At 59.9% G+C, this 67199-nt stretch overlaps 4 protein-coding genes across 4 annotated transcripts in view; 3 read left to right on the top strand and 1 right to left on the bottom strand.

Annotated features, from left to right (window-relative positions):
* Positions 1-932, bottom strand: part of CMTR2 (cap methyltransferase 2) — a 6492-nt gene extending 5560 nt beyond the window's left edge. The window contains exon 1 of the mRNA XM_068168387.1: positions 779-932. The gene's annotated coding sequence lies outside the window, so the exon portion shown is untranslated. The remainder of the gene's footprint in view (positions 1-778) is intronic.
* An 11479-nt stretch (positions 933-12411) lies between these two features.
* Positions 12412-35896, top strand: PNP (purine nucleoside phosphorylase). Its single transcript, XM_068168421.1, has 6 exons — positions 12412-12519; positions 20735-20904; positions 22311-22414; positions 24453-24628; positions 34713-34903; positions 35581-35896. The coding sequence occupies exons 1-6, from the start codon at positions 12497-12499 to the stop codon at positions 35796-35798; spliced, it is 882 nt and encodes a 293-aa protein (XP_068024522.1). The 5' UTR covers positions 12412-12496; the 3' UTR covers positions 35799-35896.
* A 7758-nt stretch (positions 35897-43654) lies between these two features.
* Positions 43655-52196, top strand: CALB2 (calbindin 2). Its single transcript, XM_068168390.1, has 11 exons — positions 43655-43780; positions 46737-46813; positions 46945-47034; positions 47515-47595; positions 48354-48410; positions 48523-48600; positions 48711-48766; positions 50312-50351; positions 50439-50492; positions 50641-50712; positions 51842-52196. Exons 1-11 carry the CDS (start codon positions 43690-43692, stop codon positions 51956-51958), a joined length of 813 nt encoding a protein of 270 aa, XP_068024491.1. The 5' UTR covers positions 43655-43689; the 3' UTR covers positions 51959-52196.
* Positions 52197-61984: 9788 nt separating this feature from the next.
* GOT2 (glutamic-oxaloacetic transaminase 2) overlaps positions 61985-67199 on the top strand; it is a 21956-nt gene continuing 16741 nt past the window's right edge. Inside the window, 1 exon segment of the mRNA XM_068168424.1 lies at positions 61985-62112. Within this exon segment, the coding sequence (XP_068024525.1) occupies positions 62042-62112 (71 nt within the window). The 5' untranslated portion in view covers positions 61985-62041.

The following is a 67199-nucleotide window of genomic DNA, read 5'->3' as shown; positions in this document are numbered from 1 at the left end:
AGAACTCCAGAGCACCGCGCTGGGAAAGAGTTTTCTTTCCTTTTCAAAGGCCGACAGCGAGGCTCAGCCCTTCCCACACCACGGCAGGGCTCGGAAAGGACCTCTGGAGACCTGTCCCAGCGCCGCTGCCACAGCAGGATCGGCGAGGTCGGGCGGCACAAGACCGCAGCCGGGCAGGGCTCTGAATGACTCCAGAGTAGGAGACTCCACCACCGCCCCGGGCAGCCTGGTTCAGGCTTCCAGCACTCTCCAAGTTCCCACGGAGCCTCTCGCGTGGGGGCCTGTGCCTGCCCCCCCCGCCCGGCCACGGGCACCGCTGGGGGAAAGCAGGAGCCTGTTCCCCATCCTCCCCACACCTCACACCCTCCTTCCGAGCACTTGGCAGCATTTCTACCGCCCTGCGGCTGGCCCCAGCAGATCTCCGAGCAAGCCACCAGCCGAAGCGTGGCAGGCAAGGAGAGCAGCAGACAGCAGCATCTGCCTTGCCCGGCTCCTTCCCGGTCCCCCCGGCCCTGGGCTGGGCTCAAACCGCAGCTCCTTGCGCTCACACACGCCCCGCAGCGCCCCCCGGCCCCAGCGCAGGCGTGGGGGCTCCCCGGCCGCGGGCAAAGCCTCTCTCCCCCTTCCCGAGCGCCGCCACGGGCGCGGCCTAGGCCGCCGCCCGCCGCCTCGGCCCCGCGCAGCGCCGCGCCCGGCCCCGGCGCCTCCCCGCGCGGCACAGCTCGCTACGCGAGCCCGCGGCTGCGGCGCGGCCCGGAGCAGCCTCCGCCGCTCTTACCCGGCGGATGCGATGGGAAGCGCCGCGCCGAGGGAGGGAGGCCCGGCCCCCTGCGCCGCTCCCCACGGCCCTGCCCTCGCTCGCCGTGGGGCAGCACGGCGCCTCCCCCGCGCCGGGGGCCGGGAGGGCTTTTCCTTGCTTTACTGGGCACAGGTGCAGGGGGCTCGCAGGAGCCGGGCGGGCGCAGTGCCACCCACCGCTGTCCCTGCTGGCAGAGGGCGAGGACTGCCCTGGAACACAAGCCAAGGTTGCTCTGGGCTCTGCCTTCTCGCAGGCGAGCGGTTCGGGGCCGTTTCATTCGGAAGAGCAAAAAGCAGCCTGCTTTTCGCCAACAAATAAACAAATACCAAACGGCTCTGTTTATTGAAGTTCCTGAAAGGGGAGAGGCAGAGGAGCTGCTGGGGAGCAGCAAAGGAAATAAGAGGCGTTTGCAGAATTACTCAGATGGCATTTGCCGTGTGCCGATACCTGCAGATCGCTCAGAGGGAAGGGCTGCTGAGGTTTGCTAGCAGCCCGACGGAGAAAAAGGGCTCAGTGCCCTGCTGCTCCCTGCCGAGGAGCTGGGGAGCTCTGCCCTCCGGAACCGGAGACAGCCGGCGGAGGAGCAGAGCCGCAGCAGAGCAGCAGCAGAGCAGCATGACCCAGCCCCGCGGGACCCAGCCCCGCGGGACCCGCCCGGCATGCACTCTCCAAGCTATTTTCCTGTCTCTGGAGTCGGCAGCGATGGTCCCTGAGAGTTTTGGCCTCTGCCACTCACCAGCAGATACTTTAGAATCAGACAACTGTCAGAGTTGGAAGGGACCCCAAGGCACCAGGGACTGCTAGGGGCATAGAACCCCAGAGCTGTCAGGGCTGGCAGGGACCCCAAGGCTCAGCCAGCTCCAAGCCCCTGCCATGGGCAGGGACACCTCATCCCACAGCAGGTTGCCCACAGCAGGTTGCTCACAGCCACCTCCAGCCTGGCTGCAAACACCTCCAGGCATCAGGAGGAGGCTTCCACCACCTCCCTTGGCAGCCTGGGCCAGGTTCTCACCACCCTCCTGGGCAACAACTTCTTCTTTAAAGACTCTTGCCCACGATAATCCACTTTGCTGCCCTTTCTAAACTCCCCAGGAGACTCCCTGCACCCAACTTAGGTTAGCAGGAGGCAAAACCCTTGAAATGTTAAGGGAGCCATAATGAGAAGAATCAAAACACCCACTGCAGCATCCCTGGAAGCACACATCCACTTTGTAGGCAGCAAAGCAGCACCTAATCCACAGGCAGAGGCAGGAGGGTCAAAGCAGATTAATTGCCAGAACAGACAGAGGGGTGCAAGCTGCTCTCCAGGTGTTAAGTGCTGTGGGGATTTTCCTCTGCACAGGTCAGGGCACAAGGCAGGTGGCAGCCCACTGGGGAGCAAGCAGCCCTCCCCACAGCGTGAGTTAGCAGAAATCCTTCCACTTCAGTGCCAAGCTCGCTGCTGTTGATGTTTGCACTCTGATGTATTTCTTCTGGATGAAGCACAACCCAGCCCTGAGCCAGGACTGTTTTTAGCACAGATATTTCAGTGCCACTCCAGCACCCATACAGCTGAGGAAAAGGCTGCTGGCTGTTAAGTAAGGGCTGGGAAAATCTTGATGCTGCCACTTTAAGGATGTGGTAAGGACGAGTGAATGATCTTTCCTCCTTCTCTGGGTGCATCAGAGATCTTGCATGCTAAAGCTGTAACCAAGCATGTAAATCTCCAAGCACACAACCTCTCTCCCCACCTCCCTTTGAAGGCTTCCTGAGATGAAGGAATGCTGCCAGAAAGCAGAAAGAACCTTAAGTATAGGGGGGTGAAAACCCCTAACCCTGTGGTCCCTATTCACCTGAAGAGAGAGCAGGAACTTAGTCTTTATTAAGCTAAGACTGACATAAGCAGTTCTGCTTGCAGGCTGTCTCCTTACAGGGAAGGGACCCTTCAAGGTCACTTTGTCCAAGCCCTCTGCAGTCAGAAGGGACTCCAGGGTCTCCCTACCCTACTACTGAAGAAATTCTTCCTAAGATCCAGCCTAAATCGACTCCCCCTCAGCTTAAAGCCATTCCCCATTCTCCTATTGCTAGACACCCTTATGAAAACTCCCTGCAGGCAGCAGGGACAGCTCCAGCTGCAGCAGGCTGCCCAGGGACGCAGCCAGGCTGAGCTGGAAGGGCTGCAGGGATGGAGCCTCCACCACCTCCCTGGGCAGCCTGGGCCAGGCTCTCCCCAGCCTCCCTCTGCACAACTTCCTCCTCAGCTCCAACCTAACTCTGCCCTGCTCCAGCTCCAAACCATTGCCCCTGGGCCTAGCCCCACAGCCCCTTCTGAGCAGTCCCTCCCCAGCCTGCCTGCAGCTGCCCTGCAGCTCTGCAGCTGCAGCTCTGAGCTCTGCCTGCAGCCTTCTCTCCTGCAGGCTGCACAGCCCCAGCTCTCCCAGCCTGGCCCCAGGGCAGAGGTTCTGCAGCCTCTCAGCATCTCTGTGGCCTCCTCTGGAGCCTCTCCAGCAGCTCCAGGTCCCTCCTGTGTTGGGGACCCCATAGCAGACCCCAGCCCTACAGGTGAGGTCTGCCCAGAGCAGAGCAGAGCAGAGGGGAAGCTCAGGCAGATTAATGACAGCAGATGAGCAGTGAAGTGAGGGAGGCAGCTGGGGGGTGCTGCTCTCCACTAGAAGTTGGCTGTGCAGAGTGGCAGCTTTGTGGAGGTTTCTCTTGCCCTTTGGTGACACAAACCCAAAGCCAGCAGCAGTGGCAGTGGCCTGGTGAGGTCTGAGGTATTTGCTTTCTGCCTCTGTAGTGAAAAAACCAAAGGCATTGCTCCCTTGCTTTTGGCTTTCCTCCTGGTGTCTCCAGTGATGTTTCCTGGAGCTGTTGGTGTTTCAGTTCCCCTCCCGGTGCTCTTCCTGCCTGTTTACACACCAGCCACAAGACTGAGCTCTGTGGACAGGAGGATGTTTGAATAATTGCCTTTGATCCTCTTCTCTTCTCTGTTCTGGAATTTGTGAGTGTTTGAATAACATTGAAGCAGCCCTGCAGAGAGGGGCTTGGGGGTGCTGGGGTTGGGGGAGCACAGGACAGGAGCCAGCGCTGGGCACTGGCAGCACAGGAGGCCAAGGGCAGCCTGGGCTGCAGCCAGAGCAGTGTGGTGAGAAGAGGCCACAGAGATGCTCAGAGGGCTGCAGAACCTCTGCTGTGGGGACAGGTTGAGGGACCTGGGGCTGTGCAGCCTGGAAGAGAGAAGGTTCCAAGGAAACCTCAGAGCAGCCTTCTAGGACCTGAAGGGGGCTGCAAGAAGGCTGCAGAGGGACTGTTCCCAGAGGCCTGCAGGGAGAGGTCCAGGGGCAATGGTTTGAAATGAGAGCAGAGCAGATTGAGATTGGGTTCTGCCCCAGGAGGCTGCTGGAGCACTCCTCCCAGTGCTGTGTCCCCAGCAAAGGCTCCTGTTCCATCCACCACATTTCTCCCCTGAGCTGATTTTCTGCCCTGCCTCAGAGCAAGCTCACATCCTGCAGCTCATCCCAAGCCTGAGGTACTGCTGATCCCTGCTTGCTCTGCTTTCATCCCTTCAGCAAGTACAGCTCAGAATGCTCCTTTTGCCCCTAAGCCCTGCCTCTGCTGCCTGCCCCAGTGCTGTGCTTTCATTCCCCCAAGCTCCCCTGCCTGGGAACACTCTCTGGGCTCTGCCTCCCTCCTCTGCTTGTGCCTCGTGGTGCTCTGCCAGGTGCCAGGCAGAAGGGATGCTGTGGAGCAGCAGCTTGAATTGCTGCTGCATTCCCTGGGCAGGGTCCCAGAGCCTCTGGAAGAAAAGATTTGTGTCTGGTGACTTCCAAGCAGTGAAATCATAGCCTCTTGGGCAAGCTGATCTAGTGGAGGCTGCCCCTGCTGCCTGGACAAGCTGACCTTTGCCAGTCCCATCCAAGCCAGACCCTTCTGTGACCCTATCTGAGGTTTTTTCTCTGCCTGCCCCTTCTGCAAGTCTGAAGAAGCAGCCTGAGACTCAAGGAACTCAGGGTGAAAGCATGGGGCAGGAGCTAGAAGCAGGGCTTGTGGTCCTGCCTGGCTCTGGATGTTCTGGGCTTGGACAAGAGGAGGCTGAAGGGAAACCTTGTGGCTCTCTGCAGCTCCCTGAAGAGGAGGTTGGAGCCAGGTTGGGGTTGGTCTCTTCTCCTAAGGAACAAGTGATGGGAAAGAAGAAAATGGCCTCAAGTTGCCCCAGGGCAGGTTTAGGTTGGCTGTGAGGAACAATTCCTGCCCCCAAAGGGTTGCCAAGGCCTGGCCCAGGCTGCCCAGGGCAGTGGGGGAGTCCCCAGCCCTGGAGGAGTTGCAGAGCTGTGGAGCTGTGGTGCTGAGGGCTGTGGTTTGGTGGTGCCCTGGCAGTGCTGGGTCAAGTGGGGGATTCAGTGATCTGAAAGGTCTCCTCCAGCCAACTCTGTGAGGCTGGAGTTAGCCTTTAGCCTTTGACAGCTCTCCCAGAGCTGGAGGATGGAAGTGTTGGTTGCTCTTGGGACCCCTCTGCTCCCTCCCTGCTTTCTGTGCTATCATTTGCTCACAGTTGCTCACAGCTCCTTCCTCTTCCTGCCCGAGGCTTCTGAGGCTGCTGAGTTTGAAGAGAGGTGGCAGACAGGTTATGAAAGCTGCTTCTGCTTCCCTGCCAGGGAACATCACACAGCCCTTTCTTCAGTGATCTCCACCCTGAAAGCCTTTTCCCCTGTGCCCTAACCAGAGGGCTGTTCAGGACTGCACACATTGGGTACTCAGAAGCTGTTTTCTGATCTCTGGCCTCACTGAACAAGCATCTCCCCAGCTCCCTGCTGCTTGTCTGGAGCTTCTGTGTCTCTCCTGCCTCCATGGCAACATTTTCAGGCTGTCATCAGAGCCTTGCTCAGGTCTCATTTTTGCTCAGCTAACCATGACAAGCCTTTGGAGTGCCTGGTTTGCTCTTCCCCTGCTCATCTGTGTCCTGTCTTACCTATGAGCAGAGCCTTGGGGGTGCTGGGGGGGAGCAACTGGACAGGGGCCAGCACTGGGCACTGGCAGCACAGGAGGCCAAGGGCAGCCTGGGCTGCAGCCAGAGCAGTGTGGCCAGAGCTGGAGAGAGAGGATCCTGCCCCTCTGCTCTGCTCTGGGGAGACCTCACCTGCAGGGCTGGGGCCAGCCCTGGGACCCCAGCACAAGAGAGACCTGGAGCTGAGGGAGAGGCTCCAGAGGAGGTCACAGAGATGCTGAGAGGCTGCAGAACCTCTGCCCTGGGGCCAGGCTGGGAGAGCTGGGGCTGTGCAGCCTGGAGAAGGCTCCCAGGGAGACCCTAGAGTTGCATTTCAATATGAAGGGGAAAAGCTGCCCAGGCAGCAATAAAGGTGAGCACTGCACCCATGAGGGCTTGGGGATCAGAGAGTCACAGGGTGGAAGGGTTGGAGAGGACCTCTGGGGATCTTCCAGTCCAATTCCCCTGCTGGAGCAGCATCACCCCAGGCAGGGCACACAGAACACATCCAGGGGGGGTTGGAAGCTCTCCACACCAGGAGACTCCACAACCTCTCTGGGCAGCCTGCTCCAGGCCTCCAGCAGCCTCACAACGAAGAACTTTCTCCTCCTGCTCAGGTGGAGCCTCCTGGGTGCCAGCTCCTGTTGGTCCTTGTGGTGTCCCTGGGCACCCCCAAACAGAGCCTGGCACCTTCAGCCTGCCCCCACCCCTCAGCTATTGACAGACATTGATCAGATCTCCTCTCAGCCTCCTCCTCTTCACACCAAACACCCCCAGGGCTCTCAGCCTTTCTCCACAGCAGAGCTCTTCCAGGCCCTTCAGCATCCCCACAGCCTGCCTTGGACTCTCCAGCAGTTCCCTGTCCTTCTTGAGCTGAGGAGCCCAGAACTGGACCCAGCACTGCAGGGGGTGCCTGTGGGACCACCTTGCTTGGGGGCTGCTTCCTCCTGGCCTGGGTGGGTTGATGTTTGCCTCCACTGGGTAGCCTCCATGAACCTCCCTGCAGCTCCATCCTCTTTCCCAGCAGGGTGCTGTGAGTCCAGGTGAGAGGGCAGCAGGGGGATGTGATGCTGGGTGAGGCACACAGGGAAGTGGGAGGCTCTGCCTCCAGCCCTAATTAAATGCTCTGATGAACTGCTTGCAAAATAATTCACACCACCTCTATAGATAGCAGGCACTGTGGGGGTGGAAGGCATTGTTCCAGGGTGATTGCAGGTGATGCTTAGCTGGCAGCCTGGGAGCAGGCTGCAGGAACAGGGCTGGGAAGGTTTTGAGTCAGGCAGATCAGGACTGGAGCTCCACTCCCCCCCAGACACAGAGAGGAAGGCTGAGAGTCTGCTCTTCAACAGTGTGCAGCCCAGCCAGGGATCCATGGGCTGGGTTCCATGAGACCCTCCAGCTCCAGCCCCCTGCCATGGGCAGGGACCCCTCCCTCCAGCCCAGGCTGCTCCAGGCCTCATCCAGCCTGCTCCTCAGCACCTCCAGCCAGGGGGCAGCCACAGCCTCCCTGGGCAGCCTGTGCCAGGCTCTCCCCAGCCTCCCTGCCAACCATTTCTTCCTCCTCTCCACTCTCCCTCTGCCCTCTCCCAGCTCCAAGCCATTCTCCCTGCTCCTGCCACTCCCAGCCCTTGCCCACAGTCCCTCCCCAGCTCTCCTGGAGCCCTTCAGCTCCTGCAAGGTTGCTCTGAGCTCTGCCTGCAGCCTTCTCTCCTGCAGGCTGCACAGCCCCAACCCTCCCAGCCTGGCCCCACAGGGGAGGCTCTGCAGCCTCTGAGCATCTCTGGGGCCTCCTCTGGAGCCTCTGCAGCAGCTCCAGGTCCTCCTTGTGCTGGGGGCCCCAGAGCTGGAGGCAGTGCTGCAAGTGGGGGCTGAGCAGAGCAGAGCAGAGGGGCAGAATCCCCTCCCTGTGCTGCTGCTCTCCCTGCTCTGGCTGCAGCTCAGCACTCAGCTGCCTCTGGGCTGCCAGGGCCCAGTGCTGGCTCCTGGGCACTTTGCCACCCCCTGGCACCCCCAAGGCCTTCTCCTGCAGGCTGCTCTCAGCCACTCCTGCCCCAGCCTGGCTCTGGGCTTGGCACTGCCCTCAGCCAGCCGCAGGACCTTGCCCTTGGCTTTCTTGGCCTTGAGGAGCTTGGCTTGGGCTGAGCTCTGCAGCCTGCCCAGGTCCCTCTGGCTGGATCCTTCCCTCCCCTGTCTCAGCAGCACCACACAGCTTGGTGCCAGCTGCAGCCCTGCTGGGGCTGCCTCAGTCCCAGTGTCCAGGACACCACCAAAGATGTCAAATACCACTGGTCCCAGCTGAGGGCCACCACTGCTCACTGCTCTCCTTTTGGCCCCTGAGCTGCTGACCACCACTCTCTGAGTGTTGCCTTCCAGCCTTAATCATAATGATAATTAATTAACTGACCCCCTGGACTGTGTGGATCTGCTCTGGAATTCCTGCTGCAGGCTCTGCAGCTCCTGCAGCTTCATTCTCCTCTGCTCTGTTGGTGGCAGGAAGGCTCTCAAGGCTCCACCTGACTTCTTCCAGCAGGGCCAAGCCTCTCCCCAGGGCTCCTGCAGCAAGTGTCCCATCCACAGGCTCCAGCTCAGCTCCACTCCTTGTGCTGGTGCTGTCAAATGACAGCCTCTGCAGAGAGGCAGAGCAAAGGAAGGCCCTAATCCTGCTTTTTCAGCCCTAATCCTGTTTTCCATGGAAATCCAAACTGGGAGGAGATTGTCTTAGATGAGAGCAAGCAGGAAAGAGCTCCCAGACTGTCTGATCTCTCTCCTCTGCCATGAAGGAATCAGATTAATGAAGGGAATCAGATTAAGGCTAATCAAAAGGAACATTTCTGGGGGCATCAGAGCTCTGCTGATGTCAGAGAGCTGCCTGGGAAGTCGAGACTGAGCTCTTAACTTTGCTCTCTGATGTAATTTATTGGGAGCAAATGATGGCTCTCAAAGAGATCCTGAGTGCTGGCAGAGGCAAAAAGAGGCTTTGAGGGAGCTGCTAAGTGGCTCTGAGAGCCTGGATTGAGGCAGATGTTGCTTGGGGGTGACAGAGGCTTGCAGAACACCTTTGGGGGGTTGGCTGATGTAGGAAGGGCCTCCTTGGCCCAGGTGTGAGGTGGTTAAATCTACCCAGAGCCACCTCTGCTGCCAGCCTGCTGGGGTGTGGAGAGAAAAGCAGTGCTGAGGGTACAGAGGAAAGAGGCAGAGGTGGCCACGGGTCAGACAGGCAAGAAAGAGAGAGAATGACCAGGAGGAGATGTGTGGAAAAGGAGAGGTGCCCAGGGACAGGGCTGGGCTGGCCCCAGAGCTGTGCCAGAGGATCTCCATGGAGCCCTCTGCTTCCCCCAGGGAAGAGAAAGGGAGTACAGGAGAGAGGCTGCTGGGGTGGGAAAGGAACTGAGCCAGCTGGGATGGGGATGAGAACAACCCAATGAAACAGAGACAGAGACACAGCCCAGTGTGGAGCCCAGCCCCTGGGGGCAGTGTTGGCACCACTGGCACCTCTGATGCTGTGGCAGGCACTGGGACAGTCCCAGCCCGCACAGGAAGCAGATTCAGGAGCTGGATTGTGGAAGTGGATCCAGGCACAAAGGGATCAGGATGGAAGGCAGAACAGGCAGAGTCCTGCTGGCACAGCAGCCAGTGGAGAAGAGGCTGGAGCCTGCTGCCCCCTCAGCTTGCTCCTGGAGATGCCATCCATGGGCTGCAGCCCCTTGGTGGGCAGCTGAGGGTCCCCTGTGCTGTCTGCTCCTTCCTGCCCCCCAGATGGGACACAAGCTGTGGCAGTGCCCTTGGTGTGCAGAGGAGCAAGTGCAAGGCAGAGCCCTCCTGCAGCCCAGCCCTTGGCAGGGACTGTCCCCAGCAGCTTCTCCCTGCTCCCTAGGAGCAGCCTCTGGCTGTGCAAAGCTGCCCTGAGCTGCAGACAGTGCCTGGGTGAGCAGAGCCTGAGCTGGGGAGGGACAGCACTGACCAGCATCAGCTCAGCTCTGGATCAGACCAGGACAAAGGGGAGCATGGTGAAAAGAGAAAGATAAATAGGACAGGAGGGAGGATGACAGAGCAGCATCAGGCCCTCGATGGTGATTTTCCATTGCCCCCAGCAAGCTGAGCACCGTGCCAGGGTGCACCACTGGGTGCTGAGAGGGAGCTCCCAGAGCCTCCCAGCTCTGCAGGAGAGGCATTTGGAGTTTGCCAGAAGAAGGTAAGGAAGTGGAAGCATGAACATGAAAAAGAGAAGGAGAGGGTCAAGAAGCTGAGGAGACAAAAGGCACTTTGGGTTCCTGTTCAGATCCATTTTCTGTTCCTTCAGTGCCAATCACATTGCAACAACTGCCTGGGACCCACAGAGCTGCTGCTGCTGCTCCACATGATGCCTGCATCCTGCTGCTCCTCATGGACTCTGCTGGAGGCCAGGGGCAACCTGTGGGCCTCTGCTGCCACAGCTTCACAGAATGCATCAGGCCTGGGAGGGAGCCTCCAAGGGCCTCCTGGCCAACCCCCTGCAGGCAGCAGGGACAGCTCCAGCTGCAGCAGGCTGCCCAGGGACACAGCCAGGCTGAGCTGCAAGGGCTGCAGGGATGGAGCCTCCACCACCTCCCTGGGCAGCCTGGGCCAGGCTCTCCCCAGCCTCCCTCTGCACAACTTCCTCCTCAGCTCCAACCTAACTCTGCCCTGCTCCAGCTCCAAACCATTGCCCCTGGGCCTAGCCCCACAGCCCCTTCTGAGCAGTCCCTCCCCAGCCTGCCTGCAGCTGCCCTGCAGCTCTGCAGCTGCAGCTCTGAGCTCTGCCTGCAGCCTTCTCTCCTGCAGGCTGCACAGCCCCAGCTCTCCCAGCCTGGCCCCAGGGCAGAGGTTCTGCAGCCTCTCAGCATCTCTGGGGCCTCCTCTGGAGCCTCTGCAGCAGCTCCAGGTCTCTCTTGTGCTGGGGTCCCAGGGCTGGCCCCAGCCCTGCAGGGGAGGTCTCCCCAGAGCAGAGCAGAGGGGCAGGATCCTCTCTCTCCAGCTCTGGCCACACTGCTCTGGCTGCAGCCCAGGCTGCCCTTGGCCTCCTGTGCTGCCAGTGCCCAGTGCTGGCTCCTGTCCTGTGCTCCCCCAACCCCAGCACCCCCAAGGCCTTCTCTGCAGCCAGCCTGGATTGGTGCCCCAGGTTGCCCTGCCCCAGGTGCAGGACCCAAGGTGTTCCTGGGTGAAGGATCTCTCTCTGAAATGCCCAGGGGGGTTCTGCCTGCATTTAAAACCTCCTTTGATGCTGAAGTTCTCTGAGAGAGTTTCCCTGGGCAGCCCAGGGAGGTGTTTGCTGTGGGCTCTTCGAGACCAACCCCTAGCCATGAGTGGGGGTCTCAAGCAGGATTGGGAGGCCTGAACCTCCTGCTGCCTGCTTTTAGTGTTCAGTGTCTGGCTGCCCTGGGTGGGCAGGGACAGGTAGCACCTGAGCTGTTCTCCCTGGCTCCCTTCTGGAGCTGGGAAGCTGAGCCTGCAGGTTGTAGCTGTAGCCTCTCCCCTGGGGCACGTGAGGTCTCTTCTCTACTCCTCATTGACCTCCTTGCATTTATTGATTGATTTATCTATTTTCTCATCCTTTTCCCAGCATTCAGTTGTCCTGGCAACACCTCTGGCTCTGTGCAAGGTAGTTTCCCTCAGCTGCTGGCAGCAGCTGCTTCTTGCATGGACAGAGCCACAGAACAAGGCTGCTTCAAGCTTTAGCCTCCATGGAAAGCAAAGCTGCAAAGGAGAGGAGCAAATGAGGGCATCCTCGAGGAGTTTGGCTTCCTGTCTCTGCCAGAATGTAACCAACTAAGCAGAGGTTGAGCAGACCTTAGAGCCCTAGCTTGGTGGAATGGATGATCACTGAGGTCCCTCCCAGCCTAAACCTTTCCCTGAATCTATCCATGAATGGTTTGGGTTGGAAGGGATCTTAAATACCATCCAGTTCCAACCCTCCTGCAAGGGGGCTGGGATTGAAGAGGGGCAGAGATTGCAAGGGGGCAGAGATTGCAGGGGGGCAGGGACTGCAGGGGGGCTGGGATTGGTAGGGGGCAGGGATTGCAAGGGGGCAGGGACGGGAGAAGGGCTGGGATTGGTAGGGGGCAGGGATTGCAAGGGGGCAGGGATTGAAGAGGGGCTGGGATTGCAGGGGGGCAGGGATTGAAGAGGGGCTGGGATTGCAGGGGGGCAGGGATTGAAGAGGGGCTGGGATTGCAGGGGGGCAGGGATTGGTAGGGGGCAGGGATTGCAAGGGGGCAGGGACGGGAGAAGGGCTGGGATTGGTAGGGGGCAGGGATTGAAGAGGGGCAGGGATTGCAGGGGGCAGGGATTGCAGGGGGGCAGGGATGGGTAGGGGGCTGGTGCCTGCAGCTGCTGGCCGCTTCCCAGCTGCCATGGGAGCATGCCCGTGAGGCCAGCTCTGCCGTCAGCCGCTGCAGAGCCGAGCGGGCGAAGGTTCGCAGCCTCATCTGCATGACAAAGTGCCGGAGCCGGGAGCTTTCCCGAGCATGTGTGGCACGGGGCTGGAGCAGCGAAGCCGCTGCCGTCCTGCCATGCCCCTCCTCCCGGGGCATTAGGATGCTCCGCGGGAGGCCGGGACACACCTCCCTGACTCACGGCCACAGCCAGCAGCACCTTCCCGCAGGTTCACTGGGCCTCGGCTCGCTGGGCAGAGCAAACCCCCTGCAGCTCCGCTGCCAGCAGCCATCCCCTTCTGTGGCTTTAACGCAGAGAGGAGGAGGAGGAGGAGGAGGAGGAGGATGGCCTGTGCTGAGGAAGAAAGGTAAGGGGCTGTGAAATGGGGGACGCAGAGCCGTCCCGGCTAGAAGGGGCTGGCCCCGCTCCCTCGCTGGCTTCTCTTTCCTTCCTCTTCCTTCCCGGGTGCTCAATAAAAGGCCACAGGAGGGCTGCTGAGAAGTTAAAAACCATCTTGTGCCACCTGGTGAAAGGAAATGTGGCAACAGGCAGAGCAGCCTGGCACAGGGGTTGAGCCAGGGGAGGCAGGGACCCAAGGAGTGGAGGGGCAGGGACCCAAGGTGTGAGCAGGGGCAGGGACCCAAGGTGTGGAGGGGCAGAGACCCAAGGTGTGGAGGGGCAGGGACCCAAGGTGCGAGGAGGCAGAGACCCAAGGTGTGAGGAGGCAGAGACCCAAGGTGTGAGGAGGCAGAGACCCAAGGTGAGGGGAGGCAGAGACCCAAGGTGTGAGGAGGCAGAGACCCAAGGTGAGGGGAGGCAGAGACCCAAGGTGCGGGGAAGCAGGGACCCAAGGTGTGAGGAGGCAGAGACCCAAGGTGTGGGGAGGGGCAGGGACCCAAGGTGCGGGGAGGCAGGGTCCCAAGGTGCAGGGAGGCAGAGACCCAAGGTGTGAGGAGGCAGGGACCCAAGGTGTGGGGAGGGGCAGGGACCCAAGGTGCAGGGAGGCAGGGTCCCAAGGTGCAGGGAGGCAGAGACCCAAGGTGTGGGGAGGGGCAGGGACCCAAGGTGCGGGGAGGCAGAGACCCAAGGTGCGGGGAGGCAGGGACCCAAGGTGTGAGCAGGGGCAGGGACCCAAGGTGTGAGGAGGCAGAGACCCAAGGTGTGAGCAGGGGCAGGGACCCAAGGTGCAGGGAGGCAGGGACCCAAGGTGTGAGGAGAGGCAGAGACCCAAGGTGCGGGGAGGGGCAGGGACCCAAGGTGTGAGCAGGCAGGGACCCAAGGTGTGAGCAGGCAGGGACCCAAGGTGTGAGCAGGCAGGGACCCAAGGTGTGAGCAGGCAGGGACCCAAGGTGCGGGGAGGCAGGGACCCTAGGTGTGGGGAGAGGCAGAGACCCAAGGTGCGGGGAGGCAGGGACCCAAGGTGTGAGCAGGCAGGGACCCAAGGTGTGAGCAGGCAGGGACCCAAGGTGCGGGGAGGCAGGGACCCAAGGTGCGAGGAGGCAGAGACCCAAGGTGCAGGGAGGCAGAGACCCAAGGTGCGGGGAGGGGCAGGGACCCAAGGTGTGAGCAGGGGCAGGGACCCAAGGTGCGGGGAGGGGCAGAGACCCAAGGAGCGGGGAGGCAGGGACCCAAGGTGCGGGGAGGGGCAGGGACCCAAGGTGTGAGGAGGGGCAGGGACCCAAGGTGCGGGGAGGGGCAGAGACCCAAGGTGCGGGGAGGCAGGGACCCAAGGTGTGAGCAGGCAGGGACCCAAGGTGCGGGGAGGGGCAGAGACCCAAGGTGTGAGGAGGGGCAGGGACCCAAGGTGTGAGGAGGCAGAGACCCAAGGTGCGAGCAGGCAGGGACCCAAGGAGCGGGGAGGGGCAGGGACCCAAGGTGTGAGGAGGGGCAGGGACCCAAGTTGCGGGGAGGGGCAGGGACCTAAGGTGTGAGGAGGGGCAGGGACCCAAGGTGCGGGGAGGCAGAGACCCAAGGTGCGGGGAGGCAGAGACCCAAGGTGCGAGGAGGCAGGGACCCAAGGTGCGAGGAGGGGCAGAGACCCAAGGTGAGGGGAGGCAGAGACCCAAGGTGCGAGGAGGCAGGGACCCAAGGTGCGAGGAGGCAGGGACCCAAGGTGCGAGGAGGCAGAGACCCAAGATGCGAGGAGGGGCAGAGACCCAAGGTGAGGGGAGGCAGAGACCCAAGGTGTGAGCAGGGGCAGGGACCCAAGGTGCGGGGAGGCAGAGACCCAAGGTGTGAGGAGGGGCAGAGACCCAAGGTGCGGGGAGGCAGAGACCCAAGGTGTGAGCAGGGGCAGGGACCCAAGGTGCGGGGAGGGAGAGACCCAAGGTGCGGGGAGGCAGAGACCCAGGGTGTGGAGGGGCAGGGACCCAAGGTGTGGAGGGGCAGCCTCTGTGCTCTGCCCTCCTGAAACCTCTCCCTCCTCTGGCTGCTGCTGAGGCTAACTTGCTTCCCCCACGGCCTTGCCTTCCACCCCTGGAGGCAGGATGAGGCTGGGGCTGGGCTGTGTGTGGGTTTTTCATGCCACCGAGGCTGTGTCATGGGTGGCAGCCCTGTGTTGTGCAACAGCTGCCTGTCTCCTGACAGCAATCACAGCCAAGGGGATTGAGGCTTGAGCTGAGCCCGTGGTTTAATCCGGGGTGAAGCTCCCCAGCACTATTATTAGGTGTGCACTGCCTGAGACCAAGTAGCTGCAGAGGGCTTTCTGCTCTGGGTGTTAATTCTGCCCTCCAAAAAGCCTGCTCAGCCCTCAGCCTCACGCAGTCCCGGGCTGAACCTTGCATCTGGTGAGCCCAGAGGCCGGGCTCCCCTCTCTCCAGCCCTGCACAGCAGCTTGTCTCCGTCGGGGTCAGGAGTCCTCGGCGCCTTGCTGCTCCCCTCTGAGGCTCTCCATCCCCAGGGCTGCAGGCAGGGCACTGGAGGTTGGTTGTGACATCGCTCTGCCTTCAGAACTGGGGACAGCTCTGACGCGTCCCGGGATCTGGGATGGGAAGAGCTCTGCCGGGGCTCTGCCTGCTCCCAGAGGCTGCTCTCAGGCAGGGAGCCCTGGGCTCGCACTTCTCTGGGCACAGAAGAAAGGTTTTTAGCACCGCTTCTGCCTCCAAAGGGGGCGGGGGCAGGAAATCCCCTGCTCCATCCCGGCACAGCTCCAGCGGCTTCAATGGCTTCAGCAAGCCCCAGATGGGCTCCAGCCCACAGCTCTGCAGCTCCTGGGTATGTACAGGAGCAGCAGCCGTGGCTTGGCCTTGCCCTGCAAAGGAGCAGGGACCTCTGCTGAGAGAAAAAGGCGGGGCAGAGCTACCCAGGGCACAGCAATGAGCCTGGGGGCCGAGAAGGCCAAGAGGCTCCTCAGGGAGCCAGCAGGACAAGGGAAGTTCTCCTCTTTCTCTGCCCTGCCCTGCTGAGGCCACAGCTGGAAGACTGCCTCCAGCTCTGGGCTCCCCAGCTCCAGAGGGACAGGGATCTGCAGGGCTCCAAGGATGCTAAAGGGACTGCAGCTTCTCTCTTAGGAGGAAAGGCTGAGAGCCCTGGGGGTGTTTAGTCTGGAGAGGAGAAGGCTGAGAGGGATCTGATCAATGCCCATCAATACTGGGGGGGCGGCTGGCAGGAGGATGCAGCCAGGCCCTTCTCAGGGATACCCAGGACCAGGCCAAGGGGCAGAGGACACAAATTGGAACCCAGGAGGCTCCACCTGAGCAGAAGGAGAAAATTCTTCGGTGTGAAGGTGCTGGAGGCCTGGAGCAGGCTGCCCAGAGAGGTGGTGGAGTCTCCTCTGGAGGGCTTCCAAATCCCCCCTGGATGTGTTCCTTTGCTTTGGCAGGGGGTTGCAGGCAGGTGTTCAGGGCCAGGCTGGATGAGGCCTTGAGCAGCCTGGGCTGGTGGGAGGGGTCCCTGCCCATGGCAGGGGGTTGGCACTGGCTGATCTCTAAGGTCCCTTCCAACCCAACCCAATCCATGAATCTCTGGAGGTCCCTTTCAACCCCCAGCATGCTACAGCTCCATGATTCTGTGCCCCAGAGGATCCTGGCTCTTTGCCCAAGCCTGCCACAGCTGCTCCAAAAGCTTGGCAGCTAACACTCAGAGTCTCTTGGCTGCCTTCAGCCTCTGAAGAAGGATTTCAGTAACCCCCCAGAGACACTGGGGACCTCCTTCAGTGATGTATGTAAAGCACACTTAAGGCTTGGGGTTTGCTGGGGCTTTTGTTGCCCCTGGGAGCAAGGGGTAATGCACTCAGGCAAGTGTCAGCTCCATTCCTGTCACCCTTCAGAGCTCCTGCTGAGGCCAGGAGCTTGTGGCACCCTTGGAAAACATCTGCTGGTAAACAAATCCTTCCTCATTCCCAGGCTCTGCCTTTGAGAAGTGTTTCAGCTGAATGACTCTGCCTTAATGGGTGGACGTGGGAGTAATGACATCCTTGGGCCGCTCTGACCTCACAGCTTGCAGCCAGGGGCAGAGGTTTGGTGGAGCAGGTGGTGGGGAGGACTTAGAGCAGGAGCTGGGCAGCTGGGAAGCTCAGAATCCCAGGTCAGAAAGGACCCCTGGGGATCATCCAGCCCAAGCCTCCTGCTAAGGCAGAGCACCCACAGCAGCTTGCCAAGGGGCAGAGTAGACCTCACCTGCAGCACTGCCTCCAGCTCTGGGGCCCCCAGCACAAGGAGGACCTGGAGCTGCTGCAGAGGCTCCAGAGGAGGCCACAGAGATGCTCAGAGGCTGCAGAGCCAGAGCCAGGCTGGGAGGGTTGGGGCTGTGCAGCCTGCAGGAGAGAAGGCTGCAGGCAGAGCTCAGAGCAACCTTGCAGGAGCTGAAGGGCTCCAGGAGAGCTGGGGAGGGACTGTGGGCAAGGGCTGGGAGTGCCAGGAGCAGGGAGAATGGCTTGGAGCTGGGAGAGGGCAGAGGGAGAGGGGAGAGGAGGAAGGAATGGTTGGCAGGGAGGCTGGGGAGAGCCTGGCAGAGGCTGCCCAGGGAGGCTGTGGCTGCCCCCTGGCTGGAGGTGCTGAGGACCAGGCTGGATGAGGCCCTGAGCAGCCTGGGCTGGGGGGAGGGGTCCCTGCCCATGGCAGGGGGCTGTAGCTGGCTGATCTTGGAGGTCCCTTCAACCCAACCCATTCCCTGGATCTATGAGCTCCCCTCCTCCTGCTGTGTTGGGTGCTCCATGGCCTCCACCAGGCACAGTCCTTAGCTCTGCTCAGCCCTGGCAGTGGCTGAGCTGCTGCCAAGAGGATGCTCTCAGCACAGATATTGACACTCAGAAGATGCCTTTCATTGCCTTATTGGAGGCTGCATTATGAGCCTGGTCTGCTATTGACTGTTGCAAAGCTGCTTCAGGCAGCTGATGCCTCCAGGGCTGACAGGACTGGAAGTTGGAGCCCTGTGGTGTGCTGCAGGTAGCGCAAGGTCACTTCCTGCCACCCCCCACCTGCAGCAGCTTGGCTCAGACCTGGCTCAGGCATTCTTTGGCCAAGCTGTTTGAGCAATCCCCCTCTGAAATCAAACAGCTCAGGAGCCCAGGTTCCTGCTTTTCATGTCTGAGTTTATAGGGACACAGAATGCTGGAATGGTTTGGGTGGGAAGGAACCTTCCCAGCTCCCTCACCCCAACCCCAGCAGCCAGCAGGGACATCCCCAGCTACGGCCCCACACAGCCTCAGCTGCACTGCTGCCAGCCATGGGGCAGCTCCCAGCTCCCTGGGCAGCCTGGGCCAGGCTCTCCCCACCCTCCATCTCTCCACTCGCCATCTCCCTCTTGCAGTCCAAACCATCCCCCCTTGGCCTGCTCCAAACTCTGTCTCCAGCTTTCTTAGAGCACCTTTCAGCTCTGCAAGGCCACCAGGAGGTCTCCCTGGAGCCTTCTCCAGGCTGCCCAAGCCCCACTCTCTCAGCCTGGCCTCACAGCAGAGCCCTTCCAGCACCGCAGCAGAGCACAGCAGAGGGGCAGAATCCCCTCCCCTGCCCCTACTGCCCACACTGCTGGGGCTCAGCCCAGCTCCAGGGGAAGAATGGCTAATGAGAGGTAGAGCACAGGCATGTCAGAAGGCATCACCACTCCTGCCCCTGATGGGCTCTGGGTTCTCCTGAGCTCCCAAGGGGAGTGCAGAAGCACAGGCAGCCTGAGAGCCTGTGCACAGAGATGGGCAGCAGGCTGCAGGGGTCCAAGGGCACCTGGATGGGTGATGAAATAGACTTTGTCCTCTGCAATAGTCAGGCTGAAGTCCATGGGCATGGATGAGTAAAGGAACAGACTTTGTCCTCTGCAGCACTCAGGCTGAAGTCCATGGGCATGGATGGATGAAGAAATAAACTGTGCTCTGCAACACTCAGGCTGAAGTCCATGGACATGGATGGATGAAGGGAGACACTTTGGCCTCTGCAGGAGCTGAACTCAAGAGCTGAAGAACTCAGGCTTTGGAAGGGTTGAGTGCCATCAGCTCCCTCCTGGGGCTGGCACCACACTGCAGACAGCCATCTGCCCCACACCCTGGGCTTTCATCCTCTCCTACCAGGGGGGTAGAGGGGCACAGTGTCCTAGGCAAGAGGCCCAATGCCATCAGTCTGCATCAGAATACCACCTGCAGTGCTGGGGCAGCTTTGGAGCCCCCAGCACAGACAGGGACCTGCTGGAGCAGGACCAGAGGAGGCCACAGCAGTGCTGGCAGGGCTGGAAGGGTTCTGCTGGGAGCCAGGCTGAGAGAGCTGGGCTTGGACAGCCTGGAGAAGGCTCCAGGGAGACCTAAGAGCTGCCTTTCAGTAGCTGAAGGGGGAGAGCTGGAGAGAGACTTTTGACCTGGAGGACAAGGGGTGATGGCTTCAGACTGCAAGAAGCTGCATTTGGATGAGGCAGGAGGCAGAAATTCTTGCCAGAGGTTGCCCAGAGAAGTTTTGGAGTCTTTAAGCCTGGAAGTGTTGAAAACCAGGTTGGAACAACCTGGTGTCTCCAGGCGCCCTTGGAGTTCTGCAGCCTGCTGGCCACCTCTGCACAGGCTGCCTGTGCTCCTGCCCAGCCTTGGGAAGCCCTTGGGAGCTCAGGAGAGGCCAGAGCCCACCAGGAGCAGGGGTGGTGATGCCTTGTGACATGCCTGTGACCCACCTCTCAGCAGCCATCCTGCCACTGGGGGAAAGCAACTGGCAGAGAGCACTCAAACCACTTGCCTCTGGCCAGGGGGAGGGCATCTGAGCTTCACACTGAAATGCCTTCAAGAACAGCCCTGGAGCTCTAATTCTTTGGGCTTTGAGGGCATTCTTCTCTCTGGTGTCTGGCACCAGGACTGTTGTGCTCTGCAGTGTTTTGATGCTGCCTCCACAACAGCCTCACAGAACAGCTCAAGGAATGCAGCACAGGAGGCTGCTCCATGAGGTGGAGTCTGTGGTTCTGTGCTTGCAAACTGACTCCACAGCAGAGCTCAGAGGGCTGGGATCAGTGGCACAGAGTCAGTTTGGAGGCCTGGGGCCAGTGCTGCTCCCCAGGGAGCAGGGCTGGGCCCAGCTTGGTTCAGTGTCTCTGTCAACAGCCCGGGACTGGTGACAGAGCAGAGCGCAGAGTCAGTCGTGCCAAGTCCAGCTGGAGAGCTGTGACCAGGGCAGGCCCCCAGGGAGCAGTGCTGCCTCTGGGCCTCTTCAGCATCTTCATCAATGCCATTGGTGAGGGGACAGACAGACAGAGGCTGCTCAGCAACTCTGCTGAGGATCCCAAGCTGGGAGGCTTGGCTGAGCCAGCTGCAGGCTGGGAGGCCATTCAGAGCCTTGGGGAGGCTGAGAGCTGGGCAGGGAGGAAGCTGCTGAGGCTGAAGCAGGAGGAGAGCAGAGCCCTGCAGCTGGGCAGGAAGAGCAAACTGCAGCAGCAGAGGCTGGGAGGGGATCTGCTGGAGAGCAGCCCCCAGGAGAAGGAGCTGGCAGTGCTGCTGGGCAGCAAGGGCTGCAGGGCACAGCAATGAGCCCTGGGGGCCAGGAAGGCCAAGGGGGTCCTGGGGGGCACTCAGCAGAGTGTGGCCAGCAGGGCCAGGGAGCTTCTCCTCCCCCTCTGCTCTGCCCTGCCCTGGGGAGGCCACAGCTGGAAGACTGCCTCCAGCCCTGGGCTCCCCAGCTCCAGAGGGACAGGGATCTGCTGCAGAGAGGCCAAGGGAGGGCTCCAAGGCTGCTGAAGGGACTGCAGCACTGCCTGGGCAGGAGAGGCTGAGAGCCCTGGGGGGGTGCAGTGTGCAGAGGAGAAGGCTGAGAGGGATCTGAGCAATGTCTCTCCAGAGCTGGGGGTCAAGTGGAGGGGGCCAAGCTCTCTTCAGTGGTGCACAGCAGTAAGACAAGTAACAAGAGGGTCAAGCTTGACCAGAGAAGATTTAACCTCAACAGGAGGAGGAACTTCTTCACAGAGAGCCCTGGAGCAGAGAGGTTGTGGAGTCCTTGTCTGGGGGAGCTTCCAACCCCCCCTGGGCATTGTGCTCCTGGGCAAGCTGATGGGGGTGCCCTGCTGGAGCAGGGGGAGGGGGGGGCTGGGCTGGCTGATATCTGGAGGTCCCTTGCACCCTCTCATGTCCTGTAATCTTCTCTTTGGGGTGAGCTGACCTCCTCCACTGCCCTGCTTCCCCCTGGCAGGTGCAGCTATGAGGTGTGCAAGGAGACAGCAGAGTGGCTGCGAGCCCGAACCGCCCAGCGCCCCAGGACTGCCATCATCTGTGGCTCTGGGCTGGGAGGCCTGGCAGATGCCCTGGAGGACAAGACAGCCTTTGCCTACGAGGACATCCCCCACTTCCCACGCAGCACAGGTCAGCACAGCACAGCCCCTGGCAGCTGGGGCTGAGGGCTGGGGGTGGGGGTGGGACAGGCTGGCACCTTGAGCTCCTCTGAAGAACAAACTGCTCCCACAAAGAGCTGGGGAGGGCTGGGAAGGGCAGAGGGAAAGGCTGCAAATGGCAGTGGTGGAGCAGAGCAAAGCTGGGGCAATCCTCACTGTCAGCACAGGCTGGGGGAGGAGGGGAGAGAGAGCAGCCCTGAGGAGAAGGCCTTGGGGGTGCTGGTGGGGGAGAAGCTGGGCAGGAGCAGGCAGGGGGAGGCTGCAGCACAGAAGGCAAATCCCAGCCTGGGCTGCAGCCAAAGCAGCATTGCCAGCAGAGCCAGAGAGGGGATTCTGCCTCTGCTCTGCTGAGACCTCCCCTGCAGGGCTGGGGGCAGCTCTGGAGCCCTCAGCACAGGGAGGACCTGGAGCTGCTGGAGAGGCTCCAGAGGAGGCCAAAAGAATGCTCAGGGGCTTGGAGCAGCTCTGCTGTGAGGCCAGGCTGAGGGAGCTGGGGCTGTGCAGCCTGGAGAGGAGAAGGCTGCAGGGAGACCTTAGAGAAGCCTGCCAGGACCTGGAGGGGGCTACAGGAGGGATGGAGAGAGACTGCTCCCCAAGGCCTGCAGGGCCAGGCCCAGGGGCAATGGCTTCAGAGCAGATTGGGATTGGCTGTGAGGAACAAGTTCTGCCCCAGGAGGCTGCTGGAACACTGGCACAGGCTGCCCAGGGAGGTGGTTGGGATCCATTGCAGGTGAGGCTGGAGAGGGCTCTGGGCAGCCAGCCCCAGCTGGGGCTGTCCCTGCTGGGGGCAGGGGGTTGGAGTGGAGGAGCTCTGTAGCTCCCTTCCAACCCAACCCACTCTGTGCTTCCATGGCTCTATGGAGCTGTGATTCTATGAATCTATAGCTCCGTGAATCTCTGGTTCCATGGTTCTGTGGTTTCATGATTCCATGAATGGGGAGCTGGAGATTGGCTGTGAGGGAGAAGTTGTTGGGCAGGAGAGTGGTGAGAGCCTGGCCCAGGCTGCCCAGGGAGGTGGTGGAAGCCTCCTGCTGCTGCCTGGAGGTGTTTGCAGCCAGGCTGGAGGTGGCTGTGAGCAAGCTGCTGTGGTGTGAGGTGTCCCTGCCCATGGCAGGGGCTTGGAGCTGGCTGAGCCCTGGGGTCCCTGCCAGCCCTGACAATTCCATGATTCTGTGACTCTCCGGTCCTGTGAGTCATAGTATCATAGTATCAGCCGCATTCTATGATCCCATGATTCTATACCCCTATGACTCTTTCATTCCATGATGCCATGAGGCTGTGATTCTCCATCCTCTGTCCCACCCGGGAAGCCCCTCCGGAGCCTCCGGCGGTGGCTGCCGGCGCTGAGGCTCTGCGGTCTTCCTTCCCTCCTGGCAGTGGCAGGGCACGCCGGCAGGCTGCTGTTTGGGGTGCTGAAGGGCCAGCCCTGTGTCTGCATGCAGGGACGCTTCCACGGCTACGAGGGACACGCAGCCAGCACGGTGAGACCCCCTCGGAGCCTGCCCTGCGGCAGGGCAGCCCCGGGGCCAGCTGCAGCGGGGGCTGCAGGAGGGCAGCGCCTGCCCCGAGCTGCTGCGGCTCTGCCAATGGCTCTTTGCTTGGGGAATCGATTCAGAGGGTCAGAGAATGGGGGGGGGGGGGGTGGGGTTGGAAGGAATCTCAGAGATCAGCCAGTGCCAACCTCCCAGCCATGGGCAGGGACCCCTCCCCCCAGCCCAGGCTGCTCAAGACCTCATCCAGCCTGGCCTGGAACACCTCCAGGCAGGGGGCAGCCACAGCCTCCCTGGGCAGCCTGTGCCAGGCTCTCCCCAGCCTCCCTGCCAAGAGTTTATCCCTCAGGTCCTTGAGACCGTCAGCCTCAACGTCCCCTCTCCCAGCTCCAAGCCATTCTCCCTGCTCCTGTCACTCCCAGCCCTTGGCCAAAGTCCCTCCCCAGCTCTCCTGGAGCCCTTCAGGTACTGGAAGGTTGCCCAGGGACACAGCCAGGCTGAGCTGGAAGGGCTGCAGGGATGGAGCCTCCACCACCTCCCTGGGCAGCCTGGGCCAGGCTCTCCCCAGCCTCCCTCTGCACAACTTCCTCCTCAGCTCCAACCTAACTCTGCCCTGCTCCAGCTCCAAACCTTTGCCCCTGGGCCTAGCCCCACAGCCCCTTCTGAGCAGTCCCTCCCCAGCCTGCCTGCAGCTGCCCTGCAGCTCTGCAGCTGCAGCTCTGAGCTCTGCCTGCAGCCTTCTCTCTTCCAGGCTGCACAGCCTCAGTTCCTTCTGCACTCCTCAAACTCTGCAGTGTTTGGGAGTCTTTTTTCTCCCCAGTTCTAAATGGTTCCTTAACTTGTGCTGATCAGATCACTGCAGTGAACTGACACAACTAACATGGGATGAATAAAACTTTCTCTGTGCTCCTGTCACAGGCAACAGTGCTGTGAGGAGCTGCTTCATCAGTTCCATTCCCTAAGCAGTTGCTTCACTCAGCTCAGTGGTTTGATCCCTTGGCAGGGAGGTCCTGCAGCTGGCTCAGGGCAATCCCAGGCACTGCTGGAGGCTGGGCAGGGACTGGCTGGAGAGCAGCCCTGGAGCAAAGGCCTTGGGGTGCTGGGGGAGGAGAAGCTCAGCAGCAGCCAGCAGGGAGCACCTGCAGCCCAGAGAGCCAAGCAGAGCCTGGGCTGCAGCAGCAGAAGTGTGGCCAGCAGGGCCAGGGAGGGGATTCTGCCTCTCTGCTCCACTCTGCTGAGCCCACAGCTGCAGCTCTGTGCCCAGCTCTGCAGCCTCTGTGCCAGGAAGGCTCTGGAGGGGCTGGAAGGTGTCCAGAGCAGGGCCAGGAGGCTGAGCAGAGGGCTGGAGCTGCTCTGCTCTGAGCACAGCCTGAGAGAGTTGGGGTTGTGCAGGCTGCAGAGGAGAAGGCTCCAGGGAGACCTCCTGGTGGCCTTCCAGGAGCTGCAGGGGGCTGCAGGAAAGCTGGGGAGGGACTTTGGAGGGGGTGAGGGAGGGAGAGGCCTGGGGGGGCTGGAGCAAAAGGAGAAGTGGGGAGCTGGAGATTGGCTGTGAGGAAGAAGTTGTTGGGCAGGAGGGTGGTGAGAGCCTGGCCCAGGCTGCCCAGGGAGGTGGTGGAAGCCTCCTGCTGATGCCTGGAGGTGTTTGCAGCCAGGCTGGAGGTGGCTGTGAGCAACCTGCTGTGGGGTGAGGTGTCCCTGCCCATGGCAGGGGCTTGGAGCTGGCTAAGCCTTGGGGTCTCTTCCAGCCCTGACCATTCCTCTGAGGTCCCTTCCAGCCCTGGCAGCTCTGAGGCTCTTCTTTTTCTCCTGCCTTGATGTGACCTCAGTGGACCTGCAGGAAATTTGGGCTGATTCTCTTGGTTTCAAGACCAGGGTTGAATATGTTTCACTTCTTGGTGTTTCAGGGAGGGAGGAGGGGGTTAAAACCTGGAGAGATGTTGCTGTGTCTCCTTGCAGGCTGCCACACACCTTGCTCTGCCTCAGCCAAGCCGGTGAGCCCTCATTGTCTCTGTGCCTTGGCTTCTTGCAGGTCACCTTTCCCATCAGGGTCTTCTTTCTCCTGGGGGTGGAGAACTTGATTGTCACCAATGCTGCTGGGGGGCTGAACCCTCAGTTCCAAGTGGGGGACATCATGTTCATCAGGGATCACATCAGCCTGTTTGGGGTGGCAGGGCACAACCCTCTGCGGGGCCCAAACGATGAGAGGTAAGTCCAAGTCAGCCCCACACTGCCCCTGGCTCCTTCCCTCCCCCCAGCCACAGCACAGCCGCCTCTGCCTGCTGGGAAATCACCTGCTGAGAGCTACAGCTTGGCTCTGGGGCCCCACAGCCTTGCCTGTTGTGGTGGAGCTGCTGGAGCAGAGGCCAGGCAGGGAGCTGACAGCAGAGCAAAGACAGAGCCTGAGCCTCCCAGTAACCACCCCAAGTATATCAGAGTCAGGGAATGGGTTGGGTGGGAAGGGATCTCCCAAGGTCACCCAGTCCAAGCCCCCTGCACTCAGCAGGGACATCTCCAGCCACAGCAGCTTGCTCCCAGTCAAAAACCTCACCTGCATTGCTGCCAGCCGTGGGGCAGCTCCCACCTCCCTGGGCAGCCTGGGCCAGGCTCTCCCCACCCTCAGGCTACAACATTTCTCCTTCTCTCCACTCTCCATCTCCCTCTTGCAGTCCAAACTATCCCCCCTTGGCCTGGTACAAGTGGCCCTGCTCCAAACTCTGTCCTCAGCTCTCTGAGAGGCTCTCTGAGCACTGCAAGGCCACCAGGAGGTCTCCCTGGAGCCTTCTCTTCTCCAGGCTGCCCAAGCCCAACTCTCTCAGCCTGGCCTCACAGCAGAGCCCCTCCAGCCCTGCCAGCACTGCTGTGGCCTCCTCTGGTCCTGCTCCAGCAGCTCCCTGTCTGTGCTGAGGGCTCCAGAGCTGCCCCAGCACTGCAGGGAGGGCTCAGCAGAGCACAGCAGAGGGGCAGAATCCCCTCCCTGCCCCTGCTGCCCACCCTTCTGGGGCTCAGCCCAGGGCATGGCTGGGGCTGGGCTGGCAGTGCTCAGTGCTGGCTGCTCTCCAGCTCTGCACCCCTCAGGCACCGCCAGAGCCTTCTCCTCAGGGCTGTCTCAGTCAATGCAGTTCTCTGAAGCAGGGCACTCTGTTAAGATCATCTCCTCACTGAGAGCCTCAGAGGTGGCTTTGCTGGCAGCCTCCTGGGAGTCTCCCAGCTCTACAAGAGCAACCTGCTGTTTGTTGGGCTGGGAGCTCAGCTTTCCTCCAGCAGCTGTGAAGCAGGATTTTAACCTAGGGGCAGTGCACAGAGGGTCTTGGATCCTCAGCCCTGGGCTGCAGTTGGCACCAGATGTAGAGCTGCATGTGCAGGAGGTTGGATTAGATGACCTGGAGGTCCCTGAGAGCAGCTGAGGCTGGGGGGGCTGGGGGTTGTTTGTGGACTCTTCAGTCTGTGTTTAAGCACAGGCTGCCTCCTGCTCCAAAACAGCCAGCAGGAAGAAGGAACAACTGTAGCCTCCTCTGGGGGAACTTGCTCTGGCCAGACAGGTTGGGGTAGATGTTTTCCAGAAGCTCCCTCCAAGCCCAAACCATTTTGTACCCAAGCTGGAGCCTTAACAGGCTGGGAGGGACCTGCTTCCCTCAGGGGTTCCTAGATCCAGGGAATGGGGTTGGGCTGGAAGGGACCTCAGAGCTCAGCCAGCCCCAGCCCCCTGCCATGGGCAGGGACCCCCTCCCCCCAGCCCAGGCTGCTCAAGGCCTCATCCAGCCTGGTCCTCAGCACCTCCAGCCAGGGGGCAGCCACATCCTCCCTGGGCAACGTGTGCCAGGCTCTCCCCAGCCTCCCTGCCAACCATTTCTTCCTCCTCTCCACTCTCCCTCTGCCCTCTCCCAGCTCCAAGCCATTCTCCCTGCTCCTGCCACTCCCAGCCCTTGCCCACAGTCCCTCCCTAGCTCTCCTGGAGCCCTTCAGCTCCTGGCAGGCTGCTCTGAGCTCTGCCTGCAGCCTTCTCTCCTGCAGGCTGCACAGCCCCAACTCTCCCAGCCTGGCCCCATGTGGTGGTTTGGAGAGAAGGGCCCAGCCTTTTCCCCCCCACAAAGAGGAAGAAAAACCACAGCTAGCCAGCCGGAGAAGCAAAAGGAAAACAATGCTATACTTACAAGCAATGTGGAGAATGCAGGACATGTACACCATTTACAGTATTTACAACATCTACACAAAAATGTACAGCAAAGTAAAACAAACAATAACACAGGAACGAAATTCCCTCCTCTGGAGGAGGGTTCCCCCCCCCCCCCCGTACCCCCTTCTCTTCCCTTTTTCCCCAAAGAGGGTTAGAAAGAGAGAAAAAGAGCAGTCATTAATTAAATCAGAGTGTTAGTAGGCCTCATCTGCTCAGGGTCACTCTGGCAGGGAGCCCAGAAGCAGACGAGCTGGAAAGGGAGAAGGAAAGGAGCGAACTGAGGACAGTTCCAGCTGAACTCAAAACTTAAAGTTGCATTCTACCAATCCACCAATGAAATTCGTTTAGAGTATCTGATTGTGTTCGTTATTATTCCAAAACACTCAGCCAGAGTGTCCCAGCACTGTCTCTATCTTAAAGGCACAGCCTCAAACGGTCACAGTCCACCCCTTCTAAACAATTTCATTGGCTGCTCACACTGTCCATCCAATCTCAAACAATATTTACAGTTCGTGAGTAAAGTTCATAGTCCATTCCAGCTATGCTCAGGTGTGGATGATTCAAAAGTCCAAGAAAATCAGGAAATGAGAAAAATGGAAAGCAGTTTATCTCTTTGCTGAAGAAGAAAAGGGAAACAGGGATTCTCAGGGTGTCTTAGTTGACTCAGGGCTCTCAGGTTTCTCAGGGTTCGTGCACTGTAGATTCCTCTTTGACTCTTCCTCTGGACGCGATGTAGCTGTACAGCAGTTTGAAGTTAACCTCTCTCAGCTGAAGTTAAATTTCTTTGTGGAATACACTGAATTTCACCATTCTCTTGCATTACCCAATAAGTGTGCCCCGGACCTTCAGCTGAAACCACCCCTCGGACAGGTTTAGCCTCTCCTGAGGGTGAAAATACCCAAACAGTTTTACCTAACAGATTCTTTTCTCTAACAACAGGAACTCTATCACCTTCTACTTTCCGTAGCAAATCTGAATGTGCAGGTCCAGCTCGGTTCACTGAACCTCTACTATTTACCAGCCAGGTTGCTTGTGCTAAATGCTTTTCCCAGTTTTTCAAAGATCCACCTCCCATGGCTTTGAGAGTGGTCTTCAACAAACCGTTGTAGCGTTCAATCTTCCCTGAAGCTGGTGCATAGTAGGGAATGTGGAATATCCACTCAATACCGTGCTCTTTTGCCCAGCTCTTTACAAGGTTGTTCTTGAAATGAGTTCCGTTGTCTGACTCAATCCTCTCTGGAGTTCCGTGTCTCCACAGGATCTGTCTCTCCAGACCGAGAATGGTGTTGCGTGCAGTTGCATGCGGAACTGGATAAGTTTCCAACCATCCAGTGTTTGCCTCTACCATAGTAAGCACGTATTGCTTACCAGAACAAGAACGTGGTAGAGTGATGTAGTCAATCTGCCAAGCTTCACCATACTTGTACTTGGACCATCTGTCACCATACCACAAGGGCTTAAGTCGTTTTGCCTGCTTAATAGCAGCACAAATGTCACAGTCATGGATGACTTGTGTGATAGCATCCATGGAAATGTCTATGGATCTGTCACGAGCCCATTGGTATGTTGCATCTCTGCCTTGATGTCCTGACGAATCGTGAGCCCACCGAGCTAAGAATATCTCACCTCGGTGTTTCCAGTCGAGATCAAGATTAGAGTCCATGTCTACTTGAGAAACTCTTGCAGCTAGATCTGCCTGATGGTTGTGTTGCTGTTCCTCAGTAGCTTTGCTCTTAGGAATGTGAGCATCGATGTGTCTCACCTTCACCGGAATTCTCTCGATTCGATCAGCAATGTCCTGCCACAGGTTGGCTGCCCAAATGGGTTTTCCTTTCCTCTGCCAACCACTCTTCTTCCAGTTCTTTAGCCAACCCCATAGAGCATTGGCTACCATCCATAAGTCGGTGTAGAGATAAAGCTTTGGCCATCTCTCACGTTCAGCCACGTCAAGAGCTAGCTGGACAGCTTTTACCTCTGCGAATTGACTGGACTCTCCTTCTCCATCTTTCGCTTCTGCAACTCGGCGTGTTGGACTCCACACTGCAGACTTCCACCTTCGCTTGTTTCGAACAAGACGACAGGAACCGTCTGTGAACAAAGCATATTTCTTTTCATCATCAGAAAGGTCATTGTAAGGAGGAGCTTCCTCAGCACGAGTTACTTTCTCCTCTGGAGGTTTAGCACAGTTGATACCTTCAGGCCAACTTGAGATCACCTCCACCAGACCAGGTCTTTCAAGATTTCCCATTCGAGCTCTCTGTGTTATCAGAGCCATCCACTTAGACCAGGTTGAGTCTGTGGCATGATGTGGTGTGGAGCCTTTGCCTTTGAACATCCAATTCAAAACTGGTAATCTGGGAGCTAAGAGAAGTTGTGATTCAGTTCCAATCAATTCAGAAGATGCTTTTACTCCTTCATAGGCAGCTAGAATCTCTTTCTCTGATGGAGTATAATTAGCCTCTGAACCTCTGTAACCTCGACTCCAGAAACCAAGAGGTCGTCCACGTGTCTCACCTGGAGCTTTTTGCCACAAGCACCAGGTTGGACCATTGTCACTTGCAGCTGTGTACAAAATGTTCTTAATGTCTGGACCATCTCGGACAGGTCCCAGACCCATTGCTTGAACTACCTCTTGCTTTATCTGGTTAAAGGCTGCTTGTTGTTCAGGTCCCCAGTGGAAATGGTTTCTCTTTCGAGTCACATCATACAGAGGTTTCACAATCTGACTGTATCCAGGAATGTGCAGTCTCCAAAATCCCACTATCCCCAAGAAACGTAGGGTCTCTTGCTTGTTTGTGGGACTTGCCATGGTAGAGACTCTATTTACCACATCCACTGGAATGTGTCGGCGTCCATCCTGCCATCGCACTCCCAGAAACTGAATTTCTGTGGTAGGTCCTTTCACCTTGTCTCGCTTGATGGCAAAACCTGCATTCAGAAGAATGTCAATGATTTTGTTACCTTTCTCAAAGACTTCCTCAGCAGTTTTACCCCAGACGATGATATCATCGATGAACTGGATGTGTTCTGGAGCACCGCCTTTCTCCAGAGCATCGTGGATCACTGCATGACAGATGCTTGAGCTGTGGATCCAGCCCATTGGCAGTCTGTTGAAAGTGTACTGGATTCCTCTCCAGGTGAAAGCAAACTGAGGCCTGCATTCCTCTGCTATGGGAATAGAGAAAAATGCATTAGCAATGTCTATGGTAGCATACCATTTGGCCCCTTTGGATTCCAGCTCATACTGTAGCTCCATCATGTCTGGTACTGCTGCACTCATAGGTGGTGTCACTTCATTCAGGGCTCGGTAGTCGACCGTCAGACGCCAGTCTCCATTCTGCTTCCGCACAGGCCACACTGGACTGTTGAAAGGTGAATGAGTTTTGCTGACGACTTTCTGACTTTCCAACTGACGAATCAGATTCTGAATGGGCAACAAAGAGTCACGGTTGGTTCTGTATTGTCTGTGATGCACAGTCTGAGAAGCAACCGGCAATTTAATGTCCTGTATCTTATGTTGTCCCACAACTGCAGATTCATCAGAAAGCTCAGGTCTGGCAGACAGCTTCAGTTTTTGTCCATCAATTTCTACAGAAGCTACTCCAAAAGCCCATTTGTAACCTCTAGGGTCTTTGAAACGCCCTTCTCTCAGAAAATCAATTCCCAAAATACAAGGTGCGTCAGGTCCGGTCACAACTGTATGCTTCCTCCATTGTTTACCAGTTAAACTTATATTAACCTCTACCTTACTTAACTCTTGAGATCCACCAGTGACTCCCAGAATAGTTATAGACTCTGATCCCTGATAATTTGATGGCATTATGGTGCACTGAGCTCCTGTGTCAACCAAGGCCCTGTACTTCCGAAATTGTGAAGTGCCAGGCCACTGGATGTACACATCCCAATAGATTCTGTTATCTCTGTTATCCCTCTCCTCCCCCTGGCGGGAGGCAGGGCACCCCTAGTTATGGGGAACATGCCCACATGTGCATTGAGCACAGTGTGCAGTGTTATAGCTGGAGCCACTGTTGGAGCTACTAGAGTTGTTCTGGGGAACTGTGGAAGCAACAGCTACCCTTCTGGTATTGCTACCTTGGGTTCTGCCACTTTGCAGTTCTCTCAGTCTCCTGAAAAGATTAGCAGTTGGTTGGCCATCCCAGCGGTTCATGTTCTCACCAAACTGATCACGCAGAGTTATCCAGATGGTCCTACGTGACTGCCTTGGTGGTCTGTTCTGATTTGATCTGTTTTGGAACGGCCTCCTTGGAGGACGTGTATTCCTCACAGATGAAACGTGTATCCACCTGGAGGGAGAATTGAAATTATCCTTCTGTGCCAATTGGGATATGGAATCTTTCAGATCCTTCATGCAACTCTCAATTTTTCCAGACAGAGTTTCAATGGCCGAAACCAAAGAACCACGTGTCATGCTATCCTCCAATTGTCTCATTTGATCACTGAATTGGCCAACCGTGGGAGAAGCTCCACCATAACTTCTTGACACAATTCTGCTTGCCAGAATGTTTGCATAATTAGAAAGAGCAAGTTTGATGATCTTTTTAGCAAGACCAATACCCACAGGAATGTCATCAGGATTCAGAGTTTCATGTTCACCATAGAGTAGCTCTCTAACAGCAAATTCTCTCAAGCGCTTAATTCCCTCATCTATGGTAGTCCAGGGTTTAGGATTCCATGGAAGATCATCTCGGGAAGGGTACCTCAGGGCAACCGCTATTAAGAGGCATATCCACAGATTAACCTTACCGAGAGCTTCGCCTAGATGTCTATTGATTCCATTGTCCCTCGAGAGAGTTCCTAACTGAGCTGCTGACTTGTCTCCAACTGTTAGAGCTGAAGCACCTGTATCATAACACCTACTAAGCCAAGCTAGAACTGGCTCCTTATCTGCTCTGGTGTAATCTTTACAGACATTTCTTAATTCTTCCCAAGGTGAAGAACATTCAGAAATATCATCCCCCTCTTCCTTTGCCTCCTCTTCCTCAACTTGTCCAAATAATTCTGCTGTCACTCTCCTAAGGATCTCTTTAAGGGGAGAACCACCACTGCTAGCTGCTGTCCTAGATGCATCTTTATTTCATAGTTTCATAGTTTCATAGTTTCATTCAGGGTTGGAAGGGACCACAAGGATCATCTAGTTCCAACCCCCCTGCCATGGGCAGGGACACCCCACACTAGATCAGGCTGCCCAGAGCCTCATCCAACCTGCTCTTAAACACCCCCAGGGACGGGGCCTCGACCACCTCCCTGGACAACCCATTCCAGGGTCTCACCACTCTCATGGTGAAGAACCTCCTCCTCACATCCAGCCTGAATCTCCCCACCTCCAGCTTCATTCCATTCCCCCTAGTCCTATCACTACCTGATATCCTGAGAAGTCCTTCCCCAGCCTTCCTGTAGCCCCCTTCAGATACTGGAAGGCCACAATGAGGTCACCTCGGAGCCTTCTCTTCTGCAGACTGAACAGCCCCAACTCCTTCAGTCTGTCCTCATAGGAGAGGTGCTCCAGCCCTCTGATCATCCTCCTGGCCCTTCTCTGGACACGTTCCAGCACCTCCACATCCCTCTTGTAATAGGGGCTCCAGAACTGGACACAGTACTAACTCCGCCAGATCTTTAAAACAAACCTTCTCTTCCTCCTCAGCAGGATCTTTTCTAGTAGAAGGTCCCTCACCAGGATCAGTCTCCTGCTCTTCTCCCCCATTAGCTCCTGGATCAGCTTTGGCCTTTCCACTTCTGGTCTTTAAAACTGTTACTTGCTTAATTGGAGCTGTGTTTGAATTTACAGCCACCTTGACAGAGGCTGACAGGTTTTGAGACAGATCAGCTGCTGTGGAGGGGGCTTCCGGTCCTGCCGAGAAGGAGGGCGGAAATGGCTTAGCCTCGTTAATGGCGGCTGCAGCTGGGGGAGCCGCCATGTTGGGAGCTGCCGCCGCCCCTGGCTGCTTGCCAGAATCAGCAACAGAGCCGTTCAAAGCAGCCTTTCCAATAGACTTTTTAACTTTAACTGACACAGATTCTCCATTCTCCTCATCACTGGATGTCCCTGGGGCTGACCCAGAGGTATGCCGCCTCCTCTTTGATCTATGCTTAATAATGAAGCATGCCCTAGACACCTTTTTCCCCCGAAGCAAGGAAAATAGCAAATAGACATTAATTATCACCGAGAGCAGGATTACACACATTAGCTAAGGAACAATTGGCTCAGTTGGTAGTGCATCAGACCCTTAATGGGAAGGTCATGAGTTCAAGCCTGCAGTGGGCAGTAGTGTCCTCCCTACTCTAGTCAGGAGGTCTGTGGTGACAGGTTGGACTCGATGATCTTTGAGGTCTCTTCCAACCTTAGGAATACTGAAATAAATCACCTTTGGATCCCAGCCATCACTTAAAATTACTCTTTCACCTACTAGAATCTTAAACTCCCTTGCCTCAATTGGGAGAGTGCTAGAGGTCACATTCCTGTATCTGGTAAGCCAAAAGAATCCCAGACAGCGATCATATCGAAGCCGGATCTTATACATAAACCACAAATATAACTTCTGCATTAAATACTTACCTAGGTGATCGATAAGGAGGCCCGGACAATACTTGTAGATCGGAACCGAACACACTGAGAATAGCAATTGCTTAAAAATCCAAAGCACCTTCATGTTTGCTTCTCCAAGTCAAGCAAGCAATAAATCAAGCTAATTATCTGCCCCACGTTGGGCGCCAAAAAGAAAATGTGGTGGTTTGGAGAGAAGGGCCCAGCCTCCTCCCCCCCACAAAGAGGAAGGAAAACCACAGCTAGCCAGCCAGAGAAGCAAAAGGAAAACAATGCTATATTTAGAAGCAATGTGGAGAATGCAGGACACCTTTTACAGTGTTTACAACATCTACACAGAAATGTACAGCAAAGTAAAACAAAACAATAATACAGGAACGAAATTCCCTCCTCCGGAGGAGGGTTCCCCCCCCCACTCCGTACCCCCTTCTCTTCCCTTTTTCCCCAAAGAGGGTGAGAAAGAGAGAAAAAGAGCAGTTATTAATTAAAGCAGTTATTAATTATTAAAGTAATTAATTAAAGGCCACGTGCTTATCTGCTCAGGGTCGCTCAGGCAGGGTGTGACCGGTTGACGCTGTCCCCTTAAGAAAGGGAATATGGTGGACGGAAGTTGGTAAATGAAAGAAAACCAATCTAAACTAATTTCATTGGTAGAGTGGGAGGAAGCACCTTCTGAACTGGGAGTGCAGGAGGGTATCCTGGGCACTCCGGCACTTTATCTTCAGTCCTTCTTCCGCTCCTCCGCAGGGCAGCAGCTCTCTGTGCTGGGCTTTCTGCCAAGGCTTCGGCCTTGAAACTGATAAGCTGCAAGGCCTGTATTAACTGCTTTCCAATTAACATAAAACTGCTTTTAACTTCTTTTTTCTCTTTCTCTCTCTTTCTAACCCGCTCTGGGGAAAAGGGGGAGAGAGAGGGAGAGCGGAGGTGGGGAACCCCCTCAGCAGAGGGGGGAACTCTCATTTCTGTGCTACTTTATTGTATATCTTTGTATATATTGTAAATATTGTAAATCTGTATACATTCCCCTGCATATCCTACATTGCTTTGTAAATATACAGCTCCACTGCTTTGCTAATTCAGCTGTGAGGTTTTTTTTTCCCTTTCCCTTCAATTTTCTTTCCCTTTACTTTACAGGGGGGAGGGAGGAGGCTTTTGGGCCTTACCCTTCCAACCCTACAACACAGGGAGCCCAGAAGCAGACGAGCTGGAAAGGGAGAAGGAAAGGAGCTGCACCTAAACCTAAAACTGCATTCTACCAATCCACCAATGAAATTAGTTTAGAATGTCTGATTGTTTTCATTAATATTCCAAAACACTCAGCCAGAGTGTCCCAGCACTGTCTCTTTCTTAAAGGCACAGCCTCAAACGGTCACACCCCACAAGGGAGGCTCTGCAGGTGGGCATGCAGGGGCTGCGTCCCTGCAGGGGTGGGCGTGCAGGGGCTGCATCCCTGGCAGCTCTGCTCTTCACCTTTCCCTTTTCTCCACCTGAGCTCTGGAGGAGGGAAGTCAGCAGCAGCTCTCAGCAGGGCTCTGCCCTTCCCTGTCCTGCAGGTTTGGCGCCAGGTTTCCCTGCATGTCAGATGCCTATGACCAAGAGCTGCTGAGCCTGGCACGGGAGAGTGCCCAGGAGCTGGGCTTTCAGAGCTTCACCAGGGAAGGAGTCTACTGCCTGCTGCCAGGGCCCTGCTACGAGACCATCGCTGAGTGCCGCCTGCTGCAGGCGCTGGGAGCCGACGCCGTGGGTGAGCTGGGCTGGCAGGGATGGCTGGCACCTGGGGCACAGGGAGCCAGCAGGGCACAGGGAGCCAGTGCCATGGGTGAGCTGGGCTGGCAGGGCTGGCTGGCACCTGGGGCACAGGTAGCCAGCAGGGCACTCAGAGCCAGCAGGGCACAGGGAGCCAGTGCCATGGGTGAGCTGGGCTGGCAAGGGCTGGCTGGCACCTGGGGCACAGAGCTCCAGTAGGGCACAGGGGTCCAGCAGGCACTGGGGGAAGGGGAGGGGGAGGTGAGGCATGCACTGAAGGGCACATCCTGTTTGGGGGGAAGCCCTAGAACCCCAGAGCTGGCAGGGCTGGAAGGGAGCTCAAGGCTCAGCCAGCTCCAAGCCCCTGCCACGGGCAGGGACACCTCACCCCACAGCAGCTTGCTCACAGCCACCTCCAGCCTGGCTGCAAACACCTCCAGGCATCAGCAGGAGGCTTCCACCACCTCCCTGGGCAGCCTGGGCCAGGCTCTCCCCACCCTCCTGCCCAACAACTTCTTCCTCACAGCCAATCTCCAGCTCCCCACTGCTCCTTTTGCTCCAGCCCCCCCAGGCCTGTCCCTCCCTCACCCCCTCCAAAGTCCCTCCCCAGCTTTCCTGCAGCCCCCTGCAGACCCTGGAAGGCCACAGTCCTGACCCTTTCCTCTCCTCCCACAGGCATGAGCACTGTGCCAGAGGTGATGGTGGCCAGGCACTGTGGGCTCCGGGTGCTGGGGCTCTCCCTCATCACCAACAAGGTGGTGCTGAGCTACAACAGCCAGGAGAAGGCCAACCACGAGGAGGTGCTGAAGATCTCGGTGGTGAGGGCTGAGGAGCTGCAGAGGCTGGTCACACAGCTCCTGGGCAAGCTCCAGGAGCACACAGCCTCCCCCTGACCTCCACTCACCCTGGCACCCCCAGCAAGTCGGTGGAGGAGACCATCCCTCCCCCCTTGCCTGCTCTCCTCCTTCTGAATACAGCCTGTTGAGCTCTGGCCTCTCTCTTTCAGCTGCTCTGGCATTTGGCCACAGTCAGCCCCTCCTTAGGTGCCAGTGGCCCCAGCTGGCACTCTGGGTCTGGCAGGTGGCAGCAAGGAGCCCCCCATGAGCTGCAGCCCCTCCTGGTTCTGCTGCAGAGCGTTTGGTGTCCCTCCCCGCTCCCGCCCAGGGTCTCTGCTCAGCCCTTGCTCTGAGCCCCTCTGCCAGGGGCCAGGCCAAGAGCTGGCCACGAGGCTTGGTGCCTGCTGGAGTTCCTCTGCTGGGGGCCCACAAAAAGCCTCTGAGTTTCAGGGGAGGAGCAGGAGGCATCAGCAGGCCCAGGCTGAAAGTCAGATCTGCCTGGGACAAGCAGTGCTGGGGAGCTGCAGCTGATCCTGCAGCTTGGAGAGCCGCTGCAGCCTTCTGCATGAGGCTCTGCTCCCTTACCAGCCCTGAAGGTCTCCCCCTGAAGTCCTCTCTTGGCTTACTCCTTGGCTCTTCATGAGCAGCTGCAGAGCTCAGTAGCTGTTTGCTGCCATGCCCCCTCCTCCCCAGCAGCCCCTCACCCCTCTCTGCTCTGCTCCCAGCATTGGATCACTGCTGCAGTGGTCCACAGGGGGTGGAAGTGCAGCTCAGGTGCAAGGCAGGACCTGTCCACAGTGGGGAAGTGGCCAAGCTGCAGGCAGGATCCAGACCCAGCTCTGCCTGATTTGAGTCCTTCTGTTTCTGGATGGCTCAGCTCAGCTCAGCAGCTGGAGCCACTTGGGACAGACGCCACTGGGACCCAGGCACTCCCCACAGCTTTGCTGCTGTCACAGAATCTCCCAATCCCAGCAGGGTTGGCTTGGAAGGGACCTCTGGAGGTCACCCAGCCCAAGCCCTGCTCCAGCAGGGCACCCACAGCACAATGCCCAGGGACACAGTGCCCAGGAGGGTTGGAAGCTCTCCACACCAGGAGACTCCACAACCTCTCTGGGCAGCCTGCTCCAGGCCTCCAGCAGCCTCACCCCAAACAACTTTCTCCTCCTGGGTGCCAGTCTGTGCCCTCTGCCCCTTGGCCTGGCCCTGGGCACCCCTGAGCAGAGCCTGGCCCCAGCCTCTTGCCCCCCACAGCTCCTTTAGCTCTTGCTGAGCATTGCTCAGCTGCCCTTTGGGGCTGCTCTGCTCCAGGCTCTCAGCCCCAGGGCTCTCAGCCTCCAGGCCCCTCAGCAGCTCTGCAGCCTGCTCTGGGCTCTCTCAGCAGCTCCCTGTCCCTCCTGAGCTGGGGCTGTGCTCCCTGCAGCAGGTGTTGGAGCACCAGTGGTGGTGGAGTGTGGCGATGTGAATCACTTTGTGAGCTGCTCTGGGTGATCTGCTGGGGCAGGGGAGGGGAGGGGGGGTTGGACTGAGTGATCTTCCCAGGTCCCTTCCAGCCCCTACCCTCCTGTGGTCCTGGTGCAAAGGCTTTGGAGCAGGTCTGATGTTCTGCTGACTTTTCCTGGTCCCCTTTGCACGTTGAAATGCTGCCTGGCAGTGAGGAGAGGACAGAGAGGAGAAGCTGCTGGTGTCTCAGGGCAGGGTGACTGTTCCCCAGAGGGGTGCATTATTTATTGTTCCCCCCCCCCCCCAAAGGTCAGGGCTGAGCCATGGATGCAGCTGGGTGGGAAGCAGCCACTAATTATTAGGTAACCTTTTTGCCTTCCATTTATCTGGGAGCTCTTTGCAGAGCCCATCACTGTCACAGCTTAAATGCTGCCACCTGACAGCACTGCTCTGAACTGAAGGCACCCAGCTGGTGGTGGAGAGAGCTCCCAGACTGCCTCCCCTAAATTTAGCTGCTGGGTTGTTTACTGCTGCTGCTGCTGCTCACCCTGCAGCCCAGCCCTCAGCCTCCTGGGGCATTTCTTCAGCCCTGGCCACAAAAGGACCTTTTGGCCTGCTGAGGGGTTGGTGTTTGCTCCCCAGATGGGGATCTGCTTGAAGGCCTTCATGCTGCATCTGCTGGGGTCAGCTGCTGTGCTCCTGGTGTAGAGGATGCCACCAGGAGGAGCAGAGCTGTGGGAATGGTGGCAGTTCAGGTGCAGGAGACATAGGTCAGAGAGTGGGTTGGGTTGGGTTGGGTTGGGTTGGGTTGGGTTGGGAGGGACCTTAAAGATCATCCAGATCCAACCCCCCTTCCAGAATGGGTTGGGTTGGAGGGGACCTTAAAGATTATCCAGTCCCAGGGTGGGTTGGGTTGGAGGGGACCTGAAAACTCATCCAGTTCCAATCCCCTGCCAGGGGCAGGGCCACCTTGGGATGGCCATCATGCCTCCTTCCCCTGGACAAGGGCACCTCTGGTCAGCCCTGACAAGTATCCACCCAGCCTGGCCCTGAGGTCTTCTCGAGGGGGTGGATTTCTCCCCTGCACTCAACTGCCCAAGTCAGTTGTTGAGCAGCCCCTGGCACCTGGAGGAGCCTCTGGGGTGAGCAGCTCCTTGCATGTGGTGGCTCTGGCTGGCAGGCTCAGGGGAAGCTCTGGTGCTGAGACCCAAAGGGGAAAGCGATTCAAGCTCCTCTTCCCACGAGGCCTTTTCAGCCCCAGCAGAAGGGAAGTGCTTGACAGCAGCAGCAAAGGCAGAGGGAGGTGGCAAAGTGGCAGATGTGCAGAACAAGAAGGAACCACTTCTGCCTGCTGCCTTTTCAGCCTGCTCCCAGTATGGGCTCATTACAGGGCAGAGAGCAAGCAGATGATTTCCCCTGCCTGGAAGAGGGAGCTTCACACTCAGCTAATTAATGCTTGGTAAACAGAAAGGCTCTGCAGCGAGAGTGGAAGGCAGCTGTGGAGCCAGAGAGCAGCTGGAGCTACCCAGGCTGGGATTTCAGTGCCTCTCTTAATTAGTCAGAGTCAGGTTGGACTTCAATGTGAAAGGAAGCAGCCCCCAAAGCTGCTGTCGTGCTGCTAACTGCTCAAAGCAGGGCAGGGAGGGTGAGGAGCAGCAGCCTGGGAGCTGCCAGGAGCTGCCAAGCCAGGGGGTGGCCCCAGGCTGCACAGCCCCACACAGAGCTCTCTGCTTCATCCCAGAACCAGCATGGACCAGAACCTGCCAGGAACACACCAGGCACAGAGTGAGGGAAAGAGCTCTCCTGCCTGGGGTGGAGAAGTGGAAGCAGTGAGATGCCTGCAGGCCTCCACAGCAGGATGGGAGAGCAGAGCACAGCAGGGCTCTGGCACAGCCATGTGAGGGTACAGAGAACCAGGGGCTCCATGGCAGAGGAGGTGGAAGGTGGCAGGGAGGAGAGACAGAGCTCCAGCAGCTTAGCCCAGCTTGCAGAAGCCAGAAGTTGAGCAACTCATCCCCTACCAAAAGAGGCTGCAGAGATGGGCACAGAGCTGCAGCTGTGGGCTCAGCAGAGTGGAGCAGAGAGGCAGAATCCCCTCCCTGGCCCTGCTGGCCACACTTCTGCTGCTGCAGCCCAGGCTCTGCTTGGCTCTCTGGGCTGCAAGTGCTCACTGCTGGCTGCTGCTGAGCTTCTGCTCCAGCACCTCAGCCATGGGGTCAAGAGCCAGCCTGGCCCAGCCCTTTGTGCCAGCCCTTTCCTTTACCTTGCTCATTGCGCCAGAGAAAACTCTGCAGGCCCTGGGGTCCTGCTGCTTCCAGTCCCTTGGAGAGGAGGGAGGTGTCCTCCCTTTCTGCCCCATGATTCATGTGACAGTGCCATGCCAGGAGGAGAAACCTCAGGCACATCCCTTGGCTGGACCAGGTGAGAGATCTCTGCTGGTATCTGAGCAGCAGCCCTGCTGCCTCCCCCCTAAAGCCAGCTGTGGACTGCAGCCCACTGCCTTTGCCAGGTTCCAGTCCCCAGGCTCCTCTAACAGGTTTGCTCTTTGCACTCTCTTCTGCCTTAGAGGTTAACCACAAAGCCTTCCAGGCTCTCCTGCCTGGCTCAGCTCAGCAGCTTTGCCTTCAGCTCATCCACCTGCAGGTCACTGAAGGGCTTTCTGCTCTGCTTTAGGTCCTCACAGACCTCTCATTTCCTCCTGCTCAGGTGGAACCTCCTGGGTGCCAGTCTGTGCCCACTGCCCCTTGCCCTGTCCCTGGGCACCCCTGAGCAGAGCCTGGCCCCAGCCTCTTGCTCCCCACAGCTCCTTTAGCTCTTGCTGAGCATTGCTCAGCTCCCCTCTGGGGCTCCAGGGCTCTCAGCCTTGGCTGCTCCAGGCCCCTCAGCAAAAGCCAAAGTTCTCCAAGCCCAGAAGCTGAACTTTTAAGCACTACCAAGTCCCTGCCAGGCACAGCAGCCATGCAAGCTGCTTATCCCCTCCTGGACTTTGCTCCTTCTGCTCTGGAGGAGCAGCCCAGGACATATCCAGGAGATTTAGGGCTGCTGGGCACACGGATCCCAGCCTGAGCCCAGGCACAAACCACCAGCAGTCAGACTGGTGCCCACTGGGCACTCACCACAGGGCTAGTGATGTCCTCCAGCTGTACCAACCCACACCATGCACTTGGCCAGCTCAAACAGGGCTTGGAATTGCACCTGAGCCCCTGTGCAGCTTGGCCTTTGCCAAGCTCTGCCTGGGTTACCTTCTCAACAGCCTTGGAGCCCTTCAGCAGCTGGGGGCTCTCCTTTCTGCTGGCCCAGGTTGCTGTGGCTGCCTCAGACTCTGAGAAGAGGCTGGAGGGGAGGTGCCCTGGGTGCTTGCAAAGGGATCCTGGGGGGCCAGAAGGGACATGCAGTTCGTGAGAGGGTTCTGCTGCTGCTGCTAAAGAGGCTTCGAATCCTGCTTTGGGGCTTTCCCTCCCCTGCTGCTGAGTGCCAAAAGGCTGAAGAGGAGAAGCTGTGTGGAGAGAAAACAGGAAAAAATAAAACCTGATGGGGTCATGGAAGCTGTGGGTTGGTTTGCTGTGCCAAGGACTCTCACAGCTCTGCCTCCTGCATCCAACCTCCAGGCTGGAGGACAGCCCTGGGAGGCTGGAGAGGGACCAGGGCACTCAAAGACTTGGGATAAGCAGGCCCAGAACCTGGCCATCCCTTTGCACAGGGCTTGCTCCCTGCATCCCACTGGGCTGAGGAGCTCTCAGCAAAGGATGCCGAGCAGCAAAGAACCTCAAGCAGCTTTGGAGTGTGGTGGGCTGGGCTGGTTCCAGTGCAGCAAGCCCCCTGGGGCTCCAGGGCTCTCAGCCTCTGCTCCTCACAGAGCTGCTCCAGGCCCTTCAGCATCCTCATAGCCCCACTGGACTCTCTGGGAAAAGGAAGCTCTTGGGGGTCTCCTCTGCATGCTGGACCGCAGGCACCGTGAGCTGAAGCCCTGAGACACCTCTCAGCGTCCCCCTGAGTGCTTCAAAGCTGCGTTGAGCAGCGGGGGTGGGGGTGGGGAAAGTCCATCCTGTGGCCGTGTCCCAGCCTGGCCCTCCCGGTGCGGGGATGCCGCTGCTGCTGCTGCTGCTGCTGCTGCTGCTGCTGCTGCTGCTGCATCTCCTTTCCCATGCTCTGACTCTGGGCGTCCTGCCCTGCCCCAGCTCCCCGTGACTTTCAAGCCAGGCCTGGGGCTATCTTCCCCTCCCAAACCTGCTCCCAGGGGGGCTGTGAGCTCCTCAGTTCAGGGCGGGGGGGAGCACCTCGACCCCCCTTTTCTCCCGGCCAAGAGACCAAAGCTAGAGGTGGCAGCGGGGCCGGCAGTCCCGCAGCCCCTGCCGGTGAGGTCCCTGCCCCCTGCTCATCTTTAATTGAGCACTTCCACGCCGGCCTCTCCCTGCAGCAGGAGAAGGCTTCTTCCTTCCCCCCTCCTCTCCCTCCTCCCCCGGTAGCCATGACGATGCTTCCCCTGGGCAGGCTCTGCTGGAGCCGCTGACGAGCCCCACGCGTGGCTGTTTGTTTGGGCCTGGAAATTTCCCTGCTGCTTGGGGAAGAAAGAGGAAAAGAACAAAAAACTTGGGGAAACGAAATCCACCTCCCCCAACACCCTCCCCCACCCCCCAGCCCCCGAGGAGAGGGGAGGGAGGTCCGGAGGAGCCAGAGAGGCAGCGCTGGGGCTGCCGGGGCTGAGCAGCTCTCCCAGCCGCCAAGGAGAAGCCTCCCGAGCCGGGACGGCCAAGCCTTGAGCCGAAGGTTCCTTTGGGTTCCCTCCCCCCCCCAAAAAAAAAAAGATGGGAGGAAAGTGCTGGAGTTTGTGTCCTGGCCCTGCTGCAGCCATCAGGGAACCATGGAATGGGTTGGGGTGGAAGGGACCTCAAAGATCATCCAGTGCCAGCCCTCCCCCCCCGCGCCATGGGCAGGCACAGCTTCCACCAGCCCAGGGTGCTCAAGACCTCATCCAGCCTGGCCTTGGACGCCCTTGGTGGCACTGAGGCTGCTTCGCTCCTTCCTCCCTCCGGGGCCAGCAAATTGTGAGCCAGGAAGGTGCTGCCAGGAGCTGGGTGAGGCAGGAGGGCAGTGGCACAGCGCAGGGACAGGGCTGGGTGACATGGGTGAGGGCTGGGTGGCAGGGACAGGGCTGGGTGACATGGGTGAGGGCTGGGTGGCAGGGACAGGGCTGGGTGGCAGGGACAGAGCTGGGTGGCACAAGAAGGGACTTGGGGAAGAGGTGGAGTGGCAGGCAGGAGGAGGTGGCAGGCTGGGTCGGGGGACAGGGCAGGGGTAGGTGACAGTAGGCAGGGAGGGTGCAATGAGGCAGGGGTAGGTGATGGGGAGAGGTGACATTGGACAGGGCAGATGGCACAGGACAGGGGTAGCTGGCACAGGGCAGGGGTGGGTAAGGCGGGGCAGAGGTAGTGCCATAGGTGACAAGGCAGGGACAAGCGGCAGGCTGCCTCTGTTGGTCCCTGCGTGCTGCTGTCCTTCTGTCCTGCTGTCCCTCTGTCCCGGTGTCCCTCTGTCCCGGTGTCACTCTGTGCCGGTGTCCCGGTCCCCTGGTCTCTGCCCTGCTTCCCCACCGCGGTGCTGACCCTTGTCACGTCCCGGTCTCCCCGTTCCATGCCCCCACTTCGGTGTCAGTGTTTGAGCGTCCCGCTCCCCCACGACCCCCCGCGGTGCCGATGTCCCTGTGTCCCTGTGTCCCTGTGTCCTGCTGTCTCCATCCTCCTTCCCCACCAGTGCTATCCCACGGTCCCGCCGGTCCTGCCTGCTGCCGGTCCCCTACTTCTCTCTCTGCCCGGTGCCGGTGTCCCGGTCTCCCAGTCCCCGTCCCCCCCATTCCCGGTGCCCTTATCCCAGTGTTCCAGTCCCTGTCACCCCGTTCCCGGTGACAGTATCCCGGTGTCCTTGTCCATGTCCCCTCCATTGCCGGTGGCCGTATCCCAGCATCCCAGCCCCCGTCGCCCCCATTCCCGGTGCCCCTGTCCCTGATCCCCCCGTTCCCGGTGCCAGTATCCCAGCATCCCAGTCCCCCCCATTCCCGGTGCTCTTATCCCAGTGTTCCAGTCCCTCTCACCCCGTTCCCGGTGACAGTATCCCGGTGTCCTTGTCCCTGTCCCCCCCATTCCTGGTGCCGGTATCCCAGCATCCCAGTCCCTGTCCCTTCCCCTCCCATTCCCGGTGCCCGTATCCCACCATCCCAATCCCTGTCCCCTCCATTCCCGGTGGCCGTATCCCAGCATCCCAGCCCCCGTCGCCCCCCTTCCCGGTGCCAGTATCCCGGTGTCCCTGTCCCTGTTCCCCCCGTTCCCGGCGCCAGTATCCCAGCATCCCAGCATCCCAGTCCCCGTCCCCCGTTCCCGGTGCCCAGCGTTGCCGGTGTCCCGGGACAGCGGCGCCCCCTGGCGGTGGCGGGGGCTCGGCGGCGGCGCGGGTATAAAAGGCGGCGGCGGGCAGGCGGGCGGCAGCGGCGGCGGCGGCAGCGGCGGGGGATGAGATGGCCGGCCCGCAGCAGGCCCCGCACCTCCACCTGGCCGAGCTCACCGCCTCCCAGTTCCTCGACGTCTGGCGGCACTTCGACGCGGACGGTCAGTCCCGGGGGCGCGACGGACACCCCCCTACAACCCACCCCCCAAAAAACACCGGCGGGGAGGGTACCGGGATGAGCATCCCCCCGGGAGCGCGGGAACTGGCGAGGCGGGGGGGGGGACGCTGGAGAGTCCCCGAGTGTCCCGTCGGGGAGAGTGCAGAGAAGGAGGTAGAGACTCTGCCGCTGCAACCCAGGGTGATGGGGAAGCCCCCAGGGGTCACGGGGAGACCCCGGGGTGATGGACAATCCCCCCTGGGGTGATAAAGGACCCCCAGAGGTCACGGGGAGCCCCCAGGGTGATGGACAATCCCCCTTGGAGTGATAAAGAACCCCCAGGGGTAACCGGGAGCCCCCAGGGTGATGGACAATTCCCCCCCGGAGTGATAAAGGACTCGGGATCATGGGGAGCCCCCGGGGTGCAGCCCCTTCGGGGAAAACCTGCTGCTCAGGGGGACGGTGCCTCCCCCCTTCCTGTCCCTCATTGCACCCCTCGAGGACACCCTGGTCCCCAGGACATGGAGCCAGGAGGTGACCTGAGTCTCCTCTGCACGTCCTCTCCTCGCCCCGAGGTGAGGTTAGCGCAGGGCTGGTGTCACCGCTGGGGTCCTGCCCTTCCCGGGGTGCCCTCTCCCTCCCACCCTCTGCCCCCACTCCGTTCCCTCCGCAATGCCCCACCCTTGGCACCTGGGTGGTTCGGGTGGCAGCACGGCCACCAGCCTGGCCCCAGGGCCACCTCCTTGCCTGGAGGTGAGTGGGGGGCGGGGGGGGGGGACACAGAAGGGGCGTCCCTTGCTCCGAGCAGGGCAAGGAACGGAGTTCTCGGACCCTCCCCACCTGCTCCCCAGCCCCTGAAACCTCTCCCGTGGGGACACTGTGGCTGAGTCCCCAGCGGGGATGTCGCCTCCCGTGGCCCCTGCCCTGCACGGCTGCTAGCCCCGGGGAAGGGGCAATGGTTTTGGGTGGTTTGAGCTTCCCTCCGCGCCGGGGTGCACCGGAGGAGCCTCAGCCTTGCCTGGGCAAGAGCAGCCCCAGGGAGTGCTCCTGCCCGTCCCCCAGACCCCCTGGCTGAGGCCTGGGGGCCGAAACCCTCCTGGGAACTGCGTCACACGGCATCCCCAGCCGCGCTGCTGGCACCGAGAGCTCAGCTGGGCTGCAGGCACCGGGGGGCATGGGCACTGCTGGCCCTAGAGCAGCTGAGGGGCTGGGGGAGGTGGGACGGTGACAGGGCAGTGGGGGTGGGCACCCTGATGCCTCCCTGCAGCACTGCGCCCTTGGGTCAGCTCCGTCGGCTCCAAAGCGTGGGGCCAGGCACGGATCCAGCTCGGGCCACGGCTCCCCGGGCAGGGCAAGCCTGCTGGTGCCCAGGCGAGGAGGGGCTCAGGTGGCAGGGGACGTGTTGGCCTTGGTCGGGACGCTCCTCGGCCGCTCCAACGGCCCCAGCTGCTTCCTTCTGCTGCTGGACCCCCAAGCTCACCCCCTGTGGGTAAGGGTCTCGCCCGAGCTCTTCTCTGCACCTAAAGCCCTCTGGTGGGGGCTCTCACCCCTTCCCCTTAAGGCTGCCCGTGCCCTTGGGTGTCTTTGATGCCCTGCCTTTGCCTGGCACAGCTGTCCCGTGGGGCGCAGGGAGGCTCCGAGGTGTGGCTGTGGCTATCCAGAGGAGACTTTTCCATGCTGCTTCCCATCCCCCTGCTCTGGATCAGACCCCTCCAAGCCTGCAGCCTGGGGGACACCAGGGGAGTGGCCCTGGCTTTCCCCGGCCCTTTCCCACCCCAGCTCCCAGCTCCCACTGATTCATTTAGGGTTTGCTTTTTTAATCCCAACCGAATCCAAAGAAGTTTGAGGCTTTCCTGCACCCCCAAAAGCAGAGCTCCTGGGAAGGGCAGCGGAAAGCTCCTCAGCAACTCCCCCCTCCCCTTCAAGCCCCTCCTCGTCCCTCCTGGGAGGGAGGGAGGGACGGACGCTGCTCATCCCCCGGGATGCGGCTGTCGGAGAGGAAGGTGCCTTGGGGCATTCCCAGGCGCTTCCAGCCGGGATACGGAAGGGACATTCCCGGCTGCCGCCTTGCAGCAGGGAGAAGATGCTGCTGGGGACTCCGTGGTGAGGTGCCCCGGAGCAGGGTGCCCCGGAGCGGGCACCTCCGGGCTGGCATGGGGAGGGTTGGGGGCTGGGGGTTTGGTTCGGTTTTAGGGCAGAGCCCTGGCATTGTCCCCAGCTGTGGCCAGATGTTGGTGGGAGGGAGGGAGGGGTTCTGGGCAGGGTGGTGGCGGCACTGCGGAGTCGGTGTCCTTGATGCGGTCCTCTGGTGGCGATCACCCCCTCGAAGCCACCGGGGGCCAGCACCAAGGTCCTGGCTGAGCCATCCTGCTCCCAAGCAGGGCAGGGAAGGGCTGTGGCTACCCGGGACAGATATTGGCACCAAGAGACGGCGGGGGGGGACATGGAACAGGGACCTTCCTGAACCCCCAAGCACCTCCCTGAACCCCCAAGCACCTCAGAGACCATCCCTGGGCTCCTTGACTGGAGGGCTGAGCCCGTCCTGGGCCTGATCCTGCGCCCAAGGTGGGGGTGACACTGTGCTTGGTGCCTTGTCCCTGCTCCCCGTTTGCCCTCGCAGTGGGAGGCAGCAGCCGGGGGGTGCTCAGGACCAGCCAGGGGTGCTCCGATGACAGCTTCGGAGGCAGAAAAGGCAGCAGACACTGGGAGGGGGACAAAGCCCCCCGGAGTGGGGATGGGGACAGAGTCGCCAGTGCCCCACACACAGGTGCAGGGGACAAGCCCGGGGCCGTGCCCCCTCCCCAAGCTGCAGAGCGGGGGGCTGCGGCTCTCTGCCCCCCCAGGCGTCTCCGGGTCTGTGACACTCGCTGCCGCAGCTGTGTCAGCGCGGGGAGGGGTCCCCCAGGACCATCCCTCCTGCCGTCCGACGCCGCTCCGTCGCGTGTCCTTGGTCCCCTTAGGGAATGGCTACATCGAAGGCAAAGAGCTGGAAAACTTCTTCCAGGAGCTGGAGAGCGCCAGGAAGGGGGCGGGTGTGGTAAGAGCCTCTCCTAGCTTTGCTCCTCCCTTCCCCCTTCCCTCCAGGAGGGAAGAGTGGGGCCAAGAGGCAGGGGGTGGGGGGGTGGGGGGAGAGGATGAGCTGCTGCCCTCCCGTCTCCCTGCCGGCAGGACCCCAAGCGCGGCAGCCTGGGTGACAAGATGAAGGAGTTCATGCACAAGTACGACAAGAACGCCGACGGCAAGATCGAGATGGCAGAGGTGAGAGAGTGAGGGGTGCCGGCTCTGCCGACCCCCCAGCCTGCTCCCGGGACCCCCCGATGCTTGTGTGTGTGTCCCCCCCCGCGATGCTTGTGTGTGTCCCCCCCGCGATGCTTGTGTGTGTCCCCCCCGCGATGCCTGTGTGTGTCCCCCCCCCCCCGATGCTTGTGTTCCCTTCTGATGCCTGTGTTCTCCCCCGGTGCTCATGTTCTCCCCCTCCCCCCCCGTGCTCATATTCTCCCCCCCCCCCGATGCCCATGCTGCCCCCCACCCCCGGTGCCCCTGTTCCCCTCTGATGCTCCTCTGTGTGTGTCCCAAACACTCCTATCCCCTCCTGATGCTCCTGGCCCTGCCCTGACTCTTGTATGTGTGTGTCCCCCATTCTCATCCCTCCCTGACCCCCCCCCTCACTACTCATTTGTCCCCTCTGCACCCCCTTGCCCCTCTTGTGTCCCCCCCTGCCCCTTGTGCCCCCCCCAGCTGGCGCAGATCCTGCCCACGGAGGAGAACTTCCTGCTGTGCTTCCGCCAGCACGTTGGCTCCAGCGCGGAGTTCATGGAGGTGAGTGGGGCAGGGTCCACCCAGTGCTGCCCCCCGGGCTGGGCTCCCCCCTGGAGGAGCAGCCAGGGGATGGCATTGCCCAAACCCCACCACAGAATCACCAAACCAGGCTGGAAGAGACCTCAGAGCATATCCAGTCCAACCTAGCACCCAGCCCCTCCTGGCAACTCAACCATGGCCCAGGGCCAGGCCAAGGGGCAGAGGGCACAGACTGGCACCCAGGAGGAGAAAGTTGTTTGGTGTGAGGGTGCTGGAGGCCTGGAGCAGGCTGCCCAGAGAGGTTGTGGAGCCTCCTGGTGTGGAGACCTTCCAACCCCCCCTGGGCACTGTGCCCCTGGGCATTGTGCTGTGGGTGCCCTGCTGGAGCAGGGGGTTGGGACTGGGTGAGCTCCAGAGGTCCCTTCCAACCCTCCCCACGGTGAGACTGTGGGAATCTGTGACCAAAACATGTCTGGGGGTGCAGGGGGGACGTGGAGCATCCTGTGGTGGGGAGAGCTGCCTGGGGACTGGCACCGGGGGTGGATGTGCCAGGCGCCAGGTGCCAGGCGCCAGGCGCCAGAGCAGCTGCCGGGGTCTGGACGGGCTGCTCGGCAGGCACTGTTTGGTACAGCCATGAGCAGCTGCCCCCATCTCTGCTGGGGGATGCTCCAAGCAGGGTGGGGGGGGGGGGTTTGGGGGTGCACACAAGTGTTGGGTGGGGGGTGGGGAACAGAAGGGCCACGACCCCCACCCTAACCATGGCGGTGGCTCCCCCGCAGGCTTGGCGCAGGTATGACACCGACCGCAGCGGCTACATCGAAGCGAACGAGCTGAAGGTGGGCTGGGGGCGGGGCGTGGGGGTGGTCTTGCCCAGCTCCCCACCCGTGGGGCATCCTCGGTGGGGCCAGCAGGGGTGGGGCCAGGTGGCCAAAGCCCTCTCCCTCGCAGGGCTTCTTGTCGGACCTGCTGAAGAAGGCGAACCGGCACTACGACGAGCCCAAGCTGCAGGAGTACACCCAGACCATCGTAAGCAGCGCCCCCCCGGGCTGGCACTGGGGGTGCCAACCCCCCCAGCAGGTGAGAGGGAGGGCAGGAGGAGGCAGAGGGGTGACCCAGAGCTTCCTGTGTCCCGGCAGCTGCGGATGTTTGACATGAATGGAGACGGGAAGCTCGGCCTCTCCGAGATGTCCAGGTAAGGGCTGGGCTGGGAGAAGGGGGGAAAGGGCGGCGGAGGGGCTGGGAGCGGGGGGAAAGGGCGGTGGAGGGGCTGGGAGCGGGGGGAAAGGGCGGTGGAGGGGCTGGGAGCGGGGGGAAAGGGCGGTGGAGAGGCTGGGAGCGGGGGGAAAGGGCGGCGGAGGGGCTGGGAGCGGGGGGAAAGGGCGGCGGAGGGGCTGGGAGCGGGGGGGAAAGGGCGGCGGAGGGGCTGGGAGCGGGGGGGAAAGGGCGGTGGAGGGGCTGGGAGCGGGGGGAAAGGGCGGTGGAGGGGCTGGGAGCGGGGGGAAAGGGCGGTGGAGGGGCTGGGAGCGGGGGGAAAGGGCGGTGGAGGGGCTGGGAGCGGGGGGAAAGGGCGGTGGAGGGGCTGGGAGCGGGGGGAAAGGGCGGTGGAGGGGCTGGGGTTAAGCCAGGTTAGGTGGTGTCCCCTCGAGGCGTGGGGCTGGAGCCAGCTCTGCTCAATGTCTCCATCAATGAATCTGGGTGAAGGGATCGAGGATCCCTCACAGGCAGTTTGCAGCTGGCTCCCTGGTGGTGGGGATCTGCTGGAGGGCAGGGAGGCTCTGCAGAGGGATCTGGGCAGCCTGGAGCCATGGATGAGGTTTGACAAGAGCTGGGTCCTGCACTTGGGTCACAACCACCCCACAGAGGCTCCAGGCTGGGGAAAGAGTGGCTGGAAAGTGCCCAGCAGAGAGAGCCCTGGGGGTGCTGGGTGGCAGCAGCTGGAGCTGAGCCCAGGGGGTGCCCAGGGGGGCAAGAAGGTCACCAGCAGCCTGGCCTGGAGCAGCACTGGGATGGGCAGCAGGAGCAGGGCAGGGATGGTGCCCCTGGAATGGGCACTGGGGAGGCCTCAGCTTGAGCCCTGGGCTCAGTTCTGGGCTCCTGACTGCCAGCAGGAGCCTGAGGAGCTGCAGCAGGGCCAGGGAAGGGCAAGCAAGGTGGGGAAGGGTGTGGAGAAGAGGGCTGGGGAGGAGCAGCTGAGGGCCCTGGCGGGGTTTGGTGTGGAGCAGAGGAGGCTGAGGGAGACCTCCTTGCTCTCTGCAGCTCCCTGGGAGGAGGCTGCAGCCAGCTGGGGTTGGGCTCTGCTCCCAGGGAGCAAGGGACAGGACAAAAGGAAATGGCCTCAAGTTGCTCCAGGGGAGGTTTAGGTTGGCCATGAGGGACAATTCCTTCCCCAGAAGGGTTGTCAAGCCCTCAGCCAAGCTGCTCAGGGCAGTGGTGGAGTCTCCATCCCTGAAGGAGCTGCAGAGCCCTGGAAATGTGGTGCTGAGGGCCAGGGGCTGGCGGTGCTGGGTCGACCTTAAGGGTGGGGGTTTTTCCCAAGCAGAATGGTTCTGTGATTCTGAGGAAGCAAGGGGGGGGGAGGGGAAAACAGCCTTGAGGCCCTGGTGCCTGGGAAAGGTCTGCTCCATCCTCTGGGGATGTTGTTCCCTTCCACCAGGCCCCAGGGGAGAAGCTGAGGGCTGAAGCCTCCTTGCTTCCCTCCCACTGCCCCCTGCTCACCGCTGCCTCTCCTCTCTTGCAGACTTCTGCCTGTGCAAGAAAACTTCCTGCTGAAGTTTCAGGTAAGGTAAAACCCCAGGAGGTGAATCCCACTCCCCCCTTCCCTGTCTGTGTCCCCTCCACCCCCTCACCCACCGTCCCTTGCCCAGGGGATGAAGCTGTCCGCAGAGGAGTTCAATGCCATCTTCACCTTCTACGACAAGGTAGGGAGCAAGGCTCCAGGCAAAAACTGCCCCAGGGCAATGCAATAGAAAGCCACAGGGGAGGGTGGGGGGTGGGGGGCACGGGGGCCAGGTCCCTGCTTGGATTTGGGGTGCAATCTTCTGTCCCTCCGTTGCCCCCCACCCCCAGGACGGAAGCGGCTTCATCGACGAGCACGAGCTGGACGCGCTGCTGAAAGACCTCTACGAGAAGAACAAGAAAGTGAGAGGGGCAGGGGAGGGGGGGTGGGAGCTGCACCCCCCCAGACACAATCACAGAAGGGTTTGGGTTGGAAAAGGCCTCCAGGATCACCCAGCCCAACCTCCAACCCAACCCCACCATGGCCACCACCCCCTGGCCCCCAGTGCCATGGCCACAGGGCTCTGCAGCCCCTCCAGCCATTGGGACTCCACCACCTCCCTGGGCAGCCTCTGCCAGGCCCTGACCACTCTGACACCAAAGACATTTTGCCTCCTCTCCAACCTCAGCCTCCCCTGGCACAACTCCAGGCCAGTTCCTCTCCTTCCATCCCCTGAGCCTGGGGAGCAGAGCCCAGCCCCAACCTCCCTGCAGCCTCCTCCCAGGGAGCTGCAGAGAGCAAGGAGGTCTCCCTCAGCCTCCTCTGCTCCACACCAAACCCCCCCAAGGCCCTCAGCTGCTCCTCCCCAGCCCTCTCCTCCAGACCCTTCCCCACCTTTCTTGCCCTTCTCTGGCCCTGCTGCAGCTCCTCAGGGTCCTGCTGGCAGTGAGGAGCCCAGAACTGAAGTCCATTTCCCCCAAAGTGCCTCCTGTCCTCTTCCACCCCCCTCTGCCCCTGCTCCCAGTGAAGCTGGTCCAGGCTGAAGGAGAGAAGGCTGCAGGCAGAGCTCAGAGCAACCTTGCAGGAGCTGAAGGGCTCCAGGAAGAGCTGGGGAGGGACTCTGGGCAAGGGCTGGGAGTGGCAGGAGCAGGGAGAATGGCTTGGAGCTGGGAGAGGGCAGAGGGAGAGTGGAGAGGAGGAAGGAATGGTTAGCAGGGAGGCTGGGGAGAGCCTGGCACAGGCTGTCCAGGGAGGCTGTGGCTGCCCCCTGCCTGGAGGTGCTCAGGACCAGGCTGGATGAAGCCTTGAGCAGCCTGGGCTGGGGGGAGGGGTCCCTGGGCATGGCAGGGGGCTGGAGCTGGCTGAGCTCTGAGCTCCCTTCCAACCCAACCCTTCCCTGGATCTAGGAACACTTTCATTGCCCTTAGGAGGCTGTGCTGGAGCCTGAGGGGGATCCCACCTTGGGGCTGCCCCTCCTCCTTCCCCTCCCCAGTGAGAAATGGGGTGCTGAGCCCCCCCACACCACCCCACCCCCCCTCCCATTGCTTGCAGGAGATGAACATCCAGCAGCTGACCAACTACAGGAGGAGCATCATGAACCTGGCAGATGGAGGCAAACTCTACCGCAAGGAGCTGGAGATTGTGCTCTGCAGTGAGCCCCCCCTGTAGGACCCCCCCCTCCCCTCCCCTCCCCTCCCCCTCAGAGCACCCCTTGCTCCTCCTCCTCCTCCTCCCTACAGTCAAGCACAACGGGGAGCACCCAGCCCACTGTGGTGCTGGGGAGCAGGGGACAGGGGGGGGTGACAGCCACCCCCCATCTGCCACCCCCCCACCAGCACTTCCCCAGCAGCTCTTTAGTGGTTAAAATCTCACCTGGGGCAGGGGGGAGGGGGGGTGGGGGGGGGCTGTGTGTTAGAACCTGGGGTTACCCCATTAGTTAGTTTAATTGTTGGGGTGTGGGGAGGGAGGGGAGGGAGGGAAGGGAGGGGGGGAGGGAGGTGTCCTGTTTCATTTTGGTCTCAATTCTTCAGTTTGTATTGGTTACCAAAGAGTTTACAAATAAATTCAAGTACTGCTAGAGCCCAGCCCCAGCTCCCACCCCCGGGGGGGGAGGGAGGGGGGAAGGAGAGGGGGACCCTCTCAAAGGGGGGGGCAGGGAGTGGTGGGAGCCTCACAAAGTGGGCTGGGGGGTGGCAGGGAGAAGTGGGACCCCCTCACAATGGGTTGAAGGGGGGAAGGGATGGGTGAGACCCTCACAACGTGGGTTTGAGGCTGGCAGGGAGAGGTGGGAGCCTCACCAAATGGCTTTGGTGGTGGCAGGGAGAGGTGGGACCAAACTGAAAGGGGGTTGGGGGGTGGCAGGGAGGGGTGGGACCTACACAAAATGGGTTGGGGGGCAGCAGGGAGAGGTGGGAGCTTCACAAAGTGGATTGGGGAGTTGTAGGAAGAGGTGGGGACCTTACAAAGTGGGTTGGGGGGTGGCAGGGAGAGGTGGGACCAACCTGAAAGGGGGGTGGGGGGTGACAGGGAGAGGTGGGACATACACAAAAGGGGTCGGGGGCAGCAGGGAGAGGTAGGATCCCCAAAAGGTTGATTGGGGGAGGTGGCAGGGATGGGTGGCAGCCTCACAAAGTGCGTTGGAGGGTGGCAGGGAGAGGTGGAACCCCTCCCAAAGGGGGTTTGGGGGTTGTGGGGAGAGGTGGGACCCCTCTTCATGGTCCAGCATGGGGCAGTACAGCCCAGTAAGGCCCAGTACAGCCCAGCACAGGGCAGTTCAGTGCCACGGGGCCCAACGTGGCTCAGTACAGCCCCACAGAGTGCTCTGCAGTCCTCACACAGCTACAGACAGCCCAGGACAGCCCAGTGCGTGCCAACAGTGCCCAGCACAGCTGAGCACAACCCAGGGTGGTGCTGCAGTGCCCAGTACAGGCCAGGGGGCAGCTACGAGACAGGGGAGCAGAGCTTGGTGTGGTCTACTGTGTCCCAGTTATGTCTGCCAGAGCCCTGTGCAGCCCTTTGCCATCCAGTACAGCCCAGTGCAGACCAGTACAACCCAGTGCAGCCCTTTGCCACCCAGTAGAACCCAGTGCAGCCCTTTGCCACCCAGTAGAACCCAGTGCAGCCCTTTGCCACCCAGTGTAACCCAGTACAGCCCAGTGTAATCCAGTGCAGCCCTTTCCCAGCCAGTGTAACCCAGCACAGCCCAGTATAACCCAGTGCAGCCCTTTGCCACACAGTATAACACAGTGCAGCCCAGTATAACCCAGTATAGCCCAGTATAACCCAGTGCAGCCCAGTATAACCCAGTATAACCCAGTACAGCACAGTATAACCCAGTACAGCCCTTTGCCACACAGTGTAACCCAGTACAGCCCTTTGCCACACAGTGTAACCCAGTGCAGCCCAGTATAACCCAGTACAGCCCAGTATAACCCAGTGCAGCCCTTTGCCACTCAGTATAACCCAGTACAGCCCAGTGTAACCCAGCACAGCCCTTTCCCAGCCAGTGTAACCTAGTACAGCCCAGTATAACCCAGTACAGCCCAGTATAACCCAGTACAGCCCAGTATAACCCAGTGCAGCCTTTTGGCGCCCAGTATAACTCAGTGCAGCCCTCTGCCACCCAGTATAACCCAGTGCAGCCCTTTGCCACCCATTATAACCCAGTGCAGCCCACTATAACCCAGTACAGCCCTTTGCCACCCAGTGTAACATAGTACAGCCCAGTATAACCCAGTACAGCCCTTTGCCACACAGTGTAACCCAGTGCAGCCCAGTATAAACCAGTACAGCTCTTTGCCACACAGTGTAACCCAGTGCAGCCCAGTGTAACCCAGTGCAGCCCAGTGTAATCCAGTGCAGCCCTTTCCCAGCCAGTGTAACCCAGCACAGCCCAGTATAACCCAGTGCAGCCCTTTGCCACACAGTATAACGCAGTGCAGGCCAGTATAACACAGTATAGCCCAGTATAACCCAGTGCAGCCCAGTATAACCCAGTATAACCCAGTACAGCACAGTATAACCCAGTGCAGCCCTTTGCCACACAGTGTAACCCAGTACAGCCCTTTGCCAGCCAGTGTAACCCAGTGCAGCCCAGTATTACCCAGTACAGCCCAGTATAACCCAGTGCAGCCCTTTGCCACTCAGTATAACCCAGTACAGCCCAGTGTAACCCAGTACAGCCCTTTGCCACCCAGTGTAACCCAGTGCAGCCCATTATAACCCAGTGCAGCCCACTATAACCCAGTACAGCCCTTTGCCACCCAGTGTAACATAGTACAGCCCAGTATAACCCAGTACAGCCCTTTGCCACACAGTGTAACCCAGTGCAGCCCAGTATAAACCAGTACAGCTCTTTGCCACACAGTGTAACCCAGTGCAGCCCAGTGTAACCCAGTGCAGCCCAGTATAAACCAGTACAGCTCTTTGCCACACAGTGTAACCCAGTGCAGCCCAGTGTAACCCAGTGCAGCCCAGTATAAACCAGTACAGCTCTTTGCCACACAGTGTAACCCAGTGCAGCCCAGTATAACCCAGTGCAGCCTTTTAGCGCCCAGTATAACGCAGTGCAGCCCTCTGCCACCCAGTATAACCCAGTGCAGCTCTTTGCCACCCACTATAACCCAGTACAGCCCACTATAACCCAGTGCAGCCCTTTGCCACCCAGTGTAACCCAGTACAGCCCAGTGTAACCCAGCACAGCCCTTTGCCACCCAGTGTAACCCAGTGCAGCCCCGTATAACCCAGTACAGCCCAGTATAACCCAGTACAGCCCCATATAACCCAGTGCAGCCCAGTATAACCCAGTGCAGCCCCGTATAACCCAGTGCAGCCCAGTATAACCCAGTGCAGCCCAGTATAACCCAGTGCAGCCCTTTGCCACCCAGTGTAACCCAGTGCAGCCCAGTATAACCCAGTGCAGCCCTTTGCCACCCAGTGTAACCCAGTACAGCCCAGTGTAATCCAGTGCAGCCCTGTCCCAGCCAGTGTAACCCAGCACAGCCCAGTATAACCCAGTGCAGCCCTTTGCCACACAGTATAACGCAGTGCAGCCCAGTATAACCCAGTACAGCCCAGTATAACCCAGTGCAGCCCAGTATAACCCAGTATAACCCAGTACAGCACAGTATAAACCAGTGCAGCCCTTTGCCACACAGTGTAATCTAGTACAGCACAGTATAACCCAGTACAGCCCTTTGCCAGCCAGTGTAACCCAGTGCAGCCCAGTATTACCCAGCACAGCCCAGTATAACCCAGTGCAGCCCTTTCCCAGCCAGTGTAACCTAGTACAGCCCAGAATAACCCAGTACAGCCCAGTATAACCCAGTACAGCCCAGTATAACCCAGTGCAGCCTTTTGGCGCCCAGTATAACTCAGTGCAGCCCTCTGCCACCCAGTATAACCCAGTGCAGCCCTTTGCCACCCAGTGTAACCCAGTACAGCCCAGTATAACCCAGTACAGCCCTTTGCCACCCAGTGTAACCCAGTGCAGCCCAGTATAAACCAGTACAGCTCTTTGCCACCCAGTCTAACCCAGTGCAGACCATTGCCACCCACTATAACCCAGTGCAGCCCACTATAACCCAGTACAGCCCTTTGCCACCCAGTGTAACCCAGTACAGCCCAGTATAACCCAGCACAGCCCTTTGCCACCCAGTGTAACCCAGTGCAGCCCATTATAACCCAGTGCAGCCCACTATAACCCAGTACAGCCCTTTGCCACCCAGTGTAACCCAGTGCAGCCCAGTATAAACCAGTACAGCTCTTTGCCACACAGTGTAACCCAGTGCAGCCCAGTATAACCCAGTGCAGCCTTTTAGCGCCCAGTATAACGCAGTGCAGCCCTCTGCCACCCAGTATAACCCAGTGCAGCTCTTTGCCACCCACTATAACCCAGTACAGCCCACTATAACCCAGTACAGCCCTTTGCCACCCAGTGTAACATAGTACAGCCCAGTGTAACCCAGCACAGCCCTTTGCCACCCAGTGTAACCCAGTGCAGCCCCGTATAACCCAGTACAGCCCCGTATAACCCAGTGCAGCCCAGTATAACCCAGTGCAGCCCAGTATAACCCAGTACAGCCCCGTATAACCCAGTACAGCCCAGTATAACCCAGTACAGCCCAGTATAACCCAGTGCAGCCCTTTGCCACCCAGTGTAACCCAGTGCAGCCCAGTATAACCCAGTGCAGCCCTTTGCCACCCAGTGTAACCCAGTACAGCCCAGTGTAATCCAGTGCAGCCCTTTCCCAGCCAGTGTAACCCAGCACAGCCCAGTATAACCCAGTGCAGCCCTTTGCTACACAGTATAACGCAGTGCAGCCCAGTATAACCCAGTACAGCCCAGTATAACCCAGTGCAGCCCAGTATAACCCAGTATAACCCAGTACAGCACAGTATAACCCAGTACAGCCCTTTGCCAGCCAGTGTAACCCAGTGCAGCCCAGTATTACCCAGTGCAGCCCTTTGCCACTCAGTATAACCCAGTACAGCCCAGTGTAACCCAGCACAGCCCTTTCCCAGCCAGTGTAACCTAGTACAGCCCAGTATAACCCAGTACAGCCCAGTATAACCCAGTACAGCCCAGTATAACCCAGTGCAGCCTTTTGGCGCCCAGTATAACTCAGTGCAGCCCTCTGCCACCCAGTATAACCCAGTGCAGCCCTTTGCCACCCAGTGTAACCCAGTACAGCCCAGTATAACCCAGTACAGCTCTTTGCCACCCAGTCTAACCCAGTGCAGACCATTGCCACCCACTATAACCCAGTGCAGCCCACTATAACCCAGTACAGCCCTTTGCCACCCAGTGTAACCCAGTACAGCCCAGTATAACCCAGTACAGCCCTTTGCCACACAGTGTAACCCAGTGCAGCCCAGTATAAACCAGTACAGCTCTTTGCCACACAGTGTAACCCAGTGCAGCCCAGTATAACCCAGTGCAGCCTTTTAGCGCCCAGTATAACGCAGTGCAGCCCTCTGCCACCCAGTATAACCCAGTGCAGCTCTTTGCCACCCACTATAACCCAGTACAGCCCACTATAACCCAGTACAGCCCTTTGCCACCCAGTGTAACATAGTACAGCCCAGTGTAACCCAGCACAGCCCTTTGCCACCCAGTGTAACCCAGTACAGCCCAGTATAACCCAGTACAGCCCTTTGCCACCCAGTATAACCCAGTACAGCCCAGTGTAACCCAGTACAGCCCTTTGCCACCCTCTGTAACACAGTACAGCCCAGTATAACCCAGTGCAGACCTTTACCACCCAATATAACCCAGTACAACCCAGTATATCCCAGTACAGCCCTTTGCCACCCAGTGTAACCCAGTACATCCCAGTATTACTCAGTACAGCCCAGTATAACCCAGTGCAGCCCTTTGCCGCCCAGTATAAACCAGTACAGCCCAGTGTAACCCAGCACAGCCCTTCGCCACCCAGTGTAACCCAGTACAGCCCAGTATAACCCAGTGCAGCCCTTTGCCACCCAGTGTAACCCAGTACAGCCCAGTATAACCCAGTGCAGCCCATTATAACCCAGTACAGCCCTTTGCCACCCAGTATAACCCAGTACAGCCCAGTATAACCCAGTGCAGCCCAGTATAACCCAGTACAGCCCTTTGCCACCCAGTGTAACCCAGTGCAGAACTTTGCCACCCACTGTAACCCAGTACAGCCCTTTGCCACTCTGGTGGTTTGGCTCTGGCCTGGAGGCCAGATACCCACCAAGCTGCTCTATCACTCCCCCTCTTAAGTGAACAGGGGAAGAAGGGAAAGAAAATACAACAGAAGCCGGGGATAGGATAGGAGCAATTTCAGAACACTAATAAGCAAACATCAAATAGACCCTGTGGAAGCAAAGAAAGCAGAGAGAGAGATGTTAGTCTCAACTTCCCATCAGCAGGACGGTGGTCGGTCTCGGGCAGCAGGGCTCTAAGCTTGGTGGTTCCTTGGGAGGATAAACGCCATGGACGAATCCCCAACACTTCCTTCTTTCACGTCCTTCTTATACCTGAGCTGACATCATTTGGTATGGAATACCTCTTTGGCCAGTCTGAGTCAGCTGGCTCAGTTGTGTCCCCTCCCAAGATCCTGCCCACCCCTCAATGTACTCCTGGGGCAGGGAAATGTTGAAAGGACACAGCTCGGATACCGGATTCAGCCGTAGCCAAAACACTGCTGTGTTATCAACTGCTGCTGCAAAAACCACAGCACTAAAACGAGTGAGGAGAATTAACTCCACCTCACTTCAACCCAATACAGCCACCCACTGTAACCCAGTGCAGCCCTTTGCCACCCACTGTAACCCAGTACAGCCCAGTATAAACCAGTACAGCCCTGTATAACCCAGTACAGCCCAGTATAACCCAGTACAGCCCTTTGCCACCCACTGTAACCCAGTACAGCCCAGTATTACCCAGTACAGCCCTGTATAACCCAGTGCAGCCCAGTATAACCCAGTGCAGCCCAGTATAACCCAGTGCAGCCATTTGCCACCCAGTGTATCCCAGTACAGCCCAGTATAAACCAGTACAGACCTTTGCCACCCACTATAACCCAGTGCAGCCCATTATAACCCAGTGCAGCTCTTTGCCACCCAGTGTAACCCAGTGCACCCAGTATAACCCAGTGCAGCCCATTATAACCCAGTGCAGCTCTTTGCCACCCAGTGTAACCCAGTGCACCCAGTATAACCCAGTGCAGCCCAGTATAACCCAGTACAGCCCAGTATAACCCAGTACAGCCCAGTATAACCCAGTACAGCCCTTTGGCGCCCAGTATAACCCAGTGCAGCCCAGTATAACCCAGTACAGCCCAGTATAACCCAGTACAGCCCTTTGCCACCCAGTATAACCCAGTGCAGCCCAGTATAACCCAGTACAGCCCAGTATAACCCAGTACAGCCCAGTATAACCCAGTACAGCCCTTTGGCGCCCAGTATAACCCAGTGCAGCCCAGTATAACCCAGTACAGCCCAGTATAACCCAGTACAGTGCTTTGCCACCCAGTATAACCCAGTGCAGCCCAGTATAACCCAGTACAGTGCTTTGCCACCCAGTGTAACCCAGTGCAGCCCAGTATAAACCAGTACAGCCCTTTGCCACCCAGTCTAACCCAGTGCAGCCCTTTGCCACTCACTGTAACCCAGTACAGCCCTTTGCCACTCTGGTGGTTTGGCTCTGGCCTGGAGGCCAGATACCCACCAAGCCGCTCTATCACTCCCCCTCTCAAGTGAATAGGGGAAGAAGGGAAAGAAAATACAACAGAAGCCGGGGATAGGATAGGAGCAATTTCAGAACACTAATAAGCAAACATCAAATAGCCCACGCGTAAGCAAAGAAAGCAGAGAGAGAGATGTTAGTCTCTACTTCCCATCAGCAGGACGGTGGTCGGTCTCGGGCAGCAGGGCTCTCTAAGCTTGGTGGTTCCTTGGGAGGATAAATGCCATGGACGAATCCCCAAGCTTCCTTCTTTCACGTCCTTCTTATACCTGAGCTGACATCATTTGGTATGGAATACCTCTTTGGCCAGTCTGAGTCAGCTGGCTCAGTTGTGTCCCCTCCCAAGATCCTGCCCACCCCTCAATGTACTCCTGGGGCAGGGAAATGTTGAAAGGACACAGCTCGGATACCGGATTCAGCCGTAGCCAAAACACTGCTGTGTTATCAACTGCTGCTGCAAAAACCACAGCACTAAAACGAGTGAGGAGAATTAACTCCACCTCACTTCAACCCAATAAATACAGCCACCCACTGTAACCCAGTGCAGCTCAGTATTACCCAGTACAGCCCTGTATAACCCAGTGCAGCCCAGTATAACCCAGTACAGCACTTTGCCACCCAGTGTAACCCAGTACTGCCCAGTATAACCCAGTACAGCCCTTTGCCACCCACTGTAACCCAGTACAGCCCAGTATTACCCAGTACAGCCCTGTATAACCCAGTGCAGCCCAGTATAACCCAGTGCAGCCCAGTATAATCCAGTGCAGCCATTTGCCACCCAGTGTATCCCAGTACAGCCCAGTATAAACCAGTACAGACCTTTGCCACCCACTATAACCCAGTGCAGCCCTTTGCCACCCAGTATAACCCAGTGCAGCCCATTATAACCCAGTACAGCCCTTTGCCACCCAGTGTAACCCAGTGCAGCCCAGTATAACCCAGTGCAGCTCTTTGCCACCCAGTGTAACCCAGTGCAGCCCATTATAACCCAGTACAGCCCTTTGCCACCCAGTGTAACCCAGTGCACCCAGTATAACCCAGTGCAGCCCAGTATAACCCAGTGCAGCCCTTTGCCACCCAGTGTAACCCAGTGCACCCAGTATAACCCAGTGCAGCCCAGTATAACCCAGTGCAGCTCTTTGCCACCCAGTGTAACCCAGTGCAGCCCATTATAACCCAGTACAGCCCTTTGCCACCCAGTATAACCCAGTACAGCCCAGTATAACCCAGTGCAGCCCAGTATAACCCAGTGCAGCCCTCTGCCAGCCAGTGTAACCCAGTACAGCCCAGTATAACCCAGTGCAGCCCATTATAACCCAGTACAGCCCTTTGCCACCCAGTATAACCCAGTACAGCCCAGTATAACCCAGTGCAGCCCATTATAACCCAGTACAGCCCTTTGCCACCCAGTATAACCCAGTACAGCCCAGTATAACCCAGTGCAGCCCATTATAACCCAGTACAGCACTTTGCCACCCAGTGTAACCCAGTACTGCCCAGTATAACCCAGTACAGCACTTTGCCACCCAGTGTAACCCAGTACAGCCCAGTATAACCCAGTACAGCCCAGTGTAACCCAGTACAGCCCTTTGCCACCCAGTGTAACCCAGTGCTGTCCAGTATAACCCAGTACAGCACTTTGCCGTCCAGTATACCCCATTACAGCCCAGTATAACCCAGTGCAGCCCAGTATAACCCAGTGCAGCTCTTTGCCACCCAGTGTAACCCAGTGCAGCCCATTATAACCCAGTACAGCCCTTTGCCACCCAGTATAACCCAGTACAGCCCAGTATAACCCAGTGCAGCCCAGTATAACCCAGTGCAGCCCAGTATAACCCAGTGCAGCCCTCTGCCAGCCAGTGTAACCCAGTACAGCCCAGTATAACCCAGTGCAGCCCATTATAACCCAGTACAGCCCTTTGCCACCCAGTATAACCCAGTACAGCCCAGTATAACCCAGTGCAGCCCATTATAACCCAGTACAGCCCTTTGCCACCCAGTATAACCCAGTACAGCCCAGTATAACCCAGTGCAGCCCATTATAACCCAGTACAGCACTTTGCCACCCAGTGTAACCCAGTACTGCCCAGTATAACCCAGTACAGCACTTTGCCACCCAGTGTAACCCAGTACAGCCCAGTATAACCCAGTACAGCCCAGTGTAACCCAGTACAGCCCTTTGCCACCCAGTGTAACCCAGTGCTGTCCAGTATAACCCAGTACAGCACTTTGCCGTCCAGTATACCCCATTACAGCCCAGTATAACCCAGTACAGCCCAGTATAACCCATTACAGCCCGGTGTAACCCAGCACAGGGCAGTGTAACCCGCCCCAGCCCGGTGTAACCCAGCGCAGCGCTGCACAGCGCGGGCGGCGTTCCTTGCCAAGAGCCCTCCCTGCCGCCAGGCGGCGTGCGTCGGCGCGGCCGGGGGCGGGGGCGGTGCATGCGCGGGGCGGGGGCGGGGCGCGTAGCGGAGCCGGTGCCGTGCCGTGCGGTGTCCGCTCGCCAGCCCGCCCGCTCGCTTGCCGCCGCCATGGCTCTCCTCCACACTCGCCGGCTCCTCGCCGCCCCCCGTTTCTTCACCGCCGCCGCTAACCGCGCCAGGTGAGGGCTGAGGAGTTGGCCTAGCCCCTTAGCTCCCCGTCGGTGCCAGCGGGGGGGCTTTCTCGCCGCTGAGCCCGGTGTCCCTTCCAGGCGGGGGAAGGGGATGGAGGGTCCTTCGCGGGGACAATCGTGTCCCTCCGTGGAGCCCGTAGGCGCCGTTGGTGATGTCACGGTGGGGTCGGGAGGGGGGCAATGGCGCGCGGATTGGCTGGGGATTACCGCGGGTCGGGGGGCGCGCGGCGCTAACTGGCGAGCTGATTGGCTGAGGCCGAGCCGCGCGCCCCCCAGCCTGCCCTTGAAGAGCCGCCTGGAGGGCGCGGGGGGGCTGCGCGCGCGGGCCTCGGCTCCGGCCGGGGGGGACCCTGGGTGCGAGAGACCGGAGCCGGGGGGGGGGGCGCCCCGGGGCACCGAGAGACCGGAGCCGGGGGGGCACCCCGGGGCACCGAGAGACCGGAGCCGGGGGGGGCACCCCGGGGCACCGAGAGACCGGAGCCGGGGATGGGGGCACCCCGGGGCACCGAGAGACCGGAGCCGGGGGGGGGCACCCCGGGGCACCGAGAGACCGGAGCCGGGGAGGGGCACCCCGGGGCACCGAGAGACCGGAGCCGGGGATGGGGGCACCCCGGGGCACCGAGAGACCGGAGCCGGGGGGGGCACCCCGGGGCACCGAGAGACCGGAGCCGGGGATGGGGGCACCCCGGGGCACCGAGAGACCGGAGCCGGGGGGGGGGGCACCCCGGGGCACCGAGAGACCGGAGCCGGGGATGGGGGCACCGAGAGACCGGAGCCGGGGATGGGGGCACCCCGGGGCACCGAGAGACCGGAGCCGGGGATGGGGGCACCCCGGGGCACCGAGAGACCGGAGCCGGGGGGGGGGGCACCCCGGGGCACCGAGAGACCGGAGCCGGGGATGGGGGCACCGAGAGACCGGAGCCGGGGGGGGGGGGGCACCCCGGGGCACCGAGAGACCGGAGCCGGGGGGGGGGGGCCCAGGGTGCCGAGAGACCGGAGCACCCCGGGGCACTGAGTAGGCAGGAGCCGGAGGGCACACCGAAAGACGGGAGCCGGGGAGGAGGCGCTCTGTCGCCGAGAGATGTGGCCGTGGCGTTGCCGGTGGCGAGCAGCGGGGCCAGGGGCACCCCGGGCACCGCGCGGTATGGCCAGGGGCACCCCGGGCACCGCTGAGTGGGGCCGGGGGAGCGCCCCTCCGGGAAGCGGCTGGGTGCAGGCTGTGCAGGGGGGCTGGGTGCAGGGGGGCTGGGTGCAGGCCCTGCAGGGGTGCAGGCTGTGCAGGGGGGCTGGGTGCAGGCTGTGCAGGGGGGCTGGGTGCAGGGGGCTGGGTGCAGGCTGTGCAGGGGGGCTGGGTGCAGGGGGGCTGGGTGCAGGCTGTGCAGGGGGGCTGGGTGCAGGGGGGCTGGGTGCAGGGGAGCTGGGTGCAGGCCGTGCAGGGGGCTGGGTGCAGGGGGGCTGGGTGCAGGCCGTGCAGGGGGGCTGGGTGCAGGGGGGCTGGGTGCAGGCTGTGCAGGGGGGCTGGGTGCAGGCCGTGCAGGGGGGCTGGGTGCAGAGGGGCTGGGTGCAGGCCGTGCAGGGGGGCTGGGTGCAGGCCGTGCAGGGGGGCTGGGTGCAGGGGAGCTGGGTGCAGGCTGTGCAGGGGAGCTGGGTGCAGGCTGTGCAGGGGGCTGGGTGCAGGCTGTGCAGGGGGCTGGGTGCAGGGGGGCTGGGTGCAGGCTGTGCAGGGGGCTGGGTGCAGGCTGTGCAGGGGGCTGAGTGCAGGGGGGCTGGGTGCAGGCTGTGCAGGGGGCTGGGTGCAGGCTGGGTGCAGGGGGGCTGGGTGCAGGCTGTGCAGAGGGGCTGGGGTGCTGCTGGCCCTTGGCACGGTGCAGCAGGGTTGGGGACCACTTGTGGGGCTGTGAGGGGCAGCTCGAGGCCCGCAGTGAGGCTGGGGGTCCCTGGGCACCGACAGGTGGGGCCAGGGGAGCTTTGTGTCTCCCAGTAGGTCAGGGCTGAGGGGCAGCTGGCAATGGAGACCCCATGTAATGAAAACGGGGCTGGGAATGTGCAGTGGGCCCGGGGTGCTGCCCCCTTGCCTTCAGGCATGCAGAGCCTGGCCTGAGCGGGCTGCAGGCTGGGCAGGACCAGCGAGGACCTGGCTCCCCGCTGGCAGCTCTGCTCCCTGCTCTCCCTGAAGGCAGCACAGGGATGCACAGAGGGCTCCTGGGCGCAGCTGGAGCCCTGCAGAGACCCCGGAGCAGCTCCAGCAAGCAGGACAGAGCCCAGAGCCGTGGGGGCTAGGGACAGCACTGTCACCAAAAGCGTGCAGGGAGATCTGCCCAAGGCCTTGCTGCTCGCCAGAGCCCTTTGACTCCTGGCCCCTGCTGGCTCGGGAGGCTCTCTGGAGCAGCTGCCAGCAGGGGCAGGCAATCAGGGGGTTATCTCCCATGCCAGCAGATAAAGAGGCTTCATAGATATTGATTAACCCTTTTCTGTCCAGCATGGCCCCTCACTGCCCTCTGAGGCATCCTTGGTCTCTCCTCAGCAGCTCTGGAGGAGGAATCAGAGAACTGGCAGGGCTGGAAGGGAGCTCAGGGCTCAGCCAGCTCCAAGCCCCTGCCATGGGCAGGGACACCTCACCCCACAGCAGCTTGCTCACAGCCACCTCCAGCCTGGCTGCAAACACCTCCAGGCATCAGCAGGAGGCTTCCACCACCTCCCTGGGCAGCCTGGGCCAGGCTCTCCCCACCCTCCTGCCCAACAACTTCTTCCTCACAGCCAAGCTCCAGCTCCCCACTGCTCCTTTTGCTCCAGCCCCCCCAGGCCTGTCCCTCCCTCACCCCCTCCAAAGTCCCTCCCCAGCTCTCTTGCAGCCCCCTTTCAGACTCTCTTTCCTGCCCTTGGGCTGTGGCAGGCCTGGGAAAGGCAACAACTTTGCTTTCCTCGAGCTTGAACTCCCGAATGGAGCTGAGGTCACCTAACAGCTGGGACTCTGGGCAGCCTGCTGGGGGTGCCCAGCCCCGGGGAGCAGCCCTGACCCCGCCGATGCCAAGCAGTGATTAGTTCTTTGTGTTCCCTTATCTTCAGCAGCCTCAGCTGGGGGCGGGGTGGGGGTGTGCCCTGTTCCCAGCAGCCTGTGCTGGCAATGGCCTTTCTGCAGGCAGCTGAAGAGAGCACCCGAGGGGTTTGAAAGGTCTCCCTTGGCTCACGAGTGCTCACCGAGGCGCAGCCTCCCTCTGCCGGGTCACAGCAGAGCTGTTCTGAACGCTGTGCCGGGAGGGAAGCCTGGCCACAGCCCAGGGGCTGGGCTGGCAGGGCCCCGGTGGTGGGCGGCCACCGCCCCCTTGGCATCGCCCTTGGGTCAATATTGGCTTTAGCAGCGCTGCCCAGGACGCCTCCAGCCCCTCTGCTCAGCTGCAGGGCTCGGGCAGAGGCTTTCCAGTGCAGCCTCTTCCCTGCCTGTCCCTGGGAGAGCAGCTGGAAACCTTCCCTGGAGTCAGCAGTGCTTGCTGCTCACCTAGGGGGAAGCTTCCTTTGTGAGCTTGGCATGAAGCAGAGAATGGGAAGGGAGCTCAGGGCTCAGCCACCCCCAAGCCCCTGCCATGGGCAGGGACACCTCACCCCACAGCAGCTTGCTCACAGCCACCTCCAGCCTGGCTGCAAACACCTCCAGGCATCAGCAGGAGGCTTCCACCACCTCCCTGGGCAGCTCTCACCACCCTCCTGCCCAACAACTTCTTCCTCACAGCCAATCTCCAGCTCCCCACTTCTCTTTTGCTCCAGCCCCCCCAGGCCTGTCCCTCCCTCACACCTTTACAAGTCCCTCACTCCTGGGTCTGTCTCTGCATCCTGGGCCAGGAGCTCCCCAGGCATCTTTGAAAGGGTCTGGCTGGTTTAAGGTAGCTGCTGGAGCATTTTCCTCCCCTCTCTGTCCCATCTGTGCTTGCATTGAATGGCCTCAGAAGATCACCCTGGCTGAAGAGCATAGGTCACAGCTCCCAGGGTGCCAGGGGCAGGAAGGGACCTCTGGAGAGCTCCCAGTGCCAGCCCCTGCCAGAGCAGGAGCACAGAGCCCAGCCCAGGGGCACAGGAACACATCCAGCCAGGGCTGGGAAGGCTCCAGAGCAGGAGACTCCACAACCTCTCTGGGCAGCCTGCTCCAGGCCTCTGGCAGCCTCCCAGCCAAGAAGTTCTTCCTCCTGCTGAGCTGGAAGCTCCTGGGCTGCACTTTCCAGCCCTTGCCTCTTGTGCTCCCCCAGGGCACAGTGAGCAGAGGCTGGCCCTGTGCCTCCCTTCCTGCCCCCCAGCCCTCAGCTCTGGAGAGACATTGCTCAGATCCCTCTCAGCCTTCTCCTCTGCACACTGCACCCCCCCAGGGCTCTCAGCCTCTCCTGCCCAGGCAGTGCTGCAGTCCCTTCAGCAGCCTTGGAGCCCTCCCTTGGCCTCTCTGCAGCAGATCCCTGTCCCTCTGGAGCTGGGGAGCCCAGAGCTGGAGGCAGTCTTCCAGCTGTGGCCTCCCCAGGGCAGGGCAGGGCAGAGCAGAGGGGGAGGAGAACCTGAGCACCACCTTCTGAGCTTCTAAACTCTGTGCTGGGGCTGCTGTGTTTCTGTAGCTGCAGGAGGTGCTTGCTGTGGTGTCCCTTAGGGAATTCACCTTCCCTTTAGCTTTCTGCCCTGCAGTGCTTCCAGCCTGGCAGGGAGGATGTGCTGTTAATAGCTCTGACCTTCATTCCAGACCTGTGCCCTTCGCTAGGAAATCCACCAGAGTGCTGAGGCAGCCACCCCGCAGCGCTGTGGGGCAGGGGATGTGTTGGGATGTGTGGCCTCAGCTCCCCAGCAGACCTGGGGCCCAGGGGGCTCCACCAAGGAGGCTGCAGAGCCTCTGCCATGGGCCAGGCTGGGAGAGTTGGGGCTGTGCAGCCTGGAGGAGAGAAGGCTCCAGAGAGACCTCAGAGCAGCCTTGCAGTGTTTGGAATGGGCTGCAGGAGAGAGGCTTTGCAAAGGCCAGGAGGGACAGGAGAGAATCAAGCAGCTTGGCAAAGACCTGAGACATCAAGTCCAAGCCATGGTGGCTTCACTCTGGCAGAAGCTGGACT

This window comes from Melanerpes formicivorus, unplaced genomic scaffold (genome assembly GCF_026170545.1).
Source record: "Melanerpes formicivorus ecotype bairdi unplaced genomic scaffold, bMelFor1.0.p_v2 SCAF_137, whole genome shotgun sequence".
Lineage (NCBI taxonomy): Eukaryota > Metazoa > Chordata > Aves > Piciformes > Picidae > Melanerpes > Melanerpes formicivorus.
The sequence above is the reverse complement of the archived record's forward strand: the minus strand, read 5'-3'. Positions and strand labels throughout refer to the sequence as shown.

Bases quoted from the DNA above. Each gene is read 5' to 3' on its own strand.
- PNP (XM_068168421.1), top strand. From the start codon at position 12,497: ATGGCCTGTGCTGAGGAAGAAAG. The intron at 22,415-24,452 runs GTGAGACCCCCT...GGCTTCTTGCAG, and splicing joins AGGGACACGCAGCCAGCACG to GTCACCTTTCCCATCAGGGT. The intron at 24,629-34,712 runs GTAAGTCCAAGT...CCTGTCCTGCAG, and splicing joins CGGGGCCCAAACGATGAGAG to GTTTGGCGCCAGGTTTCCCT.
- CALB2 (XM_068168390.1), top strand. From the start codon at position 43,690: ATGGCCGGCCCGCAGCAGGCCCCGCACCTCCACCTGGCCGAGCTCACC. The intron at 47,035-47,514 runs GTGAGAGAGTGA...TGCCCCCCCCAG, and splicing joins GCAAGATCGAGATGGCAGAG to CTGGCGCAGATCCTGCCCAC. The intron at 50,493-50,640 runs GTAGGGAGCAAG...CCCCACCCCCAG, and splicing joins TCTTCACCTTCTACGACAAG to GACGGAAGCGGCTTCATCGA.